Here is a 72,089-nt window from a genome sequence, read left to right on the forward strand (position 1 = left end):
CTAGAGAGAGCTTCTTCTTCTCTCGTTTGTGAGAGAGAAGAAAGAATAGAAGAATGAGCTGCTGGCCCTTCGGGCCAGCTATGAAGGGGCTTAAATACCCCTCCCAAACGACGCCGTTTTGGGGAGGGATCTTTTTGTAATTAACTAAAGGTTAAACCCTTTTCGCAGCCATCCTAACTTGTAATCTTTACATTTTAGTCACTAAATCAATTTATAATCCTTTTTTTTGGTTCTTTAATTTTACTTTTATTTATTTAGTCATTTCTATTAAATAATATATTTAGGATAAATACGTATTTAGTCCTTTAGTTTTAATAAATCATATTTAATCCTGAGTTTATTTTAATCTGATATTCGATTTTTTATAATTTTATTTAGTCACTAAATTAATAAATAATGAAAATAGCATGTTTAATCCCTATAATTTTAAATAATTAATATTGAATTAGGTTTTTTAATTTTAATTTATTATAATTTAGTCACTAATTTTAAATATTTTTTCATTTATTTTACTGCTTTTAGATATATAGTTCAATTGTATTTTTATTGTTTTAATTTTACTGTTTATATATTTAATATTATATTTATTATTATATAGTCATATAAATATATATATAATAATATAATTTAAATATTTACATAAATTATTTTTATCATATTTTAATATTTATTTATTTTTCAATATCAAAGAAAAGGGCAGTCTTAATACAACTGGATGTCCTATTCTGGTATTTTAAAATTAAATATTTAAAAAATTTATAATTTATTTTTAAATTATTATAATATTATTAATATCAAAGAAAAGCTGTCTTAAGGTACCTAGAAGTCATTTTCTGATATTTCTAAATAAATAAATATTTTATTTATAAATATATAAATTTAATATATTTTTTTCATAATTTTAATCTTGAAATAATAGGATTATAAATTAAATATTTTGAATTTTTTTAAATTTCTAAATAATAGAGACAATTTATAATTAAAAAGTACCAATTTTGGGCGTGTAGGGGTGCTAATCCTTCCCTAAACGTAACCGACCACGAATCCCTTTTTATTATTAAAAAGAATGAATTTTTGGTTAAAACGCAGATCAGTTTATTTTTAACTGATGTTTTCTTAAAACTCTTTTAAAAGATAATTTTTTAGGTATTCGACCTACCTGACCCAAAAGGCCGATGGCGACTCCCAAATTATTTTCAAAACCATTATTCACATCAATTTTCCCGCCAAATAAAAATTTCGTGCCCGGACGAAAACCAGTTACGACAGCTTGGCGACTCCGCTGGGGATTGTCAAACTTTAAAATCAATTGTAAATTGTCTCTATCAGTTGGAAATTAAAATTATATATTTAATTCTTTCTTTCAATTTTTTTATTTACTTATTATTTTATATTATTTTATATTATTTATTTATTATTTTATTCATGTATTAATTATTTTATTTGTCTGTTAGAGGTTTGAACATTTCTCTCTCACACACAACACTTGCATTGCAGAACATAATCTCTATAATTGAGATTTATCCCTTTTAAGTGGGAGTGAAAGCGACGTCTTCGTGAGAATTATTCTCCGTGTCAGACCTAGCAAGTAACTTTCGGGGTTCATATGCTCTATGTCTTCGTGAGAATTTATTCTCCGTTTTAGTCATAGATAAATGTATCCCCTCGAATTGAACTCGGTCCGTTTAAGTCTGTAATGGACTAGGATTGAGGGTTTGATAGCCCAAGGGGGCATCAACAAGGACAGTTTGAGTACCTTTACTCCTAGAACTGAAAACCTGCATATAATAAACCCTAGAAACTCTCCCGATCTGAAACCATGCCAAAATTTTGTCAGTATATACACAAAGGAGAAATAAGCTCTACTTTTAATTATTTTATTTCCTTTTCTTTTTCCTGAATAAATGCATGCGAACTAGAAATCGTGCGGTTAAGTTAAATTTTCCAAACAAAGCATGGAACTAGAAAACATGAGGTTAAGATTTATACATTGATAAATAGATTTTTTTAGTTGGTACTAACTATTCTATTTTTTTCAGCATATACATTGCTCTAATATGTTCATATTGATTCTTTTGTTTGCATTACATGATCATGGCATAACCAAAGGTGTTGGCTTGAAAGACTGTTCATATTGGAAAGAAACGTAAATGGACAAAAGTTTTATGATCAAACAAAATATGATACGACCCAAGGAAAGACATCCTGAAGAAACTACGAGGATCGGGAGAAGTTTTTGCACAGAGAACCGGTTATATTAATACCAAAAGTACTCCACAAAGATTCTGCCAGATTGATACCAAAAGCAGTCTATGGTAAGAGTATCAGTCGGGACATTCATAGTAGTGGAGATTTTTATGAAGCTCAAGCATGTTATTTGAAGGACTTGAAAAAACAAAAGAACACAGAAATGAAAACTATGCATGAAGATTTTTCAGAAAATCAGTCAAGCCTTTCAAAATGGCTTAGGAAGTACCCCAGAAGAGTGGATCACAGGGGTCACCAAGCTGAAAAAGAACTACAACATATATGAAGATCTTGTTCAAGAACTTCTTAGACAGAAAGGATCTCTTACAAGGGAAAATGAGCAACTTCGAGAAGTGACACAGAAGATGAAAGAGAATGTCATAGAAGAAGTTGCAGTCCAGACAAGCAATATGGTTCTTAAATGATAGATTTAGCTGATTTTACAAGGAGATGAAGCAGACTGAAAACTCAACTTTTTGAGCATGAATGGAAACTAATTAGGCTTTGGAAAAGTTAGGAGTAAATATATCCCTATATGTAAAGTTTTGTTGATGTACCGAAACTTTTGCGTTCAATGAAATCTGTTCTAAGATGATCACTCTTGAGTAACACCTTTTCATACATGCATTTGTTTTTGCATTTTGTACATTTTTACGTTTGTATTTACATTTACATTTTTAAATTTACATCATGCATTAAAACATATTTAATTAAATAATAATGTTTATTTATTTTCAATATCAAAGAAAAGGGCAATCTTAATATAACTGGATGTCCTATTATGGTATTTAAATAATTTACATTTACATTTTTACAATTGCATATTTACATTTGGCATCTTTGCATTTGTATTTTTATGTTTGCTTTGTATTGCACAATTTGTATTCTTATTATTACATTCACATATTTACATTTGCATTTGGCATCTTTGCATTTTTTTTATGTCATAATACATTAAAACATTCATTCATTAAAATAAGGATTTCAAACGAAGTGATCTTGGTTTTTCCTTGAAGCAAGAACGCTCAGCACGACACAAGAAAAAATATCTAAAGAAACTGAAGATAGGCTAGCCAAATTTGAGATAAGCAAAAGAAATACAAGAGGAATTGAGGAGCAAGTTGGCACAAATCAAAGCTAATTCTCAGATCGATCTACTGAACAATATGAAAGAAATGATTGATAAGCATTTGACTGCTGGAAAGAGTCTTGTTGAAAACCCCACAAATCTTTAGGTGTTACACCTGTTCATATTCCTGAGTTCACCTCTGTACCCCAGGAAATTCAATCACCGATTTACTTCTGTTAAGAACTCACCATATCAAGCTGGAGCATCGTTCCCCACTGATTGTCCTACACTTCTGAGTTGAAGCCTGATGAATTTTGTATTAGTAAAAGGTCCTTGACCTAAACAAATCAGTTGAAAGGAAAATTCACTCAACAACTGGAAAATAGAATAGGTGATAAAATCTATAGAGACAGTTGAGTTATTTATGGGTTTGATGCCAAAGAACTAAGTTTGGTCCCTGGCCTGGTTATTCCACCAAAGTTCAAGGTTCTAGATTTTGAGAAGTATAATGGACCACATCCCTTCATATCATATCACTTGTATTGTCGCGTATGGCTGGCTATGTAGAATGAAAAGTGTTGATCCACTGTTTCCAAGATAGTTTATCTGGTCTGCATCCAGATGGTATAATCAGCTAAAACGTACTCAAATACGTTTCTTAGAGGGATTAGCTCAGCTTTTTTGGGTCAATACAAGCACATGACTGATATGGCCCCTGATCGAACAATGTTGCAAAGCATGAATATGAAGTGCAATGAAAGCTTTCGACAATATTCACAATGATGGAAAGACATTGCTTCTTAAGTACATCCACCATGACTGAAAAAGAGTTCACTACTTTGTTCATCAGCACATTAAAATTTCCTTATGTTAATCACATGATAGGGGTTTCCTAATAATTTCTCTGACATCATCATAAGTGGAGAAATCATCGAAATGGCTATCAAGAATGGCAAGATAAGAGGCTCTGACAATACTAAAGTCAAGAAAGAAGCTGGGGTTATACAATGAGGTCTTATTCAGTTAAACATGGTGCCAAACCTTATAGAGTGATCAAGAAGAAAAAGAAGTGCAGGGATTTCAATTTCCTCCTTCCACTGTTCGAGTGAAAATTGCATCCAAAATGCTCTCGCCATATCAATTACTCCACAACTTGATCAATCACAATGGCCTCCAATGAGAATTGGACCTATAAGGAAGTTCCTTGGATAAATCAAACTAGAATTCCAAATTGTTCAGCTAAGGTTCCTGGTAACCTTAAGGGAAATTTCCAAGACCCTTTAGAGCAAGCAATTCAAAAATGCAAGATAAAAGAGGGGTTAAGGTTCAATGTTCAGAAACCATTGTTGCAACAAAACTAATGTAACCAAATCCTACGAAGAATATCAGGCACAAGAAAATGGGAAAAGAAATCAAAAGGCTCCCATGGATGTAATTCGTGATTGGCCTATAGGTCTAAGAAAGAATGAGCAGATATAACCCAGAAGACACCTCAGATCATATATCAGATTTCTGAAAACCAGTAAGGCAGGGGAAACTTAAGGAGTCTGGTTAATACTACCCCAGTTATAGCTGAAATGAACATTCAGAACCCCCTCAATAACATGGAGAGCATTCATTCGTTCAGACGATCAAAAAAAGTGATAGCCTCGCGAGCAAGAAAAACTCTAAAGGTGTTTCAAGAATCTCCGACCTGTACCTTCATTTGGTTAAAGGTCAATACATTACACCAAGATTGGTGAAGGTGTCACCAAGGCCTTATGCTCATGCTATGATCAAAATAGCTTCTGTAATTTTCACTTGGGAGTATCTGGACATTCAACAGGGAATTGTTGGTCATGTTAAAGGAAATAGAGACGCTCGTCGATAAGGAGTCTTGACACAAGAAATGATCAAGAAATGGGGAAAATAAGGATAAAATCCTGGCCAAGTACATACCCAACAATAGAGGAGTGATGAGTCATGATAAATAATAAGTGGAAGTGTTATCTACCACTATAGTACTTTTCTATTTTCAGCATCTTGTTTGAACTTGTTTTTTTTGTTTCTTTCTCTGCCTTTTGTGCAAAAAATAAATTGTGTTGCTTTTATGGTTATGAGCAAAGAATCAAGTTTTAATCTTGAGATTATTGAGTATCGAGTATAAATATTCTTTTAAATTTGCAAGAGTTATAGATCATTGGCAAGTGATAAATTATATCTTCCATATCCCATCCAACACCAATTACTCGACCTTTACCAAAACCAAATCCTGACACTACATTTATCTGAGACTCTGAAGAAATGTCTCTACCTGTTTTTGAGACACAAACTCTAGATGTTTACCTTCTCGGGTAGAGTCGATTGATTGATGATACTACCTTCCACATATACACTTATAAGTCACACATTTGTCCTTCCAAATACAAAACCATCCAAGCAAAAAAACCTCAAAAGAACCAAACTTTCAATTATCTGTGAATCTTACTGCAAGAAGAGACTAGATGAAGCATCATGGACCAACTTATTGAAGAGATTTCGAGTGATTGGGGCATACTAAAGAAGAAGGGAAGAGTGATTGATTGAAATAAATATATCATGCATTAATTATTTTTCATGTAAGTAAAGTTAATCTTGAATATTCATCCCCCTGGAGATACTCTTACAAGGACTTCTATGTATGAGATGACTAAACTTCGCGCACAGATCAAGCATGCCAACTCAGTGACATATCGCCCAAAGATGAATGGGGCATTTGCAGGAGCAAATAAGAACCTTAAGAGTATCATTAAAAAGACCACTAAAGCTTACAAGGTTTGGCACGAGAAGCCACCTTTTGCCTTATATACATATTGAATTACTGTGCGAACATTTATTGGGGCAACACCTATTGTTTAGTCTATGGGATGGTAGCAGTATTACCAATTAAAGTTGAGATCCCATTATTTTGTATCCTCAAGGAGGAAAATTGGAGAAGACTGAATGTATCCAATTTCGATTTGATCAATTAAACATTATTGATAAGAACCAATTGAAAGTTATCTGCCATGGGCAGATGTATCAGAAATAGACGATGAAAGGTCACGAACAGAAATCCGAGAGAGTTCCAAAAAGGTGATCTAATGCTGAAAATGATATTGCTTATACATAAAGATTTCCATGGGAAATGAATGCCTAATTGGGAAGGGACCTATCCAGTAAAAAAAAAAAAAGATCTTTTCCGGAGAAGTTGATCTTGGCAAAAATGGATGGAAAGTTCTGAAAACCCAAATAAACTCAGATTCTGTCAAGAGATATTATGCTTAAGAGAAAAATGACAAAAGGAAAAGGAGACGTCCAAAGCAATTGAAGTATTAGACTCGTCCAGAAAGAAAAAAAAAACCTGAAAAAAATTTTTGAATCAAGATGGGTGACTCATGAAGCCTCAAGTTACAAGATGGATCAAAGATCCATATTCAACAAGAAGAGCAAGAAATGCTGGAAAATGGAAATGAATCCAAAATTTGGTAGTCTAGAGGGATCCAGATGATGGAAAAATTCCCAACAAAGCAGATCCAAGTTAAGCAAGGCAAGGTGAAGGCATCAGAATGAATTGATCCTTGGTTTGATTACCTTTAAACACTTATTTGGGCCTTTTTATCCATTTCTTTCGTAACCATAAGCCAAGGCCTACGTTACGTACCTGAAAAGTCCATTTTAATCATACATGGATTTATAAGTAAAAGAGAATATCTTCAGAATTCATTCCGCCTCTCAAGATTGATTTTTATTTGCAAAAATTGGTTTTTAAAATCTTTAATGCATGATATGAAAAATGATAAAGGGGGTTCAAGATGTAAATTTGTAAATAAACATCTTAGAACCAAAGGAGGATTCGAGTTGAAACCCTAAAAAGGCGGCTCGAATAATGAATGGTGCAACAATGACATAAGAGACGATCTTAAGCTCTTAATAAAGCACCGCACATCCCAAATATATTCCTGAGAGTATGGAAACAAGAAGCATTTCTACAAAAATGAGCATAACAACCATTTCTTCAAGTTAGTGAAAGCCTAAAGCAACATACTAAACCAACTTGAAAGAACCTACTTTACCAAAATCAACCTACACCTCAAATCAGTCAATAATTTTGACACTTGCCATAGGACTATGATTTTTGAATGATTTAAAAGTATAGTTGATTTATTTGATATTCATTAAACTCATTGTTTATGATTGATTATATTGTGAACCTGAAAGGGGTAATACTTTGCAAAATTCTTTCATTCTTCATTAAAGAAATGAGAAAAACATTTTCAACAGGACAGCCTCAAATGAGGAAATCCTTGAAGCAACTGTTGTTTATTCTACCTCTGTTGTAGAAAAAGAATGAACGAGGCCAGAATAATGAAGCACTTCACATTTTTAAAAGGCAAGTGGTCCAAGAAGCCAGAAAGTCTGGAGAATTGAACTTGTGACACTCTCCTATGACATTATTAGCAGCTCATCAAGAAAAATTATCGTTTATCTCATGCTGAGGGCGATAAGCATCACCAGACAGATTATTTTCCCCAACCATCAATTTATGTTCTCTAGAAGATTACATCATAGAGCCATGAACAAGTCACTACCTGCACTCTGGTTATACCGTGATGCTGGCTCAAGTCTTGATACATCATTGCTACTTCTTCTATGCCGATCAATTTCTTTGTCAAGATAATATCCATTATGTCCTTCAGAAGATTGTTGAATTTGAACTTGAGGACTTATGGCACAGAATAAGACATTGGAACAGAATCTCTTAGGCCTTTATATAGGGTAAACATTGGTTACAGGATTCCAAAAAGTTGAAGATGACCAGTTTTACTATCAACTAAACGTTTCATGATTCGAAAGAGTGGAATATATTGGAGCAGCAGAAGAGACAGCTTTCGTAGCAGTCATTGCAAGAAAATGCACTAACAAAAATCTTCTATTTCTCCTGATGATGTTTATTTCTTCCAGTAAGGTTGTTACGCTGGATGCCATCGACAACAAGGTCGAATCCACCAAATATACTCATCAATTGCTCCAATCGATCATTATTCAGTTCTTGCACATCTGTTTTCAAAGGTATGCCAAGACAGTAGAAGGCGACATATGCATCACTGATCCCAGAAAAAAGAGACAGGACATTGATATCACCAGAGAACATGTCTCTAGCAGCTCCTTATGTATGGTTTTTAGGGAAACCTAAAAGCATTTCTACCTCATCAGGTTCAAGTGGAACAACTTTATTTTTCCAACCCATACCATATTCCATTTTCGGCAACTCATCAGAACATACTTCTGGACACTCGAAGGTAGCTCATCGTAAAGCTTCAAGAGCCTTATAAATCCTTTCTGTCAATCTGGAACTTCTTGTACATGTTTGTAAGCAGTTCAACTTTGTTCTTGGATCCCAGGAAGGCCATCATTTCTTTGTCAATGAAAAAATATCATGTATAGTGCATGGAGAAAACAAGATAAGAGGAAATTTGTTCTCAATTGGCAGATTATGAATATAGCCTATTTTCAGTATAACAGCATGAAAATGCTTCGAATCTACAAATTCTGGCTATACATCGAATAAGTACTGTGATATTCCAGTCCAAACATTAACTGGAGCAAGTGCCACATTCTCATAGTAGAAATAAGGAGACCCAATAGCATCTTCTCGAAGTGTTCTTTGAGTTATCTGATCTGGTTCGGTAGGAACCCCAGAACCAATCATTGGAATTGAAAGATGAACTACATGATCGTCTTCATTAAGAAGCTTCTTTTCAAGCTTCCTCTGCTTCTTCCTTTTCAAAAAAATCATAGCCCAAGTTTCGCCTTTGCTTGTAGTTGGGATCATTGCATAATGGCTTCTTATCTTATACTGAAAGAAGTGCGTCAGTAGCCTTAGCCATTTGAGCAGCACATATAAAATCTGTCAACTTTGCAATTGATGAATCTGGACCACATCTCTCCATGGCTATTGAAGCTTCAGCCTCTAAGAATCCCATTTTTGTCAAGTATAACAGTTTATTCTCCTCATCAGAATCAGAATTCAGGATTTCCTCGATATCAGAAGAACTATCAATATCTGTGAAATCATCCTGAAAGATCGCTTCATAATCAGATGAGTTATTATCAGAATCAACATGTTGCATGAGTGTGGATTTTTCAAGAGCCTGTACCACTGTATATGTAGTCTTGCTATTGCATCAGATTACTGTTTGCATAAATTGGTTTCTCTCCCACAGAAAAGTATATTTCAGATATGGCCTTCACTGAAAGATGATAAGCCACTGTGTCAGCCTGGAACGGATTACCAAGCTATTTTACTGCTCTATCCGACTAAATCCCTCCAGATACAGAAAATGGTCACCTCATTCAGAAGACACATATCTCAGACGTTTTGTTAGAATGATTGAGTACTTCTTAAGTTTGTGACAACATGAAGAGAATTCCAGTTACTTAACAACTACTGTTTAGTGACACCATAATGAGAGCATTCAAGATAAACAGATTTGGGGCACGAATAAATCCACATGTACCCATAACAATGCATTGTAAAAATTGGACCGTGGGGATCATGACATTTCAGTTAAGCAGACATTGAGAGTGAATCAGAAGCAGATATTGAGGCATCTTGAAAGCCCATTTCAAACAGAAATAGAATATTGGGGCATTTTAAAGGCTCACGTCAGTATGAATATTTGGGCATTTTTGAAGGCTCATCTCAACAAAAAGTAATGTGAGCACACTTTTAACATCTGTATCAGCAAATGTTGGGCATTTTAAAGGTTCTTTCAGACAGATCCATGTGGGGCATTTTGAAGGCTCAAATTAACAAGAAGCGAAGGTTGTGGCATGATGAAAACCCCTTTTAATCAGAATCAGGATGTTGATGCATTTTGAACACTTGTATTAGCTAATGTTGGGGCATGCTGAAGGCCCCATCATCATGTGTTAAAAATCATTGACTTGAGCAGATTTCTAATAAGACAGAAAATATGAAGAATGAAAATGTTGAAACAATAACAGTCAATCTGACTACACATAATTGCTTCGTTCATCAAGCAGTTGCATTAGGGTCCTGTTGTTGAACAAATATTTATTCAGCAAGTATGGTTTCAATACCCAATCTTCTTAAACCATGTATCACATGATAGTGTGTTCTTTGTTAAGCTACATCATGGTTGCATGAATAAAGATGGTCCCTTTGTAAACCATTCGATCCAAGGATCCTCGGACCTCGAAATCTGAATTTGGCCTTTTGTGTGTTGGTGATAATTGAAAATATTTCTTTGAGATTTCTGTCAGTTAGTTTCAACCATACTATTGAGGTTACAAAGTTGTTTTTCACATCAGTTTTGTTTACTTGATGACATTGAAGAAAGAAGCTCATGTATATTGCTCTTTCCTGATGTTACTGGGGTTATCATTGCCAGCTAGACTGAACCGAGTTTTCATCTATTTGATTTATCATGTGTGTTTCATCCCCAGCAGCAAGAATTTCATGAACCTTTTTCTGTACATGGATCCTACAGTTGATGTGTTTCTACTTCCTACAATTCTCATTATGAAAGAAAGCATGATCAGTATCACATTTGTCTTTGCCCGAGATGATTCAAGATCAGTTAGTGTCTCCTATTCAATTCAACACTAGTATCTTGTGAATTGACCAACTTTTTGGTCATATCAGCATCTCATTTGTATTCCTATTAAGTTTTGTTCTCAAGTGGTTTGTGACGTCATTCAAAAGCTTTGAACTAGGCAAAGAGCTTCAATGATTGAGAACATCTGAGCATAAATCACAGGAAAGGGTGAATGTGTTGTCAAATGCTTTACGAACATCTGAGCAGAAGCCACAGAAAAGGATGAAGGTGTTGTCAAGTGTTTTACATCTCGACAAAAACCACAGGAAAAGATGAATGTATTGTCAAAAATTTTACGAACCAGTGATTATGGTGTTAAACCAATGTTGTTATCATATGGTTTTCCTTTATTGATACAAGATGAAGATTTCTTTCCACAGAAGGAGAATTGAAATTTTAAACAAGAAACTAGTAGTACCAACTAAGGTTAAACGACATGTTGTTATTAAGCATCTCGATATGATATGGTCCAAGTTGCCTTATTCGAGATCTGATTATATATTGAAACATGAAAGGAATTGGAATAAATCTTCCTTGTGATGTGTTTCAAGAGTTAAAACATAACAAACTCTACTCTCCAATTAATTTTGCTGAGTCAGGCATATCTACATCTGCACTCTTCAAAGATGATAGATTATTTTTAAGATGATAGATTCTCTTTTCAAAGATGAAAGTTTTGGGATTTATACACAAGTCAAGCAAAGAAAGTGGTTTAATCCAAGACAAAATGGGGCATCAAGGTCATAGTTCTGACTACGACAAGAGTTCCACAAATGAAACAATTCTTCTGAGACTTTCATGAAGCAAAGAAGACATAAAGATACAAGTTGATCAGATGGTTCTTCGAAAATGCAAGCTTGATAGCATAAGTTGCTACACTGATATCCAGAGGTGACCCTGGCAATAAATGATGAAGTGGAGGAAAACCGAGTTCACCATTTTGAAGTCAAATGAAGATTGCATCAACATTCATGCATCATATTTAGACATTTGCAAAATAGGAGCATTTTCATTCATTTTATCCATGTTGAATATTTGACAGGAATTTCAAAGATTTTAGCAAAGTTCAAATCCATCATTCAATGGATCAACATTTCTAGAAGAGTTCATAATGAGAAGAACTCATCTGAAGAAGGAAGAATAAGTTCATAATGAGAAGAACTTGTTTAACTTTTCGCTTGAATTTTTCATTCGATGGATCAGCATTGCCAGGTCGAGTTCATAATGAGAAGAACTCATCTGAAGAAGGAAGAATAAGTTCATAATGAGAAGAACTTGTTCAACTTTTCGCTTGAATTCATCACTTGATGGATCAATATTTCCAGAAAGAGTTCATAATGAGAAGAACTCATCTGAAGAAGGAAGAACTCATCTGAAGAATGAAGAAGAAGTTCATAATGAGAAGAACTTGTTTAACTTTTCGCTTGAATTCATCATTCGATGGATCAGCATTGCCAGGGCGAGTTCATAATAAGAAGAACTCATCTGAAGAAGGAAGAAGAAGTTCATAATGAGAAGAACTTGTTTAACTTTTTGCTCAAATCCATCATCTGATGGATCAGTTTTTCTAGAAAAAGTTTATAATGAGAAGAACTCATCTGAAGAAGGAAGAAGAAATTCATAATGAGAAGAATTTGTTTAACCTTTTGCTCAAATCCATCATCTGATGGATCAGCTTTTCCAGAAAAAGTTCATAATGAGAAGAACTCATCTGAAGAAGGAAGAAGAAATTCATAATGAGAAGAATTTGTTCAACCTTTTGCTCAAATCCATCATCTGATGGATCAGCATTTCCAGAATATGTTCATAATGAGAAGAACTCATCTGAAGAAGGAAGAAGAAATTCATAATGAGAAGAATTTGTTCAACCTTTTGCTCAAATCCATCATCTGATGGATCATCATTTCCAGAAATAGTTCATAATGAGAAGAACTCATCTGAAGAAGGAAGAAGAAGTTCATAATGAGAAGAAATTGTTCAACTTTTCGCTTGAATTCATCATTCGATGGATCAGCATTGCCAGGGCGAGTTCATAATAAGAAGAACTCATCTGAAGAAGGAAGAAGAAGTTCATAATGAGAAGAACTTGTTTAACTTTTTGCTTGAATTCATCACTTGATGGATCAACATTTCCAGAGAAAGTTCATAATGAGAAGAACTCATCTGAAAAAGGAAGAAGAAGTTCATAATGAGAAGAACTTGTTCGACTTTAGTTTGATCGACGGATCAACATTTCCATAAAGTTCATAATGAGAAGAACTTATCTAAAGAGGAAGAAGAAGTTCATAATGAGAAGAGCTTGTTCAACCTTTTGCATAACTCTATCACAGAAGGAGATAGATCAGCATCAACTTTTCCAGAGAAAGTTCATAATGAGAAGAACTTATCTGAAGAGGAAGAAGAAGTTCATAATGAGAAGAGCTTATTTAACCTTTTGTTTAACTCTATCACAGAAGCAGATAGATTCCAGAATTGTTCATAATGAGAAGAACTCATCTGAAAAAGAATAAGTTCATAATGAGAAGAATTTCTTCAACTTTTTGCTAGATTACATCATAGAAGAAGATAAATTGTCATCCCCAGTGGAAAAGTTCATAATGAGAAGAACCAATCCCAAAGAATAACTTGTTCAACATTTCCGAGTGAAGATTAAATGAAAAAAAACTTATTGTCTTTTCGTCTTTGCTCTATTCTCGTTAACACAAGAATGAGCAAAGAGGGGCAGCTGAAGACACTAGTTTTTTTATTTGATTATTATTTATATTATTATTATTATTATGATATATTATTATTAAATAATAAATAATTTTATTTATTATTACAGGCCCAATTATTAATCTCGTAGCCCAATTTAAAGGCCCGATTACAAAAACCCAAGCCCAGACCGAGAAACCATAACCCTTTTAGGGTTTTCTGAAAATCCCATACACCCAGCCGCCGCTTCTATCAACCATTGGATCTGAAAGATCCAACGGTCCACAGGATACCAGCGTGAAGCCCTAGGGTTTCATAACCCTAGGTTATCATTCAGCCGCCGCTGCTTCCAGACGTTCCAGCTGCCAGTGCCACGCCACGAAGTCGCCGCCTCGCCAGAAGCCTCCAGAAGCCAACTGCCCCTCCACATGTCGAGCTCTATGGTGAGTCACCACATAGCTCGGTGACTCACCGAACTCCATTCCTTTGACCGGTCCGAGAGCCACACCATCGATGGCTATAAAACGAAAGACAGAAGGAGAGAAACGGAGAAGAAACTCACCATCGAAGAGCTGCCAAACCACCGTGGAACCACCATGGAATCAAAAGTTCGGAGGTAAAAAATTTAGATCTACAAGAACCTAAGGGTTTTTAGGGAAAACAAAAACCAGATTCGGTCTTAGGGCGTTTAAATCTATATTTTGGGTAAATTTGGGAATTTCCGGCCACCGGAGGCGGTGGCTGACGGCAGGGGTCACGACGGCAGACGGCTGCCGCCCGGTGACCGACTTCCCTCCGATGAGGGAAGCTAGAGAGAGCTTCTTCTTCTCTCGTTTGTGAGAGAAAAGAAGAAATGAGAAGAATGAGCTGCTGGCCCTTCGGGCTAGCTATGAAGGGGCTTAAATAGCCCTCCCCAAACGACGCCGTTTTGGGGAGGGATCTGTTTGTAATTAACTAAAGGTTAAACCCTTTTCGCAGCCATCCTAACTTGTAATCTTTACATTTTAGTCACTAAATCAATTTATAATCCTTTTAATTTGGTTCTTTAATTTTACTTTTATTTATTTTAGTCCTTTCTATTAAATAATATATTTAGGATAAATACGTATTTAGTCCTTTAGTTTTAATAAATCATATTTTAATCCTGAGTTTGTATTTTGAATCTGATATTCGATTTTTTATAATTTTATTTTAGTCACTAAATTAATAAATAATGAAAATAGCATGTTTAATCCCTATAATTTTAAATAATTAATATTGAATTAGGTTTTTAATTTTAATTTTATTATAATTTAGTCACTAATTTTAAATATTTTCATTTATTTTACTGCTTTTAGATATATAGTTCTAATTGTATTTTTATTGTTTTAATTTTACTTGTTTATATATTTAAATATTATATTTATTATTATATAGTCATAAATATATATATATATAATAAATAATAATTTAAATATTTTACATAAATTATTTTTATCATATTTTAATATTTATTTATTTTTCAATATCAAAGAAAAGGGCAGTCTTAATACAACTGGATGTCCTATTCTGGTATTTTAAAATTAAATATTATAAAAAATTTATAATTTATTTTTAAAATTATTAAATATTTATTAATATCAAAGAAAAGAGCTGTCTTAAGGTACCTAGAAGTCATTTTCTGATATTTCTAAATAAATAAATTTTATTTATAAATATATAAATTAATATATTTTTTTTCATAATTTAATCTTGAAATAATAGGATTATAAATTAAATATATTTTGAATTTTTTTTAAATTTCTAAATAATAGAGACAATTTATAATTAAAAAGTATCAATTTTGGGCGTTGTAGGGGTGCTAATCCTTCCCTAAACGTAACCGACCACGAATCCCTTTTTATTATTAAAAGAACGAATTTTGGTTAAAACGCAGATCAGTTTATCTTTTAACTGATGTTTTCTTAAAACTCTTTTAAAAGATAATTTTTTAGGTATTCGACCTACCTGACCCAAAAGGCCGATGGCGACTCCCAAATTATTTTCAAAACCATTTATTCACATCAATTTTCCCGCCAAATAAAAAATTTCGTGCCCGTACGTAAACCGGTTACGACAGGGTGGAACAGAAATCATGATACTCCCTACTTCAAGACTTGGAAGAGAACACTAATGGAAACCGCTAAGAACAAATAGAGACCAGAAGAGAGAACATAGGGTATACATCTCAAATAACCAACAAAGCTTGAAGTAACAAAGGAACGGAAAAAGAGAGCAACTTTCTATTGAGGAACAAAAATAACGGTTAACAAGGGAAAACAAACTCTGAACAAGGTAGAACAACATTTTAGAATGCTAAGAAGAAATGAATAGATTTGGGCAAAGAAGGAAACCTGATAGATGTTCTAGTTAGCTCGGGTGAATACAAGGACGACGATACCTCAAAAATACCATGCACAAACAGCGAGATCTATATCTCGACAAGCAACAAAGTTGTAGTCTCTTAACACTATCCAACATTGAAGGAAGAAAACCACATAGTTATATCCATTCAGGAAAGATAAATCATGAGGAAGGCATAAAAGCCCAACCAACAAGAAGAATAGCCATCGGAAAGCGATAAAAATAAAAAAAACAAGGGGAACACAGAATACTCAATGCACCTGTAACACCCCTAAAACTGGTCCAGTAATTTTTTGACATCTGATGATTGGAAAATATTTTTCTGTAATTTGAATTAAGCTTTTGAATCGTTAAATCTAAGTTTAGTATTAATTCTAATTCGATTAGTTTATTCTTGAAAGTTTCATGAAAAGGGACCAAAATGCAAGAATTATAAAATTTATAACTTTGAATGTAAGCAAAGTTGGAAGGCTTATTCATGTGCATGTTTTTGTTAAAGGACTGAGGCCTTAATTTACTAAAATGTAAAAGATGATGTTTCATATCCTTTATTGTCATTTGATTCCATTTTTAGCCCATTTATTTTATCTAATAAAATTGTAAAATTGGTGCCATTTGGAGTGTAGTTCACGTCTAAGGCACGTGGAGAGAGAGAGAAATGTATTTGTCATCTCCTACTTATGCCCTTTCACCATTTTTAAAACTTCCACAAGCATTCATAGCTTTTCAAGCCTTATTTCCTATAATCTAGCCATTAGAACTTAATTTTAATTCTATATTTGGTAAGCTTCCTTTCCTAGCTTTCATTTGATACTAATTTTATCTAATTTAGAGCCTATGTGCTCTTCAGGCTCAAATCATAATTGAAGGGTTTCATATAATTTAGTGATTAACTATTGAAGTACAAGTGTTTTTAAGTTTATAGATAATTTTTCTATGAATTTTAGGCCTTGGTAACACTAAAGCCTAATCCCTTAAATTTAAGATGTGTTATTTCAATGGAGTGATGTTTATATGAGTTTGATGTTTGAATTGATGAACTATGTGATTTTTTTCTTCATGTAAACAATAACCGATTGAAGAAACCATCAAACATAAAGGAAAATCAAAAGCCTCGACACAATTAGAGACACTTCGTGAATTCAAGATAAATCGATAAGTGTAATTCATGTGCATGTTTGACTCAGTGTCACTCATATTAAATTTTTGTAATTAATCTATTATGTAAATTCATATGGTGAAGTAATCTCAAATAGAGAATTGAAAGGAAAAAGTAAGTAACAAGGTATATATGGTAAGTATAAATGTTCAATTTCATGTTTTGGTGATGTCATGGTATGATATGATAAGTGGTTTGATCTAAGTGTTAAATAAGCATGAATCAATCTTTGTATCAAGTTAAAGTGGATCTATAAGCTCATCCATGACATGGTAAGCCAAGGTATAATCTAATATATAAAAGATATGATAAGTATTGTCATTAGTTGATAAGTTTAGTTTGGGCACAATTGGCATGTAATAGAGTCCATTTGAGCTCATGTTAGGGTTTAGTTTACGATCTATGGATTATGATCCTTATTTGGAGACATAGAAGAGATGTTGTTTGGTGACAGTTTGGGGGGATTGACCATTCTTATTTGACAACATTTTTGTTGGGGATTTGTGTATCTATAACTACATAGATTCTAATGGGCTAAATTATGATTTTTGTTAAATTACAAGTCTTTGTCATAGTTGAATATGATATGAATGTGTTTAATACATGTATTTGTCATTTAAATATTTTATTACACTACAGAAAAACTGATATGTAGCGGCGTTTGGAGAAGAAACGCCACAAAAGTTAAACATATAACAGCGTTTACAATCGTAGCGCCATAAATTGATACTTTAGCGGCGTTTGTAGTAAAAACGATGCAATAGAGTTGACATATAGCGGCGCTTTTACAAAAAATGCCGCAATATAGTGGTAAATTAGCGGCGTTTATACCACAAACACTACAATAGAGTATAAATTTTGCGGCGATTTAGCCAAAACGCCGCAATAGAGTATAAATTTTACGGCGATTGAGCCAAAACGCTACAATATAGTGGTAAATTAGCGGTGTTTATACCACAAACGCCATAATATATTACACATATAGTGTCATTTATTCCTCAAATGCTGCAATAGTGATAATCAATAGTGGCGGTTTTAGACAAACGTCGCAATAGTGTTAATCAATAATGGCGTTTTTAGAAAAACGCCTCAATAGTGTTAATCAATAGTGGCCTTTTTAGACAAACGCTGCAATAGTGTTAATCAATAGTAGCGTTTTTTAACAAACGTCAGAATAGTGTAATCAATAGTGGCGTTTTTTTGTATAAACACCGTAAAATGTTAAATATATAGTCCTCCTTTTCTCCTACCCGAACCCTAAAATCATTTAAACTCTTCTTCCCTCAAAGATTCTTCTCTGGTACAACAACAGCTCTCAAACGATTCCAAGCGACGTCGTCGTTTGTATGTCCCGGCGACCAAATTGGGCTTCTCACCGACGAACTATAACACAATTGCACGGTTTGATCCATATAGAGTTTACAAGGAAGAAAAACTTAACGATGTGTCGTCAAACAAGGAAAACAGCTTTCCTACATCCTTTCCCCACGAATGACCAAAACTAAATTCTACTGAACAATATGGTGAAGACTGTTTATGCATAGCTTTAATGTTTCTAAATTGTAATGTATTATGTTGTTAAGCATTTTTATGCATACCTTATGTCTTAATTCAAATGTATGGTTGTTGTTACTTATATAAAGCTACATATATCAGTGAATTTAGTAGATGTAGAGCAGAAATGATTAGTTGTAAAATGAACTAATATTATGTAAATTAAATGTTATTAGCGGCGTTTGTATCCAAAAACGCCAGTAAAGAATAATATTTTAGTGGCGTTTTTTAGAAAAACGCCGTAAAATACTCTTAATTTTGTGGCGTTTGGTAAAAAATGCCGCTATAAAGTTATACTTTAGTGGCTTTTTTGGATACAAATGCCGCAATAGAGTTGTTATTAGGTGGCGTTTTTTAATAAACGCCGCAATAGAATAGTTCCTTAGTGGTGTTTTCGTAAAAATGCAGCAATAGAGTAGTTCCTTTGCGGCGTTTTTATTAGAAACGTCGCAATATCCTGATATATAGTGGCGTTTGTATAAAAACACCAGTATTGACATGAACAAACGCGACGTTTATGTTAAAAGCGCAGCCATTACATGCTACAGTAGCGACGTTTGTTTATACAAACGCTGCAATAGTTAAACAATTTAATACACATCGTTCCAAATCCCTAATTTTCCTACCCATTTACTGATTATCATTCCTAACATTCTCTACCAGCGCAACCTTCTCCAGCAGTGCAAGCTTCTCCACCAGCGCAGCCTCACGTTGCCGTTGACCTTGCGTCCTTGACAACCCTTCTCCAATTTGCATCCTACCAAAAGTTTCTCCACCTGCGCAGCCTCAGAATTGAAATGGTTAGTCAACCTTGAACCATCGATCGACCGAATTAAGGGTTGATTGATTTTTATTTGTTTCAAATTTTATGACAATTGAGTTTTGTAGTATGAGATTGAATAACTGCATTTGTTCAAAAAAAATTATTCTTGCCCTCGTTCAAAACATATTAGGTTTCCTGTAAATTCAAAAACTTTACAAATATAAGAAAACAGCTGAAAATTACAGAATAATTCCAATATTTCAAGTTCAAAACTTCACAAAAACATGAAGTTACAGAGAATAAAACATAGATATTAGTAACATCAGCAGTAAAAGTAGTTAATGTTCAGCAAAAGTTGCTACAATTAAACATTGTTACTGTTAGCATGAAAAAACCACAGGAGTATACACAATTTTGAAAGGAAATGTACATAAAAAAATTTGATGACATCAGTGAAATCATTAAATAAACAGAATGGCGTTTCTTTAAAAACAAAGAGAGAAGATCAAACCTTTGCCTCACTTTAACATGTTGAGCCAGTTTCATTATATGTTGTGAATTGTGTACAAAGAATTCAGTCGTGTGTGGAGGGGGTTTAAATCCCCAACCTAAAACTTGGATAAAAGCTTGGTAAGTGACATGTACCTTAGAAGCTATGGAGTAATGTGGCAGATAAGTATAGGACTTAAGTGTTATATTGTATAAATTGTAGTTTGCACAATGTTATATGTTTTAGTGTCATTTATTCTATTTAAAATTTAGAGTTTATGATTTTAGGGTTTAAGGTTTAAATTTTAGGTTTTAGAATTTAAAGTTTTATATTGTAGTGTTTAGCATTAAAATAGACATATTATATAAATTATTTGTTACGCAATATGTATATCAAATACTTTCTCTAAATTAAGACTCGATATGTTACTCAAATACAAAAAAAATGAATTTATTCAATAAGAGTCTTTAGAATTTATTTAGCAATCTCAGTAGTAATTTCTTTTTCTTTTAAAATTTATAATTCGAATAATTTATTTGTAGGTGTATGTTCATTATCAATTAACTTAAAAAATTATGAATAGATATTACATATAAAAACAATCTATTGCCACGGTTTAGATTATTAAAAAAATATATTGTCGTCTTTATCGTTAAACAAAATCTCTACCTTAGTCAAACAATTAGTTCGTCTTTGGCTCTTTATCCGAATAATGTGGGATATATAGAAAAGGGCAAACAAGAAAAAGACACTAACATTCAATGCAGAAAAAATTTATAGATTACAATTGCTCTAGCTTTTACATGTAATGCAGTACTGCAATTGAAACAGCACTGCAGGCTGTTGAATTAATTTGCTCTTTCCTTTGGCTGGTGATTAAATGTTTAAGTCTCCAGATTACAATAAAATAAAATGTAAAGACTTTGTATTTTATTCAATATTATTCTGTCGATGCCCTTTCGGTTGTTTTAATCAATGCTATTTCCCTCAAAAAATATTATTCCATCGTGTGATTTGAAATGTTGGATGTTTATTGCCATATTGATTGGCTTTCTCTTCCATGTAGATGCTACTAACGTTCTGGAGTCTAGGGGGCACATTGTTCTCATTGCAATAAATTCCATACAATATGAATAAAGACACTTCTAAATTTCTGTTTTTGTGCAGATATGCAGATTTTGAGTCCTGTTTGAATGATGACAGAAACATCCGGGCGTTATTTGAGCGAGCATTAAGCTCACTACCACAAGAAGAATCTATTGAGGTACTATTTTGAACTTAATAATAAATAAAATCTAAGAATTGAAGCAAATCCTGTTCCTGAAAATTCCTGAACCTCGGAAATCACTATTGCTGTTGGAGTTTGATCGAGTTGCACAGGTATTAGTGGCATGCATATATTATTCTGATTCAGACTAATATATTAAGTGGTTCTGATTCGAATTCTCAAGTTCATGATAGATAAATATTTAATTCTGGACTTATCATACTTTAGAATTAAGCTTAAATGTAACTATTTATGATCTCTCATGAAAGCCTCTGTAAGGTTAGTTGTGGATCACCAAACATTTCTGGTTCTGGTTCTGGTTCATCGAAATAGCATCATAATAAACATTTTCCAGGTTTGTCCATGATACTCATTAAGTAAAGTATTTTTACGTTGCTTTAAGATTGTCAAGTCAAGCGTATTAAATTATTCTTGGTGTCGCATAGTTGACTACGACTTAAGTGGGTTGTCCTTGGAATTCTAACTTCTAACAATCATAATTAATCACTGAGATATAATATTCATTTCACTGAGAAATTGTTGACTACGACTTAAGTCGGTTGTCCTTTTGTGTTATTCTTTTTCTTTATTTCTTCAACCTTTCGCTAATGGGTTAATTGGGTTTATATTTCGTTCTAAGTTCTTAATGCCTCTCTCGGTAACAATGAAAGATGAGTCTGTTTAGATGTAAATGCTACATTTCGATGAAACATATGTGTAAGTATTTAGTTGGCTGAGATGGATCAACAAATGGCTAACTTGAAAGCGGAAAATGAAACAAGGGAAGCAGAGAGAGCAGCAATGGAAGCAACCAGAGCAGCAGCGGAAGCAGAGAGAAAAGCAGCGGCAGCATAAAGAGAAGCAATGGCAGCACAAAGAGAAGCAGCGACGACACAAAGAGAAACGGCGGTAGCACAAAGAGAAGCCGCGAACTTTAGCGGCGCTTTTTGCGGCGTTTGTCATAACGTCGCATGTGTTTTTAGCGGCGCTTATAAACGTCGCTATAGGTAAAAAAAACGCCGCAAAAAGCTAGTTTTGCTGTAGTGTTACAAGCACTTGGATATGTTCAAATGGTTTAAATTATGTGTGCACTTCATTAAGCTAAATAAGTTTACACTTCTTTAGTTTAATATTTCAAGAAAATTAAGTTCGATAGTTTGTGATTGTATCTAGGGGATGCAAATCACTCCTTGTCAAATCAATGTAAATGACGTTTTAATTACTCTCCTAGATGGTGACATATGAATTTTGATGTGTAAATATGTTGAAATAAATTCATATGTCATCCTAGCTTTATTATACATGTTTTGAGTATATATAGGTATGTTAAGGTTTAGTATGTTGAGCTGGAGATGCTTGGGATGATTATGATCATGATAGTATGTTTTAATGTGTTGATTTGGTTTGGATGGTCTCATATGATAGGTAAGATGATTTTGATGGTGTATATGAAATAACCATGTTTCATGATGATTTGGTATTTAAAATACAAGGTAGGTTGCATAATCATGTTGATATGAGATTATAATTATGTTGAAGAATACATTTTGTGGTATGTTGGTTGATAATGCATGTTGATTGACTTTAACTTAAGTATCTAAACTTCTGAGAAAGTTTTCTAACTTTGAATTCCATAATCATTTAGAGTTTGAAAACTTTATGGAAGTTTCGAAACTTTGAAGGTAAGTTTTCAAAAGTTCACCCTTAATTTCTAAACTCCTTGTTTGGATGCCTAAAAATTTCTCTAGCCCTTGAATTAAATTATGCTTTGCTATTTGGTCCCTATACATGACTATTAAGTAATAAACATGAATTTTAAGGCCTTATATGATAAAAATGGCATGTCTAATATGAAAATTATCCATTTCGCCCATTCCCCTTACATTCCACGTTAATAAGCAAAAATTCATGAAAACAAAATTCGAACTGGCAATAGCAAGGCATACCTGGTTGCTGAAGCTCAGCAACCAGAGGCTGACTCGAGTTCCACAAATCTTTCAACGATCACCTTTTCTGGGGCTTTAAATACAAAGTATTTAGGATTGCCACTGGGATATTCAAGAAACTCCACTGATATGTGGTCCCCCACTTTGAATAAATTCCAATCAAGACTTGTCGGGTGTAGGGATGGCAAACGGGTACAGTTTCGTGGATTCCGCACCCGCTCCAATTGAGGCAGGGATGGGTATAATTTTAGCGGGTAGTGGACGGGTGTGGATTTAGAAAGTGATACCCGTCGCGGGTAGTGGGCGGGTAATGGGTTTGAGTCATTACCCGCCCCGCATCCGCCCGCCCCGCATCCGCCCGCATCCGCCCGTTTAGCTAAATATCCATTTAATTTTGGACCATTATGAATTTAGGTGTAATTTTAGAGACTAATTTATAAATTGTAATATTGTATAAGATATAACATGTAATTTAACCAAATATTGTTATTGGGAATATTGTTTGTGCCACAAGAAGTATTTGATATCATTGAGTTGATTGTACCTGTCAAAACTTATTCTGGAATTGTGAATTGTGAATTAGCAAGATACCATATGTTTGGTGTAGATAAACTTATTCTGGAATTTTACCTGTCAAACCTCTTCGTTGAGTATGAACCATTATATACACTCAAAGCTGAAAAGATTTCCAGAGGGTCTCAAGCATAGCACGAATGTATTTTATTGACCGCACCTGTGAACGTGATAAAGACATTAATAATTTCATCAAATTTATGACTCTGGTTGGAAGGACTGTAAATATAAATTCATCTTTACATATCATTGCTTTTCATAAAAGCCAAAACCCGAAACCTCTTCCGTAAAAAAAAAGTTTGTTTTCAGGCGGGTCTAGACGGGTACGTCGCTAGTGGGTGTGGGGATGGATTTGAGAATGTACCCGCGTGGGCGGGTGTGGATTTAAAAATTTGTACCCATCATAGGTGGTGGGCGGGTGGTGGATTGAAAAATATTAGGTGGGTATGGGGATGGGGGAGAGGTATCCGCACCCGACCCGCCCGTTTGCCATCCCTAGTCGGGTGGAAAGGCAACTCCTTTCCTTTGAAGGAAGTCTTCGTGTCTACCATGCTTAATAAAATTGATTGCAAATTTTTTATGGGGGTCCTCGACTAAAAAAACAATCCATTGGGTGAAATGCGAAAAAATATGCGTCCCCAAGACTCATGCGGGCTTAGGTTTCTTTAACTTGAGACTTAGGAACGGATCACTCCTCAACAAGTGGATTTTTAGATTTGGAACTGAAACAGAATGTTTGTGGAGGAAAGTCATTGAAGCAAAATACGGTTTTGAGCACTCTTCGTTGCTTCCGAATACTATCCCCCCGAGGATGTCCTCGTGGATTTAGAGAAACATTACTCAACCCTTGTCCTTAGCGGACGATACCCTCACAAAAACTTCAGATGTGAAGTAGGTGATGGGGGGTCTGGATTTTCGGGTGGATCATTAGACCGTTGTCCCGTCTCTCAAAATAGCATTCCTGCACATTTTTTCAGTCGTCATTAATAAGACAAGAAATGTTAGTACTTTTGATTCAATGGTTAATGGTCACTGGTCTTGGAAGATTAAGATTATAATAGTTTTTTACGTTTGGGAATTGAGTATTTGGGTTTATTTTTGAAACATTATTAATAGAGCAATTGGTAGAGGCCCCGTAACAAAATAGATTATTATGGATGGTTTCACCTGACAGAAAATACTCCCCTAAAAGTTTCTGTGAATATACAGCCGTTGTTGGCCACGAAAAGGATAGAATATGGATTCTACTTTGGGCCGAAATAGCACCTCCCAAGGTTGAGGCCTTCGTTTGGAAAGTAATATACAAGCGAGTTCCAATGCTTGTGGAATTATCAAAGAGAGAGTCTCGAATCTAGAACTTTTTTTATGTATCTTGTGCAAAGAAGAACAAGAAACGGTTGAGCATTTGTTTTGTCGTTGCAAAGTGGCTTGGAAAATTTGGCAAAGATGGTGTTCTCTATGGAATTGCAACTTTGTATGCCCGAGCAATGTAAAAGAACTTCTCTTGTTTTGGGATAGTCAACCAATTAGAAAAGTTCTTAAACCAGCTTGAAAAATGGCATTCTTTGGCACAATCTGGAGCATCTGGATTCATAGAAATGGTGTACTATTTAATAACAAATCCTGATGCGAAAATCAGCTCTTCAAGCAAGCCATCTGCCTGACTGGCTTTAATTGCAAATGGTCTACCCTCTACCGATCTATATTATATTTCTCCGGTGGTATGATTTTCGATTCTTAGGGCTTCGCTGATAATATTTGGATACATGCTTATGTTTGGCCTTGTTCTCTGCTTTTTATGGATTTGTTAGTGTAGAATTGGTTGCATACTTTTATTCTGTTTTAGCCATTAAAACCTGTTGTTCAGTTCTGTACGTGGCTCAATATTTGGTTTGTTAGGCGTCTGAATGCTTTTAGCTCGTTGTGTTTGCTAGAATTGGAGCGATGGCTTAACATGTTCCGCTTGAAGTGTTGTACAACAATCAGACTCAACTATGCATTAGCTCTGTCACCAGTTTTGTGTTTTAAGTGTAGTAACAACAAAGCTCTAAAATGGATATTTCGAGCTCCTCAGATTAGATTTTGCTTTGGTTACTGCCATGCCTTTGCTCCTCATTCTTTCAGATTTCGAAGTTGCAAGATAGCTCGACGTCTTGATATTTGCTCTCTAGGTCTGGATTTATCGACTTAGTTGATATGGCCTGTCTGGTGGTAGTATTCACGTTTGACTACCTCTCCGGTTTGATGGAGTAGCTCACCGTTCTGATTGATTTTGGTTTATTGGTCTCTCAATGAGAGACGCGTTGTCACCGTTTTCTTTATTTGCATCGCTCGTAGAGCAATCTTTGGGCTTGAAGTAGACTATGTGCTTTTGGATGCTCGATGATTATGGTCCTTTTTTTACCAACAGGTGATATATAGTACTATCGGTAACTGTAGATCCATTCCTTGTCTAAAAGGAGCAATTGGTGTTACCATGATGCTTGCTTTGATTTCAGTCGAGTGATGTTTAGATTAATGTTTGCAAAGGGCATTGTGGGTGAGCTTGTGTTGGGAACTGTATTTAGGGATGGACCGTGGGATGCTGGGAGTGTGGTCGCACCCTAAGATTTTTCAAAGTATTTTAGACTTTTTTTTTGTATTTTCTATTAATTATCTAATTTTGCATCTTCTAAAATTTTTAATAAACTTCTTAAATTTACACCCGTAACGTAAGTTTATGCATCCGTCCCTTATTGCATTAGTTTTTCTAATTTGAGAGACTGTCATGTCGTATTCTTTTTCTTCAATTTAGGTTTAAGTAGATTTTTTTAACGAGTATCATTGTTTTGTCGTATTTTATATTATCCAAATTAAAGTAACACACATCCCTTTTCAAAAATAAAAAATTGTTGTAATCATTGTCTCTTTTTAATATATTTCAGTTGTTGGATTGAGACAACAATTAAACATAGTATTATGCAACCCATGTACATTGAAAATATAGGTTTTGCCTTGCATTATTTTTAAGAACTCCAGAAACCTAAGTGATGAGTTCGTTTTGAGTGTTGATAGCGTGGAGTGGATGTAAGCATTAGCGCATCAAAGTATTGGTAAAGCAAAAGAATACATGGTATTGATGAATACAAGTAAAAGTGCTTGTCAACATCATTCGGCCCAACTATATGAAATGATCACGTGCGACAGTTTTAATATATGAATAAAAAAATGCTTTTGATTTTATTATTATTTAAATAATAAAATCGGTAAAAAAAATTACCGAAAAAACATTATTATTTCTACCGGTTTTATTATTATTGTGCGCTTTACCGAGCTTGGTAATATATCTGGTAAAGTGCTACCGATTTTGTTATTTTTTCTACCGATTTTATTATTGTTGGGCACTTTACCGAAAATATTAAAAAACATTAATGTTTTAGGTAGAAATAATAAGATTTTACGTAATTTTTTACCGATTTTTTTTAAATAATAAAAAAACCGATAACGCCTTTTTTAACCGTATATTAAGGGTGTCGTAGTGTAGAACTTCCTCCAACTATGGGTTTCAAGCAAAAGGCAAAAAGTCATTTAGCATTTTTATTCCATTTTGGTCACTCAACTATATTTTTTTTCAAAATCATACATAACGTTATACTTTGGTTTCATTTTGATCCGCTACTGTTAAAAAATCAACAGAACTAATGATGTGGTATTACCTTCTAGTGACATGTCAGCATCATCATTAATTTTTTAACAGCGGGTGACCAAAATGAAACCAGGATGTAATGTCAGGCATAATTTTAAAATAAAAAATAGTTGAATGACCAAAACATAACAAAAGTAATAGTTTAGATATTAAACGTGTGATTTACTTATATAATAAATAAGTTTTGGGTATAACGGTGAGGTAGGTTAATTTGAATCTTTAAAATAATGTTGTTTATAATTACTAATTTTAAATATGAATCTTAAAATATATTTTTTATTTAAATAGGAGGTGGTTATAACGTAATATTTGTTCAGAAATATCTTGCTTCATTTTACAACCAAACGACAACTACCATGAAAGGTTTCTCAACCCCAATCCAATACTAATTAATATAGATTTCCTTATTGAGCTAAAAAAATGAGAAAATAAATTCCCAAGATAAAAAGAAAATCAAAATGTTGAACTGGCAACAGATTCTTTACCAAATTCTTGTCCTAGACATAATTACAAATTTACTTTTTTATTTGAAAATTCCATACACACACAGATGTAACCTTTTTTAAAAGGTTTTGCTTAATTTGTCATGATTATGGAAAAGGCACTTTAAATTAGGCTTAAAAAAGGAAGAATCTTTAATGTTTTCCACTTTTAAGATTTCCAGTAACATGTCCAGATACAAGGTCAACCTATATTGGGAATATTCAGATTTGATAACATAATTACAGGAAATGTCACCTGATCAGTATTTATTATTTTTCACATTAGTCCCTGAAGAATCTGGTTAAACTATTTGTTTAGTCCCTATTCATTGAATTAAACAGCCAATGACCTTGGTCAATGATTTTATAATGAAACGTTGGACCGACCATGATTTTCAATAATAAAATGATAAGACATCAAGAATATAGGATTTGAAAATATTTTTAATCTATTAAGTGGTTTTAGTGGTAAAAGGGGAGGTTATTTTTTCTAGAGATTATGGGTTTGAACGGTTTTGACGGTAGAGAGTTTGGTATGATTTCAGAAAAAGAAATGGTTAAATGACCAAAACGGGACCATAAGAATAGATGAGTGATTGAATACGTAGTTTATCCTAATTACTATGGTGTGGGACGAGAATGCAAAGAATCTGAAATTAGTTCCGCCTTATAGAAAGACCGACAAATGGTGACACTTGATGAATCGTATGAGGATTGAATTATAACCCTTTTGTTGGTTACTCGAGTTGGAACCGGACTTCTCTTGCTTCTCCTTGTTTCTCTCATATTAACTCCTTTTCCCTTTATCTTCTTCTCTGTTCTGCTTTTCTTCTTCAAAGGTATGATCTTTCATACTCTTTCGTTTGTTTCTTGTTTTTTTTTCTTTTGGCTTTCTTTCTATCGAGATTCTCCCCTGTTTCCTGGTGTTTGTTTGTTTTCATAGTTTTGCATGCATGCGAAACCAGCAGATTTATGGGTGCTTTTTGTTTTTGAATGTTATCTACTCTGTTTTTAGGAATTGGAGGTTGAATGCCGGAAATTTCTTTTATTTATCAAGGTGTTTTCTTTAGTTCTTAAGATGCTTGCTATAATGACTCGGTTTTTGTCTATTTTGCTATTGTGGTTCTTTTCGTTAACTTCATGATATACAATCTGATTGTATTCATCTTCTTCCTAAATTCGAATTCATTTTAAGCCTTCAAAGGGTAGAGAAAATTTTATCCAAAGAAAAGATGGTGGAGAGTGATGATATCTATACAAAGGATGGGACGGTGGATATCAATAAGAAACCTGCTAACAAGAAAAAGACTGGGAATTGGAGAGCTTGCTGCTTCATTCTTGGTATGACTTCAATCTTTTCTGATTTTATCCCTTCTTAATCTGCTCTGCATTTGTTGAACTCTAAAATCTCATCAGGAAATGAATGTTGTGAACGGTTGGCATACTATGGGATGGGAACGAATCTTGTCAACTATCTCGAAGAACGTCTCAATCAGGGAAACGTTGATGCATCAAATAATGTTACGAATTGGTCCGGAACCTGCTATATCACGCCGTTGATCGGAGCCTTTTTAGCTGATGCATACTTGGGTAGATACTGGACAATTGCTAGTTTCTCAATCATCTACTTCTTTGTAAGTTTGGCTTCAACACAGAATTCTTTCCTTTTCTAAAATTGTTATATTCTTGGAATGCATATGTTGATGGTATTTTATAGAGGCATTTAGTTATGTCAAGTAAAAGTGACTGTATTGGATACCTTGGTCGATGATTATCTGTTTTTCTTGAAGGGCATGACACTCTTGACATTATCGTCTTCTATTCCCGGACTAAAGCCATCGTGCAATGGAAACGTTTGCCACCCAACTGAAGGACAAGCTGCAGTCTTCTTTGTGGCCTTGTACTTGATTGCTCTTGGTACTGGTGGGATTAAGCCATGTGTATCATCTTTTGGTGCTGATCAGTTCGATGAAACTGATGAAGTTGAGAGAAAAAAGAAGAGCTCTTTCTTCAATTGGTTTTACTTCTCGATCAATATCGGAGCACTTATAGCTTCTTCTGTTCTAGTATGGATACAAATGAATGTGGGGTGGGACTGGGGTTTTGGGATCCCAGCTGCTGCAATGGCTGTGGCAGTTGCATTTTTCTTTGCAGGTAGTCGAATGTATCGCCTTCAGAAACCTGGGGGGAGTCCACTTACAAGGATTTGTCAAGTTATTGTTGCATCCTTCAGAAAAATCAACGTCAAAGTTCCGACAGATCCGTCTCTCCTTTACGAGATTGTTGACCATGAATCTATTATTCATGGGAGTCGAAAGCTAGAGCACACGGATAAGTTGAAGTATAATATTAATGCTCGACAAGTTTGCTTATACTAGTTTACGTAGGCAAACATGCTTTTTACTTGATTTTATTTAATTTCATCTTTTAAACTTTATAGGTTCTTTGACAAGGCTGCAATTGATACTCAAAATGACTATATCGGGGAATCATTAAGCCCGTGGAGGTTGTGCACCGTAACTCAAGTTGAGGAGCTGAAATCGGTTATCAGATTACTTCCGGTATGGGCATCAGGAATCGTCTTTGCTACTGTTTACAGCCAAATGAACACTATGTTTGTTTTGCAAGGCAACACAATGGACCAACACATGGGTCCGAACTTCAAGATTCCTTCGGCATCTCTCTCCCTCTTCGACACTCTCAGTGTTATCTTCTGGGCTCCCGTTTACGACAGAATCATCGTCCCATTCGCTAGGAAATTTACAGGCAATGATCGAGGTTTCACCACGCTCCAACGAATGGGCATTGGCCTTGTCCTTTCCATCTTTGCAATGATCACTGCAGGTATCTTGGAGGTTGTTCGACTTCGAATTGTCCAGAAGAACAACTACTATGATCTCGAGACTATCCCCATGTCAATCTTCTGGCAAGTCCCTGAATATTTTCTAGTCGGATGTGCCGAAGTTTTCACATTCGTCGGACAGCTAGAGTTTTTCTACGACCAAGCACCTGATGCAATGAGAAGCCTCTGCTCGGCTCTCTCACTAACGACCGTTGCACTAGGAAACTACTTGAGCACTGTGCTGGTCATCGCCGTGACAAAGATAACCACTCGGGACGGGAAGCTCGGATGGATCCCGGACAACTTAAATAGGGGTCATCTCGACTATTTCTTTTGGCTTCTAGCTATTCTCAGTTTGCTAAACTTCCTGGTTTATCTCTGGATTGCACGGTGGTATACTTATAAAAAGGTAGCCGGAAACATTTTAGCATAGGACTCAAACATGCCTTGGGAATTTGTAGACTTGATTTGCAGATTTCATTATATTATTGTTATGAATTTGTGGATTAGAATTGGATATGAGGTTTGTTCTCTTTATTTGGGATTATTTTTGGGTACAAGTTTATTTGTTAAATATGACTTCTAAAATTTGAATAATCAAAGTCAGAAAAAATCAAAATGACTAAAAAGGTAATTTTTTAATTATATTTTTTCCTGCACCATAAAAGGTGTGGATAAATAAATAAAAATAAGGACTAAATCTTAAAATCTAAAAAATAAAGGTCATGCCAAAATCTATCCGGTAGAGATAGATGACTTGTATTGTATGTTTCTCAGTGTACAATTTTCTACATAAAACTACGTATAGGTGTGGGTATGAAAATTTTGAGAATCAGTCTCAAATTTTTAAATGTTTCATATATAGAAAACAGATTAAGGGTAAATACTAGTATTAATAAATGTAATTAGAAAGAGTAAATAATTTAATAAAATTTATTTTTAAACATAATATTTTTCAATCTTATAAGATAAAGATGGGTATTTTTTTCAAATAAAATGACTGACAAAAATAACTCGAATAATACAGTGGAGAAATTATTTCTTCAAATAGAGTCTTTGTTACAATAAACACCGATGACGTATTGAGAACATGACGCCATGGTGTGTCGCATGAATTCAATTTTACGGTCGCATGGAAACCATGTCTTCTTTGGGCTAACACATCATTGCATGGAGCATGCTTTTCGAATCATGTTGCTGCCTCTACCCAAAAACTATATCTCAGCAAAAGTAAAATTAATCAATGGTGTAACATCACACAATATTAGAAATTATCTCAAATATTTTGTAGCACACACAATAATTTTTTCATCTACATACGATCTCCAATTAAATTATAAAATTAAAATTTATAAAAATTAATTAAGTAAAATTATAAAAATAAAAATAAATAAATAAAAATAAAATAATAATTAATAATATTATATATACCTCTCATTTTGTTATAAATATTGATCGTCAACCTAAATTCTTTAATATTATTATGCATCGACCTCGTTCTTTTTATTTTATGCCTCTATTTATATATCAAATAAAAAATATTTGTTAATTATTTAATCAAAATAAATAAACTCTGATTTTAACTTAAAATAGAGAAATATTATCTTCTTGCAAGAGGAAAGTCAACTACAATTTAACTAATTGGTGTTAAAAATAAAAGTATGTATTAAACCTATGATTGTAGCAATATCATACATCCACCGATTTTTACTCTATTATTATTATTATTTACAATTAATGACACCTTACACATCTCACTGTACAATAATATCAATATTGTTGATCCCCAATTATATTGACGTAATCTCAAAATTTCTCAACAGCGAGAGATACTGCGTGTGAACCAGATTATCAAATTTATCCAGTATCAAAACTCTTCCAATCAACTGCAATATATATGCTCGAGTTGCATATAGAATTTTTTGTAGGGTATTATTTCATTGGAATTTAAATTGATTATGCAACCAAAATAACCTCAAACATCACCCTTTTAATTCTAGTTTTACTATCGTCTGCCCAAAATACTCATTCTGAAGTACTTCTACATTATCGTAATCATTTTTTAGCACCACTGACATCCTATCTGATTGGTCATATTTCCCATTATCTTTTTTTTTTGTTCTCTTCAGGAATTTTCTCAAAAAATTATTCTCTTCAGGAAAATAAATTTTATACATGTTTGGTTAGATATTTAATAAAATAAAATTAAAAAATAAAAATAAAAAAGTATTCTCCACCATCACCAGAGAGTAATGAGTGGCAAAAGGACAATTTAATCGAATCAATTGCCCCACACAGAACATACAGCAAATACAAATAAGAGGCTCCCCCCAATTAAACCAAAAAAAACAATGTATAGAATGAATAATATTGACGTTTGACACTGCAGCTTTAAAAGGATATAAAAAAGCCTCATTTTGTCCGATTGAACCCTAACGCGACATGAATCAAACAATCTTAATAACCGAAAAAATGATTGTTATTTTTAGATATCGCGGGTTTAAATACGTCATCTATAAGAATGTTTAAACATTTATTATCAAATAATTGAAAATCTTTCGAATAGATACGATCATCACTTATATTGGAACATAATTCTTGTACATTTCATTTAACAAACCATAAAATCATCAAACCCCATCGAACCTTCACCCTAACCAGCACCCAGGCTACTCACAACACCCAACAAGCAACAGTAGAATAAGAGAAAATGATCTATAACCTGTATCATTTTTGTAAACTACATACTCTAGATGCAATTTCCACAACTATGTCAATTCAAAACTCACAAGTAACATTATTATTTTCAAATGAGTTATATAATCAATAAGGTTTGCAATTGATTTGGACTTATAAACTATTTTCAAAGGGTGATTTTGGTGATTAATGTAACCATCATGATTTGTCATTAACATACATGAACCCTAAAATTTATTCAAGGTTTGGAAGAATCCTTACCAAAATTGAAACTAGAGAGGCATGGCTGAGATTAGTTGCTAAACGCTCAGGGTTTAAGTAACTGAGCTTGGACTCACAAATGCTTAAAGATTTTTTTTAAATAAATTCTCTCTCTATTGATCTTCAAGGTATCAATAATGGAAGCTAAAAGGAACTTGGAGGAGATGAGAGAATATCTTTCCTTTCTTCTTTCAGTTCAGTTTGGCAAAGAATACATAAAAATAAGTGGTTTCAACTATTAAACATTACATACTAACTATGTTATTTTCCTTCATTTATAAAATCCAATATTATGAATCAATGACACATACCCTGTTATCAGGGACGGAGACACTATGGGTTTGGAAGCCCAAGCCAAAACTTTATGTTTTTACATTTAATTTATATATATAATTTAAATATTTATGGGATAATTATGAAATTGCCCCTCAATTTTAGATAAGTTATACTTTACCCCCCTCAAGTTGAAATCCTGACTCCGTCCCTGCCTATTATTAATCCATCGATTTCCATTTACCCAGAGTTTTGGAAAAATATCCATGCAATGCTTATTCTTTTACCTTTAGTTCAGTTTGGTCTTTAAAATTTGAATATCACTTTCCGATTTTCATTTTAAATCCCTTGAGTAAACGACTTTTGAGATTTTCTAAGTGGTCACTTCATATTTGTTTCCTCATTTGGTTAAAGGCTTGTATCTCGCTCTTAGACCATTGATAACAATATTAAACCCTTTTCCTTACAGCTACAATCCAAAGAATGTTTGTAACTTAGACATGAAGGCAACCGAACATTCTACCGGAAAGTGTAAGACGTTGAGGGGAGAGATAATAAAACTCGTCGATAATAAGATACTAATACGTGAACAAGTAGAATAATGGAAAACAAACTCTGGGCAGAGTGAACTATTTGCGGTAATTGAGGGATTAAATGGATTATTTTTGGAAATATATGGGCATATGATATTGTCATGATACATTAATATCTTCGTATTTATGTTTGAATTGTATTTGTTAGGTCCTCTTCTTAGTAATATGAATTGTTTTGTAAGGGCTTCTGTTAGGCCCTCTTCTCAGCAGAGCATAAATAATTGGTACGTGCAAAAAATAAATAAATTCAGTTATTTTTTTCCTCGGTAAACAAAGAAGTTAATTCTGAATATTTGTCCATTTGAGAATAACTCTTCTACAGAGATACTTATATGCATGAGTTGATGAAAGACATTTTTTTCATTATTTCCTTCACATGAAAAATACTCAGTATTGTCTCCATTTAAGCCTAAAAAGTTTATTTGGACTAAATTCTAATCAGGAATCAACCTCCACGCTACAAGAAATGAATCTCTCCAAGATAATTTTGATGTACAAAAAAATCTTTAGAAATAAATATAATATTTAAAACATCCACAATTTAAGTGTTTAAAACCAAAAATTATTATAACACTAAATGCAACTTCTTATACCCAACCCGGATATTAAGACCAGTTCTAGATGTCCACCTAAAAATTTCAAATTATCATACATTTTAGATATTTTCTTTATACTTTTTATTGGTAATTTGTTTTTATCTTCTTAGAATTATATAAATTTATTCCCTTTTAAAATTTTAAAAAATCATCTCCCTAACATAAAATAATACGTCCATCTATATTAACAATGGTCTTCAATTAAACGGAGCAGAGATTCTGTTTTACTATTTCAACTACTCTTTGCGATAGTCTCTCCGCGAGTGTTCCTAACAATGGTTCGAATGTTGAGCCGCCTTCAACTTTACTTGTGGATGAAGCAACACCGCTGGTGGAGTTATTTTGTACCACTTTGGCTATTGCATTGATTTTTCCAGTAATTTTTGGCACAAGCTCTTTTGCTTCATCGTATAATTGAGCTCGGGGTCCACTTGAAGACTCTTCCATGGAAGTTTCTGTTCTTAATTTCGTAAACAACACGAAAACATTCTCGGCTGCGATGTCCAGCCTGATTAATGCTTCTTTACATGCTGTTATTGTCTCCAGTACTACATGTTCATCATGTTGCTTCAGAGCCTCGGATTTTTCTTCAATGGTTGATGAACCTTCTTCATCCTTTTCATCATGAGAAAGAGAACAATTTAGGCCCTGTGATATGGCTAAAAAATGTGAAATACAAGTCGGCTAAGATAAAAGTATAGTTGAAACATTAGATACGATACAAAAACATTGTAATATACACAACATCATAATCAACATGACTCGACACATTTAAACACGAATTGAATGATCTCAGTAATAAAAGAAAATATTGTTCTCCCTAGAGAACCCGAGTTCGAGTAACTAGGTCTGCAGAATATGTGTGCGTTGTCAATATCTCAAAATAAATTTTATGGCACAGCAGCGATAAACGTACCTGATCAATAGAGCCTGCTACTTCCTCCAAAGTGATATTGGTGGGCGATTCGTTCTTTTGCATGGACGTGTTAAAAAGTCTTTTGCAGCCAACTAAATAATCCCGCCGTACAAAATATTGCGAAGAGTACCTTCTCATAGTCGATGATTGCCTTTTCTCAGCCTGTTAACAGTTAGTAATAAGACTGAAAGTTTTGGAGAAAATCAGCTAAAAGAAAAAACTTCTTCCATCTTTTCTGTTGTGGAGAATTTTAATCGTCTCAAATGTAAAAACAACCATAGGGTGCATGAAAATAGCTTCAAGGTTCAATTACTAAAGTTTTCTTTGATCTTATTAGCTGCCTGAATTTGGCTTCTTGGTTTAAATTGGTACACAAACTGGACTTTTTGGTCCAAATTGGTACTTACCATAAATTACTTCTTAACCAATTTGAATCTTGAAGCCAAGTTCAGATACCAAAAAGTAAGTTCAGGTACTTAATTAGATCAAAAAAAGTTTAGTTACTAAGTTGAACCATGAGACCAAGTTCAAACACCTAATTGGACCAATAATAATCTAGGTTCAGGTACCAAAATGTAAATTTACCCCAGTTTAAGTACAAAAAGCTACATCAGTTTTCAGTTTTAAGCTGTAGCTTATTGGGCCTAAGGCGAAAAGTACATTGCCTGACCCAATTCTAGCTACCTCTGAGCCCTTTACTCCCAATATTCTGAAAGAAAAAAACATTTTGAAACTTTCAAGTTACTTTAAAAAAAGAAAAAATAACCCCAGTAACGAATACTATCGCCGCCGCCGCCGTCCGTCTCGTCTCGGGTCGTCTCGTCTCGAGTCGTGGTCGTGATCGTGGTCGCGGTCGTGGTCGTGGTAATACGTGTCTTCGACACGTCCGCGCGAATACTATCTTTTTAGAGAAAATTCTTAAGAAACAAATGCAATACCACCAGTCGTTGCGATTTTAGACTATCGCAACGAATTTGGAATAAATCGCAACGCAAACTTGGGCTATCACAATTAATTTGGAATAAATCGCAACGCGAACTTGGACTATCGCAACGAATTTGGAATAAATCGCAACACGAACTTCGACTATCGCAACGAATTTGGAAAACAACAACGCGAACTTCGACTATCGCAATGAATTTAGAAAATCGCAACGCGAACTTGGACTATCGCAATGCGAATATGTAAATCGCATTGCGATAGTCCAAGTTCACATTGCGGTAGTCGAAATTCGCATTGTAAATTTGGAAACTGATTTGCGATACCGGAGATCGCGTTGCGAATTATTGATCGCATTGCGATTTAGTTGGTCATTTTGGCAAATTCAAAAAAAGTTTGTTAAAATCGTATATTATAAGACATTTTTGGTTACTGAAGTTATTTTCTCTTAAAAAAAATACCACGCAGGAAAACTAACCTTGAGTGTTGCAGATAGGTTGCCAAAATGTTCCTTGAACAAATCACTGTCCTCAAATTTCACATAGAAAGCATTAACATCCATAGCACTTTGATCTGTTTTATCAGAATAAAATTGCTCTATCAGAAACCTCCTTGTGGTTAACTACTAAGACAAGTATGTTCTGAGGTAGCAGTCTTACCATCATCAATGAAATGGCCCCTGTGACCGAAAGAATGTTCACTCTCACTTGGCATCTCAGCTAGGCCTTGTACTGCAAAAGATATACCAAAAAGGTTAATAATGGCTCATCTTAGGCTAAGATTAACTTATAGTTAATTTTCCCCTTTGTAACATATGGATCCATTAATTTTCCTTCTTGACATTGCACTTTAATAGTATCAAGTCCCATATAAGCATTTCTGTCTTATATTTTCAGTTTTATCCTGAATTTCATGGGAATCCTTCCATCATAATGAATTACAATTGACCTTGAGAGATTTGTAGCTATTTCTTCAACTTTGCAGTCATTCAATAGAGCAATAAAAGAACTTTGAATTCGGGGGGGGGGGGGGGAACTTGGTTTACCTAGTTTTGGTGATGACACTGGCATCTTTACGTCTTCAAGATTTTGCACCTCTGGGGAATTTAGTAGATCCAGATGTACATTGTAGACAGTGAACCAATGATCTTCCGCTGCAGAGCTGCAGAAAGTTAAAGGACCATGAGGCATTAGGATACGAAGTTAGAAACTAATGGTGAGTGCTAACCTAACATATGCAAAGCAAAAGAGATGAAATTATTTAAACCTCACCGAACTAGTTTATCTGGTGATGCAGGACTTAGGGTTTCAGCAGTAGCATTGGAAGCACTTCTGCATATGTCACTGAGGTACGAATTGCTACCTCCTGAGCATCGATCAGATGCAGTTTGGTGTTCATGGCTCAATGAACCGTAGTCCCCACAACTGCTAATCGAATGTGATGAATTTTTGGGTCTACTTGCATTTGCTGGAGGCATCAACCGAAAAGATAAACAAGGATCAATGAAATGCAAAACCATTTATCAGTGGCTATTTTTTTGGTACAAGAGATTGTGAAAATTCTCCGAATTCCTTTTAGAAATGAAGTGATCACTGATCAGTTTATACCTAAGAATAAATCCATCTAAAAATGAAAGTAATATGGCTGAAAACAGCCGAACTGAAACTAGGAAAGCAATCGTGTCTCAGTATACATGGTTATAAAAACACGAAGTATAACCCTCTTTTATGGTAAGTGTTCATTTAAACTTTCCAAACACTAAAGCCATATAGGGATCCATCATTCAGACTATCCTTAGAACTTGATGGAAGTTTCCGGTGTTCCAAAAACCTTGACGGTTTCATTTACTATGAGACTACAACAGAAAAATTGGACGAGAATTATTATTGATCCTATAAATGAGGTCCGGGAAACAACTTTTCTTTTCTTTTTCCTTTGCTTTTTTACGTTGGAAGTATAAATGCAAATCATGTCAAAGTCTACCATCAATAATACCTGAGGTGAAGTGATCTCAAGATTTCTCCGGACAAAATCAGTGCTTGTTACTTTTTTTGCCCATTTTGGAAGTCTAGAAATGCTTAATCTAAATGCATAAGTCTCTTGGGAATCCCATCCATGGTAATTCGCTCTTTGTTTATGTTGGCTGCACCTCTCAGTTAGCAATGAAATCTTGGAACTACATGACTATTTTTCTCTCCACAAATTGTGGTTCGAGTAAAAGCCACTGGCATGTATAAGGTTCTTGAAGACAATAGAAGAGATTTTTCCTTCACTTTCTGTAGCATCCTGGAAGCCAAGCGAGTGGGAAGTTTCCACACAAAAATACAACCATCACCACCTACCTGAATGCATCATAAAATTGAGAAGAATTTGAGTGAATGAACATACATACAAGTTACCTTGAATTAGTTCAAATGCAATCCAGGCGTGATACATGATGTCAAAAAAAGATAACTAAGCATGAGAAAAACTTACAGAAACTATATGCTTGCAATCTGGGGAAAAAATGACACCAGTCACAACTTCTCCATGTCCTACAGCTTGGGCAATCATCTCTCCACTTGTAAAATCATACACATATAGATTTGTTCGAAAATGAACATACGAAATAGCTTCCGCTAGGGTCCATTGTAACCTGATGCACATATTTATGTGTCAGTAGCAGAAATGTTGATGGTCACGTTCTACTGATTATTAACTCAAAACTCATAACTCACCTTTATCGGGTCACCCAAGTCTTTGTGTTGCTTGAATGATCTAATAAGCTTTCCACTAGAAATGTCAAATATATTTATCTTCTTATCCTACAAGTAAAAAGTAACCACATAATCAATTCAAATGAGGATTTCAAACATGAGGCATCTGAAAATTATGTAAAGCGGTTAACTAGAGTTTAGTTTTTAATGTGTAGTATTTAACCATATGATGGATTTAAGGGGCCCATATCAGGAATTGAGGTATCCCTTGAAGCTTTCATTGGAATATGGTAATTACTCCCTTAGAAACGACAATATCTTACCTGCCCAACAGTGACAACAACCTCCGTCAAGGATCTACAGACATATCATAGACAGTTCCGTTAGATGCCATTTGATGGTGACGACGAGAAACCTTACATCTGATATCAGTTAAATGGACATCACGGAACACAAGGGACCTATGAGAGAGAAAAAAATAAACACAACTTTAGAATGAGCCATTTGGACGTCCATGGTGAGTAATCATTTGATAAAAGTAAAAATTGCAAGATGAAATAATAAACGTAAATCACAACTGTTTGATTTGTTGAAAGTAATTTAACTAATTAAAGCTACTTCAAATGCCATTGAAACAGAATTAACTAACAGGGTGCAACCTAAATAACAGTGATTTAGTGTCACTTCCTCATTTTATCAAGTAGTCTACTTGTCAATCAAGCCATAAAGCAAAATACCTATCTGCACTGCAACTCAGAATCTTACATCCATTACAAGCAAGTTGAACAGAAGTCACGGCAGCTGAATGGTCATCAATACTTTCAATGAGCTCAAAATTCCTGGCATGAAGGACATTAGATCTATTAGCATGCAGATCCAAGAAGCTTCCGTAAATTTCAAACAGAGAAAAACAGGCTTTAAGTAATCAATCAAAACCTTTTAACCTCATAAAGATGGATTATTCGATCTCGACCCCCAGAAGCAAGCAAGTAATGATTGTCATTTCCTTCAGAGTCTATATCCTTTGTACTTGATAAGCTAAAACTCAATGAAAGAATCTCTGCAACATGAGAATCCTGTCAAACAAAACAATGTAATTGTAAGACTGACAGAATTTAGTAAACTAGTCGCAAAAATAGTTGAAGAACTCACAGTACTATATTCTTTTTTAAACAAATTATCTTAAGTATTATGATGGGCACAGGTTCACCTTAATGCATGTATACTCAGAATTGTGAAGATCATAGATATGTAGGTTTCCCTCACAACCACCAACAGCCATGTATTTTCCATCTGAACTAACTGCCATTGATCTCAAGCCTTGGTTGCCAAAAGATGTATCTCCCGTGTTGATCTCAAAACTTCCAGCAGTCACTGCTTCAAGTAAGATAAATAAATAAAATCCGAAAGTTTTGAGATGGAAAATACAACTATAAATCAACTTACTGAAACACATTTAGCAGCAAGAACATGAAAAACTCAATATAAATCAGTTCATAATAAATCCAAAATAGATAAAGTGCCTGGAATGAAAACTATATAAATCTGCACATTTTAACATGTTTCCAACTTATGTTGGTACCTATTATATCTTAGGCCTTTACCTATATTAATACCCTCTGATTCAGTGATCAAATAATTATTGTCAGCAGTATCCCTTGATAAATCAGGCTGTGGAACAAGATCCCATATCCTAACTGTGCCGTCAGCTGAACAGGTTGCAAAGGAGACTCCTCCAGAACATCCCTTTGCAGCACACATAAGAGATGGATCGTGCATTTTTTCACAACAGAGATTCTTGATATCCCATATACAAGCTGAATGAAAAATAAGAGCAAAGGACCTGGTAGCCTGGAATACGTCTAAGGAGAAGAATTTAGTTTGTAACTAATTTTCTTATAGAATCAGATGACAGGTTAAGCTTTCTTCCATGGTACAAATCAAAAAATCAAAAACTGAATATCACTAATCTTATATGGAACAATCACCTCATTCTCTTGATGAAAATTCCATATATGGGGACTATGATCTCCATAGACAACAACTGCAAAAGAAAAAAATTTGAAAATTGACCATTATGTGTACAAAAAATATGGAATATCAAGAGCTAAAAGAACAAATTGAATTAAAAGCTCACCAAGCTTTTCTGAGATGAACTGACAAGCAACTGCATGAGGAACAGTAGGGGCTGATGGAAAATTATTTTCACTGGGTTGACAGCAAAAAGGATCAATTTCTCCATGGCATGATTTGGCCTTAGAGTACAATAAGCTTCCCACATATCCAAGATTCTGAACGTTGAAGAGTTGTACTTGTCCATTGCTACATGCACAAGCAATTAACTTGCTGGATGCAGATAGTGCAAATCCTTTTTCAACCTGAAAGTTAATTGTTGAATGTACCAAACTCAAACATGAACCTAATTGCAATAGATGAGATGTACGTCATGCAGTTCTACACACCAATACCACATTTTGTAATTTAGAATTGTGGTGACTACTTTCAAGCTTTGTCAGCAAAAACAATCTACTAGGTTATAGAACCCAAGCCTCCCTTACCATAGTAGCCAATCATGTTAACCTTACAGTAGAACTAAATTTTTTATCAGATCCAAAATTCAAAACTGCGGAAAGATAACTCCTTAGTGTGCTGGTTCATTTATATTAAAATAAACATAATATTGGAGTCAAGCATACCTTTAAATCAACCGAATTTCTTAATGACAGCTTGGAATCTATGAGGCATAGAACTCCTGTAAGTAGGAGGAAGAGTATTGAAATTTTTTACTACGCTTTGGAAAATCTAATCAATTTAACTCTTTAAATACAATGTCAAGCTATATGAACCTGCATCAGTCAGTGCGTACATTGGAAAGAGCTCAGCAACCTGATCACGATTGACAACACTACCCCTCTTTCCACATGGCGGACGAGACAGATATAAATGAACTGCCTTTCTGAGGACCAAGATTAATTGGCTTCGATTGAATAGACAGTGACACTGTCCCTTTGCTCATGCGAGTCCTTGGAGATGCACCAACTGCCCAGAATTTCAGGTGCTTCTTTCCAGCAGTAACAATGTAATTCGCATCTGAAGAGAAAGTGACAGACGTAACTGTAGAACTTGATGAACTTGCTTTAAGCTTGGTAACCAAAATCCCACTCCTCCAATCCCAAAGGTAAATATACCCTCCAACAGAAACTAGATATTTCCCTACAAAAACCAATTAGAAATTTAAAATGGTCAAATATAGGTCATGTGAATATAAGTATAACCACGAGATTGATTTTTCATTCCACTGATATATAGTAAGTTAGTAACTAACCATCAGGTGAGAAGGCAATGCACTCAACTCCGTATATATGACCTTTAAGCTCGGATATGAAGGCTTGAGTTACGCAGTCCCATACCAACACTGAAGGTTGAGGGCCTGATTGCAAAACAACATTAGATCCATACACATAGTAACAAACCACAAACATAAGTAATTTACCATTGCAGTATCAAAACCCAGTACACACTAATTATTAAACATAAAATATGATGCATTTACGAATAGTTATAATTAAAAAGCTTCTCGCTTCATATCACTGAAAAGTTAAGGTACTACCAGTTCAATATATACTTTTAAAATCCAATCACATCAAAATAGGAAGAAACCCCTATCCAGATGAAAGTAAAAGTCTCCAATTAAAATCATTTCGGTACCTCTCCAGCGGCAACGAAGCGACCGTCACGCGACAGGGCGACGCAGCACAAAGGTTTAGGTATTCGATGAGAGAGCATAAGATGCGATTGGGTACCAGATTTCCGCATCGTACACCACCGCAACGCAACCGGCGACGTAAACGAAGCTGGATGTTGATACGGTGGAAGCTAATCCGTTGGCGTTCTTCGTAGTTAATCCGATAATCTCTTTCAAAACCAGCTGCGATAAGAAATCAAAATCAGAATAGATTTAGGTATATAAGTCTACAACTCTTCGCCTAGTATAAACAAAATTTAGGATCCACTGGCATCAAAGCGCCACTTACCTTGGATGACGATGGATCTGATTTCTTGAGCTTTCGATTAGTTTTCATATTGAACTTGAAAGGAAACTCAGGGGGTGGGGGCAAGAAACAAAATGATAGGGACTAAGGGTCAAGGAAAGTTGTTATGTTTTGTTCGAAACTTCGAATGACTTTGGGGCGGGAAATCTTTGCAAATCAAAACAAAAAAAAAATTCACTTTTTGAAGAAAAAAAAATTATGCGTCATGAAAATGTAACACGTGTGATTGTATATACTTATGGATAAATTACGCTTATGGTCACTAAAGTTATCAATAAAATACAAAATTGTATTGGCATGTTAATAAAAATGATTAGTTATCTAATTTAACTTTAAAATTCTAGTAAAATTATCAATTTAATCTTAACAAAAAATCAATTCTATCTTTTTTTATAAAAAAATCTACATTTTATCAACTAACTCGGCATCAACATCACCAACCCTAGTCACTGAATCACCAAACCACTGTTAATAAATTCTTGATATAAATTTCGATTGCACCATTATGAGAAACCTTAGGTCTTAGTGTTGGTTTAGCCAACTTTAAACCATTCTTCATGATCTGTGGAATGTTGACAAAAATCTTTAGATCTCTTTGTGTTTTACTTTGAATATGCGACTCGAAATATTGATTTTTTTAATCAATTCGATTAAAAAAATTCAACTCGTAGTTTTATAAATTTGGAATTAAATCATAAAATTTTAAACTTGAGTCGAATTATAAAATAGAACACAAATAGCTCGAAATTTTTAGTAATTAGTAGATTTATTTTTAAATTTATGTAGAGCATCTCAACTTTAAATGATACATGCACTACAAGAAAATATACCTTTAATGACACACGAACGATGACACACGCTAATTTATGGCTTGCAAAAAATGTGTGTCATAAAAAAAATGTCATGTTTTTTAAAATCTGAATGATTTATGACTTACAATAATGTGTCATATTTAATAGTCATAATCCAAAAAATTTACAAAAACACGGAGTACAGTTTTAATTGTGTGTCGTCTATAAAAGTCTTAATTTAATTTCCCCCATTATTTTCATTCTTCCCGCTTCTTCCCCTCGATAACAAAGTGACGCCGTTTGCTTCCCCATTTTCTTTTTTTTTTTTTTCTCTTGCAACTTCCCACTGGTTTGGCCATTCACCACAATGCAGACGAGGGAGTCAAAATTCAAGGGTTTCCACATGTATTTCTCGTTCTCTATTCCAACATTTGGGGTTTTGTTGATTTCTATTTTGTCTGAAAATATTGAAAGTAAAGCAACTGCAAGATCGTCTTCTAAAGTTGTTGAATGTCGTTTTGATAGTATTTCATATGCTGGTAGAGCCGGTGATGGAAATATAGATTTTAGTTATTGTAACAAGGATTTAGACTGTAATAATTCATCTCATAGTTCAGTGCCAGTTGTAGTTTAGGATCCGGAAAGGTGCCTCTTCCCAGAAGCTAGACTTGTCAGTTCCTTCTATGAAGGACGGAGGTTCTGGCGGTAGTTCAACTATGATCCAAATTCCATCTTCACATTCTGGAAGTAGCAAGAGTGCCATTGGAGGCAGATCCGAGATTTCTCCCAAAATCCATCCCAAGTTAGAAGCAGATATTGAGGGCAGTAGCGAGAACCCACTGGATAAAACTGGTAAAAGTTTGAAGGAATATGAGTTAGATGAATCTGTGAAGTTACTGACAAGCAGAGTCTCCTTTGCAAACAACTTCTGGATTATGAATTGATGTCTCAAACATGATGTGAGTATTTATATTTTTTTTCTCTTTATGATGTATAAAGAAAGTGTGCACGTAGACATATGAGTTTCTTAGGCCTCACACTATGGAAGTTGGCTTTTAGCTTAATGTAGGATTTGAGAGTGAAGATATTGAGAATATCATATTTAATTGGTTTTCCATTTGCACTTGTAGTGCAGGTGCCATCTAGGAGAATGTAAGTAGTGATTATGAAATTCTGAAGTTGTGCGCTAGGTAGATCCTACTCTTTTAGGTGTCGTTAAATGAATTTAATGGGTAATTAGTGCTTTAAAAATGAAAGGAGGTCCTTAAACTTGTCAAATGGTTTAAGATTATTAACTGGGTTCCATCATAATTATATACTTAAAATAGAAGAGTTCCTTTTCCTTTTTACCTTGTAGGATCGGTACATTTGTTTTCTTTTTCTTTGTATTTCAGTTTCTTATGTCAAAAAGTTCTTCTGATTTATCTTTTCTTTGTTTTCTAAATTTTCTGGAACAGGTTAAGGTATGCGATATTTGTGGGGATGTAGGACGAGAAGATTTGCTTGCTATATGTAGCAAGTGCACCGATGGTGCATAACACACGTATGTGTACAAATCCCTTTAGCCATATGGTTGTTAGCAGGTTTTATTGGCATTTCTATTTAATTTTGTCTGTATCTATACTCAGTGATGAGTTTTATGTTATTAATGTTATTGATCAGTTATTGTATGCGAGAAATGCTTCGGAAAGTTCCTGAAGGTGATTGGCTCTGTGAAGAATAGAAGCTGGCTGAGGAAACTGAAAGCCAAAAGCAAGGTTAGTTTTCAAACAGAGAATAAAAATGACACCCAGACAAGATCATGTGCTGACATCCTTTTGCGATTGAATTTTCAAGGTTTGGATGCTGAGGGGAAAACGGAAAATAAACTTATCTCAAGTACACGTATCTTAAGTAAGAGACATTGAAAATCTAGAGGGTGCTTCAGCTTCAAAAAGGCAGGCTATTGATGGATCACCAAGATCATTGAGCCCCAACAGAGTATCTTCTTTGTCTCGAGAGAGTTCATTTAAGAACTTAGACAAGGGGAAAGTGAGGCCATCACCGCAAATTTCTCTTGGCAACCATTCTGGTAATGATATGCAAGAAGTTGTACGCTCTCTGACTTCTGGTCCACAGCTGCAAACACCAAAGGGTAAGTAAATTAATTTTGTTATCTTATCTAAAATTTTCCCTATGTTAATTTTAACATTGGCATATTGTTCTCATTGTTACAGGGATCTAATTGAAATGCAGTTCATTTAATACCTTAAATTCCAAACCTAAGGTGAAACTTGTAGATGAGGTTGTTGTTTTAAAAACGGGAAAGTGCTAGAGAACATGCATCACTTTATAGCGATGAACCTGCTAGAATGATGGGCAAATCAATGTCATTTAAATCCAGCAACTCTGGACGGTTAAATGTTGGGGAATCAAAATTTAAATTGCTATCATCTAAAAATCATCATGTTCAAGATCTGAAAGGATCAAAACAAGTTAAAGAGATGATATCATTAGAAAGGAAAAAAAATCTCAAAATCATACCTCTCTAGTTCTACTGTTTCGACACCTAAGGTTGATCAGAAACTGACAGCTCGCGCTGATGTAATTTCTCATTCATCTCCAATCAACCAACAGGGAAACTAAAGTTGTTCAGTCTGATGGAAGACCAAATACCTTATCAAGGTCAACCAGCAGTCTAGCTCGTAAAGGTGTTGAACATGCAGTATCTTCTGGTATGTTGTGACATTCTGATGCATCTTAAGAGCATTCTTCTTATTTTGCAGCTGTTTTGTCCACCAATGGAGACATTTCTTCTGAACAGAAATTAAACCATGTGAACCTGACGGAGGAACCCTCATCAAGTTCTTCACTGACGTTTGAGAGGCAACCTAGTAACATTAATGGAGATATGTCATATGGCCTATATCAGTTAATAGATTCAACAAACCAGAGTGAGAAATCAAGGGAGAGTTCTGTTAGTCAATCCTCCAAAAGAGTTCCATGTCTAAAATGCAAATGAATGGGTCATGCTGCTGAATATTGCTCAGTCTTTCTGGCTTCTGGTGCTGACCAGTCTGCTCCTAGAACCTTCTCCAGAGGAGATAAATAAAGGCAATAAGTTGAAAGCTGCAGTTGAGGCAGCTAAACGATTGAAGCCTGGAATATGTGAAAGAACTTCTCAAGATCAATCATCAGTTTGCAATAAGGCAAAGATTGTGGTTTCTGTTGAATTTACGGATGAACGGCAAGCAAATCTTTGCAATCAGGCTTCCACTGGTGATACGAAGCTGCTTAATTCACATTCCACTGATGCTGTCTCTGTAGTTTCTTCTGCTGGTGAACTTTCAATGAGAGATATACATGCCCCTCCTTCAGCCAGAACATCTGATGTCTCAAAGATGTCAGCCATCCTAGAACATGAATACATCTGGCAGTAGGATTCTTGTCCTTCTATTTAATTGTTCTCTTTTTTGGTTAAAAAGATGCTCCATTTAGGTTCTTTTTCATTTATTGCTTCAGCATACCCTTCCTTGAGGTTTCTTGAATGTGATATATGTTACTTTATGCAGGGGCGCTTTTGATGTGAATAAGCTTGGAAAACCTCCCGACTTTTGTGGTGGTATTCAGGTCCATATCTCAACATTGCATCACATAAAGTGCTGGAGGTTGTCAACACTTTTCCCCACAAGGTTTCCTTGACCGAAGTGCATTCAAAAATGAAATGCGGGGCACACGAGAGTGGCAGTTGGTTGAAAGAAGTGTTATTAGTTATTATTTCAAAGTTCTGGTTGAAATAAGTGTTATTATTCAAATATTTTTTCGGTTTATTTACAGATGTGAGTCAAGTTTTTGTTGTATTATTCTGAGCAGCTTTTGTTTTTAGGTAGATAGCTAGACACTTCATTTTAAAATAAAATTGCTGATTTTTGCCATTATTTTATAGGAAGGGGCATAATTCCATATTGTAGATCTGACCCCGAGCTTAATGATTGCCTTCAAGCTACTGAAACCCGTACTGGTTCTCTCAAAGTTGAGGAGGAAATGCATATAGATTATTGAGGCCCACCGATGTCCATCAGCAGTTGAAGCAGATTATTGATGCGTAAGTAATATCAATTATTGAAACATTATAGTATATTCTTTGATATATTTCATCAATTTTTATAGGACAATGAACTTGTACACTGCTCAAAGTGGATCTAACAAAAGGGTTAGCCTCAATTGGATCAATGTTTTAGTGAGAACTTGTTCGATCATTCCTTGTTTAAATTGCAACTTTCATTTTGACTAATCGTTTATTGTAAAATATTTGTCGTGTCCCGTCAGGGAGGTACCGAGTGTGGATATTGTGTTTGTAAGTTCATGAAAGATATAGTCGAGAACGGACTTGAAGTGCTTGTCAATAAAGAATGTAAGCAAACTTTTCTGATACACATCTGTCATATCATACATACACATTAGTTGTACAACTATCATATGGACTTGAAGTAAGATGTTATTATTAGAAATTAAGCTAGGATAACATCATGTCTATTCATATTAATAAGAATTGTCAAGCTCTTTTTATTTCTGCTGAAAAACTCATAGTTGGATGCTATTCTAGACTTCTAGTTATCACTTTGTAGTTTGTATGTTCTTTTTTTTGATGATTCACGTTTCTGTATGGAGGTTTCGTTTATAATTTGAAACAAACTTAGAAGGGTAAACAAACTTAAAAATCTTGTGAGCGAAGATTACATTGATGGTAAACTTATTGTTAGTTGCTTCTATTGATAGATCCTATTGTAAGTAATGACTGAATTCTTGATTCTAATTACGTTTTAAGCATATGTATATCACATATGAAAAATAAAAGAAATATATATGTATTGTATATGATTATAGAAAATTGTTTAAATTGAAATCAAATAGTAACATAATAATTATAAATACTTAGTATTAAATTTAAACATAAACTTAAACAACTCGATTCGACTCGGATTTTATAAACTCGACTCGAAATAAATTCAAATGAAATTTGAGTTATAAAATAAGACTCGTCAACTTCAATAATTTAAATTTCTTTAACTTGATTCGACCACTCACCAACCTTGAGTTTTGTAGCAAGAAAAATTCATCTCCATTGCCTTTCATTTCCTTTGATTTTGGAAGATTCTCCAAACTCTCTAGCTATTTAGAAAAACAAGAACATTGCTCAAAACATAGCTTTACAAGCTGAAAAAATTAAAATAAGATTGACAATGCATACAAAAATAGATGTAGAATGGAGAATTTCATTTTATAAGAAAAACAACACCCACTAAATTCGGATTTTGCCATGACACCATTCTTAGAGTTTGAGCTCATTAGAATGCTATTGAAGGCAAAAAGATTATTACCTTGGGTATCTTTATGAGGGGTAAAGTGCTTAAGACTTGATTTAAAACTTAGATCTTGAAAATGGAAAAAGAAAGAAAAAAAAATGGAGTGGTTGTATGGCATAAATTACGAGTATTTAAATGGTCGAATCGACCTTAGAACCGATTAAATGTCTATTAACCGAATTAACCAAACTTTTTTCTTCACACGTTAATCGAATCAAACTTTTTTTAAAAATCATTGTAACACCTTAATCCGATCTGACCTGTAATCCAAAGGATTAGAATATTACATGGAACCACCTACGTGGCTAAACCTTCTTTTTTTAAAATTCATTTAGACATTCATAAGTTCAAAACATAAATAATACGAAGTATATGTTCACAAAATATGGGAGCTCCCAACGATAGTCTCCAAATACATAAAGTTAAAAATAGAGATTACAACTCGATATTACGTAAGTTTCTATGACAGTACATGCCCACTACAATACTCGAGACGTACTCTGAAGAGATCAAGTTTGGAAATCCTGAAATCCGGCGACGAGCTCCTGGAACTGGCACCTAAGGACCTGCACAAGGAAAACATTCCATACGTTGAGCTCACTAGCTCAATGCCACACAAATAACCCTACTATATTGCATGCATTCAACATATAACATGCAACATGTATAGTCATGAACATTTGAATACGTTCTTCAACACAATAATAAAATTAAGCATCATGGTGTACCCTTATTTGCTTATAAGAACCTTAGGCGAGATCTAGGTCACACAACATCAACATCTCCCTATAAACTCAGGATAAGTTTGGGTCACACGGTATCGGTACCTTGCCAAGCTAGTCTACTTCTCTAGAGTACTTGGGACGAGTCCGGGTCACCCACATCGGCACAACGTCCAACTAGCATTTTAAGTACCCAAGCACTAAATTGAATATATCTGAATAATCCAAATCCAAATAATCCTTAATGTAATATCCCAAGTTTTAGTAGTGACCAAAATATGTTTTGAAAGTTAGTGGCCAAAGTAAATTTTGAAAAGTTTAGGGACTAAAATGTAATTTTTAAAAGTTATATATTTTGGTAAATGAATAGTTTTTTCTCAAACTAAGAATTTCATGGGAATCAAAATTTTGATTCGGGCTTGTATTAAAAGCTATAAAGTAGTAAATTCGGTAAGAAATCGGATAATCAGATCGAACTGGAATTTATGAAAAATTGAAGGATGTTAGATAGAGGTTGGTAATATTATTTCCATATTCTAGAATAGTGAAATTAGCATGGATTAGCGGAATTGAAGTTAACTTTTCTATTTAGTCAAAATTGAGAAAATTAAGTGATTAAATTGCAATTTTAAAAAATTATATGACTAAAGTAGAAATTCAAATTCAAGTTGGTTCATCTCTGACTATGGGATGTTTAATGGAAGATATTTCAATTGCATGGTTGAAATTATCAAATTTCATTAATAGCAAAATAGTAAACTAGAATTAAATAAAATTTAAATTCATTTAAATTTATAAAGCCTTGTGCATTGATAATGGTGTAAAAAAGGGAATCATCCCTCATCTTCTCCAAAACCGTAAGCCACCATGGTTACATAGGTAAGTTTTCAATTTCATTTTTAAGCTTATTCGATTGATTTTGGGTTAAGATATTAGATAAGATTAATCTACATGAAATTATCTATCATTTGGTATAAAAATTACATGGAAATCATTATTGGAAGATGAGATGGTGATTAGGGTTCATGAATTTGATTTAAGGAAGTTGAATTCATGCTTGAAATTGAAAGGAAAACTCACCCTAATTGTTTATGTAGGTTCGGCCATAGGGAAGAAAATAGGGAAAATGTTGAAAAAATTCCTATGGTCTAGAATTGATATTAAATGTGTTCCACGTGATTTGGAGATTGATTTGAATCAATTTGGAAACTTGAGATGGAAAAAGGGTTATTTTGCAAGTTTTGATAATTGAGGGACATTGATAAATGTGTAAATTGGAGTATTCAATGTTAATTTTAATTATAGAATGCTGGAATTTTAAGTAAATAAGTGATTTAGGATCAAAGTGCAAATTTGGATAAATTTGGTGATGGAATTCAAATAGTCTCAGAAGTTAGGACTTAATTTGAATCAAAGTAAAAGCAATAGAGAAATGGAAAACTATGAAAAACGTTTCTGAATTCGAAGTTTCTTGGGATTAGTTGGACATTATTGGAAATTCGTAAAGAATTTCTTGATAATGGTTTCTCCATTTACTAAGATGCTTCGAAAAGATGTACCATGTATGAATTTAAAAGTGTCAAGGAAGTTTTGATATTCTTAAGTAAATTCTAACAGATGCACCAGTTCTAATACAACCATACTCAAGTAAGGATTATATGCTTTATAGTAAAGCACCTTATAATGGCTTGAGATGTGCATTTGTGTAAAAGACCAGGTTATGACCTATGTTTTGAAACAATTAAAGACTTACGAAAGAAATTATTCAACTTACGATTTCAAGTTAGCAACTGTGGTATTAGTTTTGAAAATTTAGTGCCATTACCTGTACTGTTAATGATATTATATTTACATAGATTATAAAAGTCTGAAGTATTTGCTAACTTAGAAGGAATTAGATATAAGCCAAGGAAGATGAATCAAGCTTCAGAAAGATTGTAATGTGATTATTGAACATTATTCTAGAAAAAGTTAACGTAGTGGTTGATGTACTTAATCAAAAGACATTTCTTGCTAGAGAACTTTGAATGCTTGATTAATTATGAAAAATGATGGTGCATTTGTTATAGAATTAAGTTAGGGCAGGTGCCATCAGATCAGATAAAAGATTTTCAAGGCAAGGATGAGAAATGTTTAGCAAAGATTAAGCAAGAAAAGAAAGATGAACTAAAGACTTTGAAGTGAAATATGATGGATATTTATATCATCGAAGTTGAAATTATACTTCGAATGACGAAAAATTAAAGAAAGTTTTTCTTTCTGAAACTCATTATAATCTTTAACCATGCATTCAGAATGAAATAAAATGTATCAAGACTTGAAGAGTTGATTCTAGTGGGTAGGTATGAAAAGAGATATAAATTGATAGGAAGTGATCAAGTGCCATATGAATTATTCTAACCTATTTCCATTGCTCAGAGGAAATGAGAAAGAGTTACTATAGATTTCATGATAGGTTTACCTTTGACACCTATTGAGAAGATTGAATTTAGGTGATTATGGATAAATTGACTAAGATAACACACTTAATTCCAGTTCGAATAGATTACTTGATAGATAAGAATGTTGATATATATATATATATATATCAAAGATTGAGTGATTTCATGGAGTACTTGTCTCGATAGTTTTTGAAAAAGATTTTAAATTTATTTAGAGCTTTTGGGAAGTCTCTGCATACAATTTTGGGAACTCGATTGAGTTTTAGTACAATCTTTCATCTTCAAACGAATAGATAGCTTGAGCGAACCATTCAGATATTTAAGGATAACTAAGGGCGCATGTTATTGATTTTGAAGGATCATGGGAAAAGTATTTCCTTAGAAAAGTTAGTTTATGACAATAGTTATCAGTCGAGTATTAAGATAACTTATTTTAAAGCATTATATGGAAGAAATTGTCGAACACCACTGAGTTGATATGAGCTAAAGAATCGAGATATAATTAGTCTGAATCTAATAAAAGAAGTAAAAGATAAAGTAAAAGCTATACAAGACAATTTCAAGATAGCTACTGACTGATAAAAATCTTATTCAGATCTGAAGAGAAAGGAAATTGTATATCAAGTTAGTGATAAAAATATTTATTAAAGTATCATTGTGGAAAAAGGTTTTAAGATTCAGATATAAAAGAAAGTTGAGTCTGAGATTTATTGGCATGTACGAGATTATTAAAAGAGTTGAACCAATAGTTTATTAGCCAACATTACTTCTGAAAATGGATAAGATACATATTGTGTTTTATGTATAGATATTTTGGAAGTATTAGTCGGATCCTTCGCATGTGATTACATCAAAGGAAATTGACTTTTAGTTGGACTTGTTATATAAAGAAGAATCAGTAAAGATTTCATCCTATGGATTCAAGGACTAAGGAACATGACAATTCTACTTATGCATTTTCTTAGGTAAAATCACAAAGTTAATGAAGCGATCTGGGAATGAGAAAGAAATATGAAAAAGTAGTTTCTTTATCTTTTTATATCAAGTATATAAATACGTATGGAAAATTCGAGGACTAATTTTCTTTAAGAGGAGGAGAATTGTAATACCCCAAATTTTTTAGTAGTGACCAAAATGTAAGTTTTGAAAGTTTAGTGGCCAAAGTATATATTTTGAAAAGTTTAAGGACAAAAATGTAATTTTTAAGAGTTATATATTTTGGCCTGTAAATGAATAGTTTGCCTCAAAATAAGAATTTTTGTAGGAATCATACTTTTGATTTAGGATTTGTAATTCGGTAAGAAATCGGATAATCAGATCGAACTGAAATTTTACAAAAAATTGAAGGTTGTTAGATAAAGATTGGAAATATTATTTCCATATTCTAGAACAGTGAAATTAAGCATGGATCAGTGGAATTGAAGTTAATTTTCTCTATTTAATTGAAATTGGGAAAATCAAGTGACTAAATTGCAATTTAAAAAATTGCATGGTTAAAGTAGAAAGTCAACTTCAACTTGATTCATCTTTGACTATGGGATATTTTAATGGAAGATATTTCAATGGCATGGTTGAAATTATCAAATTTTATTAATGACAAAATGGTAAACTAGAATTAAATGAATTTTAAATTCATTTAATTTTATAAAGTCATGTGCATCGATAATTATAGTGTAAAAAAAAGGAAATCAGCCCTCATCTTCTCCATAACCGTGAACCACCATGGTTACATAGGTAAGTTTTTCAATTTCATTTTTTAAGCTTATTCAATTGATTTTTGGCTTAAATTATTAGATAGAGAATTAATCTACATGAAATTCTCTATCATTTTCTATAAGAATTACATGGAAATCATGCTTGGAAGATGATATTGGTGATTAGGGTTCATGAAGAACAAGTTTGATTTTAATGATTTAAGGCTTGATTTATATGTATTAATGTTGTAGATTAATTTCCAAGTATGTGTGATAATTAAAATCAAGTGTAAAGGTATATATTATATTTGGCTATGGTTAGGGTTTATTGAGGTTGGTTGAATTTTGATTCAATTTGATGTTATGATTATTGCAATAACATGAATTTGATGTAACGAAGTTGAATTCATGCTTGAAATTGAACGAAAAGTTCGCCCTATTGTTTATGTAGGTTCGACCATAGGGAAGAAAATAGGGAAAAATTTTGAAAAAAATCCTATGGTATCGAATTGATATTAAATGTGTTCTAGGTGATTTGGAGATTGATTTGGATCAAGTTGGAAACTCGAGATAGAAAATGGCTATTTTGCAAGTTTTGAGAATTGAGGGACATTGATGCATAAATGTGTAAATTGGAGTATTCAATGTTGAATTTTAATTATAGAATTATGGAATTTTAAGTTAAATAAGTGATTTGGGATCAATGTGCAAATTTGGATAAATTTGGTGATGGAATTTGAATAGTCTCAAAAGTTGGGACTTAATTACAAATTTTCAAATGTGATGGTATTATTTTAGTATGAAATTTCAATGCTTTAAATTTATATTAGTATGCTGATTTTTAAGTTTAAATATTATATTTGGGATCGAATTGCAAGTTTATTAAAGTGGGTGGTTGAATTTGAAAAGTCTAAGGAAATAGAGGATGAAATTGCAAGTTTTTGAATATTAAAGTATTGAATTGAGTGTATTATTAAGGTGCTGGAAATTTTAGTAATTTATGTGAAATGATCATAATGATGAAGGATCATTATAAATTAAAAGGAAAGGTTGATATGAACTCTAAGAAGAATTCATAATTAGTAACTTGAATGTAAAGTTGGTAAAAGTTGAAGGGTTGATGATGAAAATAATATTTATGGAATCAAATAGTATTTTGGGAATTTTGAAATTATGATGGAAATATGATTTAGTTTTATATCGATTTAGTATCGATTATGTTTTATAGAATTTATTTTATCGGAATTAGATTATGTTAGTAGAATACTAACATACATTTTGAAATGGTATTATGTATGTGATGTCGTATATATTACGATAAATCTTTTGATTCCAGTGACTTGAAACTGAAAAAGCAAAGTTCTTGAGTAAAAGGGTATCATATTAAAGTTTCAATAGCGAGGCAAAGGTGAGTGCAATTTATTTATTTAAATATTTTGATCGATGAAGACTTACGATAAGTCAACCTCATCTTATTTTAAAATATGGATTTTAAAATATGGTTTAATTTTAATTATGGAATATTTACATAATGCTATATAAAGGAATTATGATTATTTTTGGGTATGAAATTACCCAATATGTTTTTATATGATATCTTTTGAAAAGGTATTCTTAAAGTGATTTTAAAGAATGATCTGAATATTTTTTATGAATAGAATATTTCCTCGATGATTTTAGAAAAGTTATTTGAATTTTTTTGGGTATGCACTACCCAAGTTATGATGTTTATGATAATGAATTGAAATTGATTTTGATATGGAAATGTTGATTATTATATGAATATAATAATATATAGAAGCCATTGTATGTTGCATTGAGAGTCGTAGGTACACTTGCCATGTCAGGAAGTTGAGTAAAATTCAAGTCAAGTTAAGTTATGGTGCATTCGTGTACATTACGTATGGCACCGTTGGTGCATATGATATGATTTGCACTTGTAGTGCATCTTATGATGATGATTGGCACTGTGTAGTGCCTAGTGCACACATTATGTTTAACTCACGTACCTTCCATTCTCTTACATATACATTGAGCTATGGAAGTAAATGTGAAAGTTACAACAAGTATCTGAAAGAAAAAAATGAAATATTTATTATATTTAATGTTGATTTACATGATTTTTTTTATAAATCGCGAGATGATGATTTTCAAGTTTCTAAAGAGGAAATCGGCTTGAAAAGTTCGGTTTGAAAGTTTCAATATTTTTTTAATTACAGCTTTATATTTTAAAGTATTTTATGTTATTTATGTTTTATCTTACCATAGTTATGTTACTACCTTACTAACTTTTACTTAGCTCGTAATGATTTTCATGTGTAGGTTCGGATGAAGAAACATACGTGAAGTAAGGAGTACCGAGATCATCTCTTCTTGGGAAATCAAGCCAACCTACAGTGTCAGTAAGACATCTTTTACTCATTATTGGCATGTATGTTATAAATGTTTGAACGATCTATTCGATTAACTTAAAAGTTGTAAATATAATTTAAAGAGAAATTAAATGATTTTAAATTTGGCAATATTTTGGCAGTTTTATATATGTTGGAAAACAACATTAAACTGCCTAGTTGTTGTCTAAAATCATATTCAAATGTTTTTACGCGAGTAGTTAAATAATTTTAAATTGATAAAAAGAAAGTTTTTAAATGCATTGAAATTTTAAAATTTTATGTACAAAGAAAGTTTCATAATGTTAATGAGACATGTACGGGTTATGGGTGTTACACTTAGTCTACCGAACAATCGTCATATAAAGTGACTTGGGTTTCCTCGTCGTTTCCCAAACATCAAACAAGGACATAAATCTTACCCACTTTAAGATTCTCACTTGAAAGCTTATTAGAGAAATCCCAACGACTCTCAATTCACTTCCCGAACACTTAAAATTAAATTGGGTTTCTTACCCACTTTAAGATGAGGGTATCGATACTGAGCCATTCAGTATCGATACTACCCGTGAGTATCGATACCCACCCTTGGTATTGATACCAAAAAATGGCTACTAGAATCTAGGAGGACCAAGTAGTATTGATACTCTTAACTAGAGTATCAATACTACCCCAAGTATCGATACCAAATTTTGTATTGATGTTTTAAAAATTATTATACTACTAATACCCTTACTGAGAGTATCGGTACTCTACCCCCAATATCGATACTCCCATGAGTATCGATACTAAAATTGGTTATTGGAATATGAATTACTATGTCAGTATCGATACTACGCCCATAGTATCGATACTCATTTAACAGTATCGATATCACATGAACGAGTATCGATATTCCTAGCCCAAAACACCCTTTGTTTTAAACTACGCGAAAAACAATATCAATATTGTTCATATAGTACCGATACTCAAACCTATAAAACTATATTTTCAGTTGTGTAAAACCTCTTAAATCACTCCTAAGGAACCCTTAAATCCCCCAAACAATGTTTAAGGCTTATGTGGAGTTAAGGGTCATGAAAGGTCATTACTTTATGAATGAATAACACCAAATCCCTATTTTCATGCTATGAACTCAAATGCACCAAAAATGCCTCATGCATTCATACAAGCATCAATACTACACATGTCGATATGCAAGCAGTAAGGAGGGTTAAAAGTGTGTTACCTTACACCTAGAAGTTGGAGAAACAACTTCAAGCTCACCAAGGACCTTTATCTTTTGTCCTTCACCTTTGAGCTTTCACCCATTTTTCTCACTAGAACAAATCAATAGAATGAGTTATTAGCTCATCTAAGGATTTAGGAAAGGTAAGAACATGATTCTTAAGGTTTATGAGCGTTTTATAGCCACCCACAAACTTTAAAACACCAAACCCTCCTTAAACCTAACTATGGTCAAACTCAAAATTTAAGAGATTGAAATAAAGTTTAGAGGATGGAGATTTAATCTTACCTCTAGAATTTCAGACTAAGGATAGACACCAACAAAATTTTCACCTTTGATCAAATCACCAAGCAGGAAGAATGAAAGTTTGAATGAGGAATGAGATAAAAGGTGAGGAAAAAGAGATACGAGAAAGTTACCATTTCCCCCTCTTATTTCCCCTGCTGCGACCTTACCCAACCATTAAGGAATTTAGCCTTTGAAACATTTAAGGAGAAATTTATAGCTTTGGTCCTTCCTAGTTTAACCCCAAATCAAAAACACTCGTTTTAATCTACAGTGGGCTCAAACAAATCCCAAATCACTTCATATTTGGGCAAGAGCTTCTTACATGCCTATTGGGTTTATTTAATTCTCTCTCGGGTTAGCCCGAATCTACTAACCCAAGAATCAGGTTGTTACAATCATTAATCGAATTGAATAAAGTTCAGTTAATTTAGTCAGTAACCGAAATTTTGTATATTCTTTTATATTTTTTTAAAATTAGATTAATTTGAGTTTATTATAAATATTTTTCTATTTTGGTTAAATTTAGTTGGGTCTTGATAATTTAATGGGTCTAATATGGTTAAAAATTAATTGCGTCTTAGTTTTTAATGGGATTGAGCTTAAAATATGTATTTAATATATATAATATATTCAATATTTTAAATTTTTGATTAATTTGGTAAATTAACCAGTTTCGAACTGAATTAACTATTAACCAAATATTAAAAACATTAATTGTTCCAAAAAAAAAACTAAACGAATTAATTAGATTCGATCGGTTAATTCAATTAATTTGTATAGTGAACATCCCTGGCATGAATTGGTTCTACCCAAATGTCTTTCAACCAGAGACATAAATCAGACTAGATAGATCATGTGTTGTTAGAGCTTGACTAGGTCAAAGTTCTATAAATACAACTTGAATGGACTCGATTCGAACTTGAACTTAACTCGAGTTCTTAACGGGCTAAAACAAGTTTCTTGATACTCAACTCGAAAAGTTCGCGAGTAATTAGAAAAAACTAATATATTAAATTTTATTTTTAAAAATTAAATTATTAATTATTTTAACATTTATGTTGTTTTTTTTCTTGAAAATGTATATTATAAGATTTTCATGCACTTAAGGTTCAAATTTGAGTTTAAAATTCAACTGAATTAAATTTAAGATTTTTTTATTTAAAACTTTTTCAAGCCTTTTCAAGCTTCAATTCATGATTTCAAGTACGACTCGAATTTTAAAGTTTTAAGCTAGCAAATTTTAAAACCGAGTTGAACTCCATTCTAAAATTTTTAAGTGGAGTTGAGATCAACAATGCTCGAACTCCATCCACTTCGTTTTCTCTACCCCCAACCTATAAAACAAAGGAGAAGCAACCATGGTACAAGAAATAGATAATTTTCTTCACAACCCCTCATCTTTGATAGAAATGCACAAATTCCCAATTTAACCCAGATGGGACAAATAAAGCCCGTGTCACTTGTTTGCTATGACTATGAAAATTTTGAGTCGTCATGTCATTTGTAGTTCCGCCAAATCAAGCTAAGGCTCCTAAAGGTATAATCGAACTAAAATTGATCATATTTAAATATTTTTAAATTTATAAATTTAATATGTTTTTACAGGAGTGATTTGGGAAGAAATAATCAGAGGGAGTCCGAATGTGAAGACTTCTCATCAAATGAAGTGTTTTTGGTGGAGGAAAAGGGTGAAGGATGGCGAGTGAGATGATGCAAACAGGACGGAAGCATAGAGGGAGATGAAGAGTAGAGGAAGGAGATTGGGGTATGAGTAGAGATGAAATGTTGGCATGAAAAGTACTAGAGACAGTGGAGGGATAATGATAAACGAAGAATAAAAAATAATTTGATAGAGGAATAACAATGGAATTGATAGAATTTTTAAATTTGAAAGATTTAATTTAAATTAAATGATTCAATTATAATGTTTTGAAATTAAATGATATTTTCGTAACTTGACCAATAATTAGTGACCTAAAATGTATCTTATACTCGTTGATGAGAGCAAGTTTGTCTCATTAACGATTGAGAATTCATTTTTTTTCCGTTTAGGTAGAATTCAGGAGGTTCGTCCTCTTTTTTTAAGTCTTAATTGGATATTTATAATCATCTTTAGTGTATGTATTAGTAGGATCATTATGTTAATTTATAGACTAACGGATTAGACATGCTTAGTTGTCTAGGGTAGGATTATGTCAAAAGTCTTGTCTGTATACTGAAGTTAATTAAGTAATCAACGTCTGGAGAATATAGATTCTTCGGGGACTCTGAAAAATTCCGAAGGCTTTAGTCGGGGGAGAGATGATATTTATTGTGAGTTGGAGGTGACCTCCCAAGATATATCAATACGAGACTCATCTCAAGCTTATTTTTATAATGATTGAATTCAAAGTAGGGACTGCAATTAGTAAAATTATTTCAAAGAAAAACAAAAGTGGAACTTAATCATATGATTGGGAGCGCAACTACCCTTGAGGACGACACCATTACCACCACCACCAACAGAAGGAAAATAAATTCCAAGGGGCCGTCAAATCCCAACACCACATGAAAGCACACGGGGTTGTTGGAGAAGTAAGTTGAGTTAGGTACCAAATACCATTGCGCACCACGCATTGCCCTTTGCGCGTCAAAAACACAACCAACCCTGCACAAACACAACCATATTAATGCACCAGCACCATAACATATTTTCTAAAAGTTGAAATGATTTAAATTAAGGCGACCGATTCTGTAGCTGTGCATGTCTCTCCCACCAATGGCTGCTCAATCTCTACTACTTCAATCTACCCCATCCACCAAATCTTGTTGTTCTTTGAGCAGTCCTGGATCATGTCGGACCAAATCTGGGACACCCAACCTCGGGTTGCAGCCTACAGTTGTGAAGCAGGCCAAATGGGAGAGCTTGGGGTTGGCATCAAGAAGAAGATCGGAGGGTTCGATTTCGAAGAAGAAAGAGAGAGGCACGGTGGTGAGGTGTACGGCGGAGGGTATAGAAAGAAGCACGTTGATCCCACGTGAACCCGCTGCCGCCGTCGCCGTGAGGGTGCCGGAAAGGTTCAAGCTGGTGGCTTTAATGGCTTGTGTCATGTGTTTGTGTAATGCTGATCGAGTTGTCATGTCGGTTGCCGTTGTTCCTCTCGCCGATCAGCTTGGTTGGCCGAGTTCTTTCCTCGGCGTTGTTCAGGTAAATCCAAGATCATAAGTTCATCATTTTTCATTTTCAACTTTATCACGACTTCGAAACCAATAGATCAAAACTGTTAATTTGTTTCATGTAAAATTCAGAAGAAAAATAAATGAAAAACAGAATGTGGTAGGTGAGAAAATTTTATCTGATACTTATAAAATGTAAATTATTATGAATTAAAAAAAATTAAGTTTCAGTAATAATTAAAAAAAAATAAATCTAATATTTCATTATACCGAAACAATATTTAAAATTAATGTTAATATTAAATTTAGGTATCAAAATGTATTTTTCCTCTTTTTTTTATCTAATATTTTTAATACAAAATCATTACTATTAATATTCATAGGATCCATTTACAAACATGAAAGTTTAATGGATTGAACGTGATTTAAAGCTTTCAGTACTCTAAAATTTTTATTAATTAGTTTTTTTAATTAATGTTACTATTAAATCTAATTTTTTATTAATTAATGCGATATATCATGTTATATTGTTTTCATGTGGTAATTTTCGAAATATTTTTTTTTGAAAAGATGACATGTGGCATAAATGTAAGCATGAATAAATTCAATTTTTGATTCAAGGATTTAATTGATTGATTTTTTAATTCAAAATTTGATTGAATGTAAAAATAATTATTTAATTGTTCGAATACTTCAGACCCCATTAAATTATTACATATATATAAGATAGTAATAAATAAATAAATAAAACTTCATTTATTTTATTTAACATAATTTAATTTTAATTAATCTAAATAATTTAGATTCTTGGTAAAATGCTGCCGTAGAATTTTCTTTCAACATAAAACATAATATATCAGTTAAATAAGTTAAAAGTATTTTAAAGAAACGCACAAATTAAGGTATCTCAGCGGTTAAAAAAATGAATGTTATTCCTAGAAGTTTTAGATTAAAACAATAGAGATTTTAGGATATTTGAGCATCTATTGTCAAACGAAGAGTTTTTAGAACAAATAACACTATCTGTAAGTACTCTAAATTAATCAAAAAAAAGTATTTTAAGAAATAAAATAAAATTAATATTCCAATTAGAATAGTTAACGTTATTACTACATAGAATATAACCAATAACATTATAAAAGTTTAGATCAAATTTTATCAAATTATAGTGACTAAATCTAAAATTTGTGCGATGTTCAAGTACCAAAACTATAATTTAAGCTAAAATAGTTGAATTTGAACTATGAACCGAACCCAAACGCATGCAGTGAAACATGTTTCTTCAAAAATTTCCTTAACATGATCGTGTTAATTGGTTGAAGTCATCTTTCCTATGGGGATACATATTCTCTTCCGTGATCGGAGGAGCTTTGGTGGACAAATATGGAGGCAAAGTAGTGATGGCATGGGGGGCAGCCTTGTGGTCTTTAGCCACACTTCTCACTCCGTGGGCGGCCAATCACTCCACCGTCGCTCTATTGGCCGTTCGGTCGTTCTTCGGTCTAGCTCAAGGAGTGGCCCTTCCGTCCATGAGCACCATCTTATCAAGGTAATAATACCAACAAGTCATATAATGTATAGCAATGGATAAAGAAACTGAGCCTTGATTTGTTGTATAGATGGTTTCCTGGACACGAAAGAGCAAGTGCGGTAGGGATATCGATGGCCGGATTCCATCTCGGAAACGTAGCGGGCTTAATCTTGGCACCAATCATGTTGTCAAGCATCGGAATCTCCGCGCCTTTTGTTCTATTTTCGTCGCTCGGGTTGCTGTGGTTGTCATCATGGGTTTATAGGGTTACTTGTGATCCAAGCGACAGTTCATTCATCAGCAAATCCGAGTTAAGATCGATTCAGGCTGGGAACACTGATCCTCCTACAACTACTACCTGCCGAGCTTTCACCTATGGTTCTCCTATTGAAGTTACCCACATGGGCAATCGTATTTGCTAATATAACCAACAATTGGGTGAGCCCTTTCATTGTCTTCATTAGTTCCTTTAATTATAACACAATAAAGCTGTGCTATCTTATTTCAGGGATACTTTGTTCTCCTCTCATGGATGCCAGTTTATTTCAAGACTGTGTTCAATGTGAACTTGAAACAGGCAGCTTGGTTTAGCGCAGTCCCATGGGGGACGATGGCGGTTTCTAGTTACGTAGCAGGAGTGATATCAGATACTCTAATCAAGACCGGCTACTCCATAACGTTGGCTCGGAAGATCATGCAGGTATATCCAAAGCTACTTAACATCACACTTTCTTGAAAAATAGCAAACGGTTGATGTGCAAGTGTAAATGTTAACAGTCCATAGGCTTCATCGGCCCCGGGTGTCGTTGCTCTGCTTGAACTTCGCAAAGTCACCCGAAATCGCTTCTGTATTGATGACAGCAGCCCTGAGCTTGAGTTCTTTCAGCCAAGCTGGTTTCTTCTCAATATACAAGTAAGTTCTCAACCATGAAACAATACATAAATTTGTCCGAACTAAAGGATCGACCGACGGCCATTAAACTAAGCGCTGTTTATTCGGTTTATTTCATCAGGATATTGCACCTCAGTATGCAGGATTTCTGCATGGTGTATCAAATTCAGCAGGGACAGTGGCTGCCATTATCAGCACCATCGGGACCGGCTATTTTGTACAGTGGTTAGGATCATTCCAAGCATTCCTCTCGGTTACGGCTTGCCTCTATTTCATCACAACCATTTTCTGGAATCTGTTTGCAACTGGGGAGAGAGTCGTCTAGTGTTGTCGACGAACATAAATCGTCAGAAATACAGGGTTCATGCAATTTTGGGGGTGTCAACTTATATAGGCATGATTGATATAGCAACTGTATTTATTTGTTTTGTTTTTACATCTTTCTTCATTATACTTTACGTATTTATCCATAAGAAATTTCTAAGTCTTACTAAAATGAATATAAGATTTGCTACACAGTTATTTTAACCCTTATTTTCTTTTTAGAATATTTTGACTGAGAACATCTTATTTTAAGATTAAAAAAAACCTTTAATATTTGATTAGATAATCACTTTAGTCCTTATTATTGTTTTTAAGATAAAATGACTTTTATTTTGAAGCCTTTACAGTTTGTTGACTAACAATTTATATCTATAGAGAGGTCTCCAATCGTCTTAAAATAGAATATTAAACGTCAAAATAATTATTTAGATGAACATTAAGGGATTTTTTTTGTCATTATGCAATTTTTTTCCCTACAGCTTGCTCATATATTTGTTTGATTTCCTGCTACCGGAACTTGGTAATGGAATCATGAAAATGAAATCAAATTTGTTCCCATGACAAGTTGGGACCAGTGAGCAGAGTTTGAGTCAACTCTGCAACTTTATCAGAAATGAGGCATTTACTTGTCATTAATGAAATTAAAGAGTAAGATGCCAAGAAAGAGGCGACTTCTATGTCAAATTTATTTCCAGTGAATTCTTCTCATTCATCCATAGCATCTATAGCCTCTGAAAAAAAATATTAATAATTTAATATAAAATATTTCAACTTTTTGTTAAATGAAAAAAAATACATTTTCCTGTCTCTTGAAATTTTATATTTTAATTAGATTCTTTTAACATTTTTAACTTTTAATATCCAGAATTTTGACCTTAAATTCGTATATAATTCATGTCCAGATATTTTGGACAAGAAAGTAATACAGAAAGAGTAAGTGTAGTTATTTTGGACAAGAAACGAAGTTGCTTTTAGGGTTTAAAGTTGAAAGAGTAAATTTAATTATTTTGGATAAGAAAATAAAGTTTTTTTTATAATCTGATTTGTAATGAATTTCCAAATAAAATTCAAACACTTTTAAGTAAATAATTTCTTTTTTTTGATACATAAAAATTTAGGTCAGGATAATTCCCTTAATCTCGAGTCAAAGCATTAAATAAATAAGTTCTTCTCGTTACATTTTTAATATATTTTAAAATATCTCATTCAACCTTTCAAATATAAGATATTTACGGTTAAAAGAAAGACAATACAATTAAAAAGTATACAAAAAAGTTGAAAAATTGGTTAATAACATATTGAAAACAAGGGCAGATGATGATTATTAAACTGATTTAAATATCCAAGTCTGAAATAAAACATGTTATTGTAATTACTCCACCAGAACTCTACCAGCTTCGTAAAATACAAAAAGAGATTATTTGAAATTCAATAACTCTTATTAAATTAAAATTGAAATATTTAACTTTGAAATTTAGCATAGTTGACATTACTAAAAACCAGAATTTAACCACAAAATGTATGCATATTATTATTTATTAACTAAAAATAACAAAAAAGTACAGTGGAAAAATAAAAAGAAAAGTACAAATTCTTATCCATCACATATCTCAGCTGACAAAGCCAATATAATTGTTGCAGAAGACCCTCCAAACCTGCTTTGATTCCTCCACCTCCATAGACAACAACTCTTCACCCTTCTTATTTTCCAACTCTCTTCCACCGTTCTTCTTCCTTGAATGTAGATTACAAAGTTTCATCCTTTTTTATGATCGGGAGTGACAGGTTCCACTTATCTAAAACAATCCCATCGTCTTTATAATTTTCCAGTCCTCGATTTGGGTTTGGGAAAATCCCAGTCAAACTCTGTTTGTTGTTTTTTTCAACTTTTTAACCAAAACCCATCAGTCAACCCAAATCAAGACTGGAATTTTCTTTTCTTATTTTCTTGTAAAGTTTCTTTTTTTTTTCTTATCAGGTGATTTCAAGGGGTCAACTATCTCGATTGGGTTTCCAAGGAGATGAATTTCAGGAGTTTGGAGGATTTTTGGGCCTATTACGTGAATCAGCACTCCAAACCGTCGACAAGACGCTGGCACTTTGCCGGCACGCTCTTGAGTATCGTGTTGTTCATATATTCTTTGTTGTTTAACTGGTTGTTCTTGGTGTTTGTGCCCATATGTGATATGGATTGGCCTGGTACAGTCATTTCTTTGTGGAAGGGAATGTGCCTGCCACTTTTGGGCACCCGTTTTGGTCCCTTTTGTGTGGTTTCAGGATGTTTGGATTGATGCTTACTGGGAAAATGGATAGGGAGATCAAGAGGCTCGGGAAGAGACCTATTACAGGGCTTCTAAAGGGTTCTTGTGTAAAACTTGTTTTTCTTTTCTTCTGTTTAATTCGTATGATACGCTTAACTTGTATTTTTCATCCGTTTGCTGTAGGATGGAGTCATCTATAATTAAACTCTTGCTTTACATCTTGCTTCTGACAATGTTTAATTTGCGTTTCTCTTGAATATTTGAGTAGAATGCATTGATGGACAGCAATCATTTGAAGCTCATCTGGATGATAGTTGGTGTAGAATCTGTAGATATAATTATGGTCTCTGAGTGATAGGTTGGACATGTTGGGTTAAGTTTTCTGCTGTTAGTGGTTTAGCTAAAGAATCATTTTGTTCGAATCGAATTCGGGTTTGGTTCAGCTTTAGGTATGTAAAATTCCAGAGGAAACATTTAGATTGTTGAGGTATATGGTCACTTTTGTAGAACACACTCACTCCTACAGCCATGATGAATGAAATGATATCAAGACAAGAGTCAGCTCAGCTTGTTTTGAGAAAGCATTTGGTCAGCCATGGTGTTTGGTTAAAGGTTATATATTTGATTAGCCTTTGGTAATCATGGAATCCTCCCATTGTGTGAAAATAGGCAGGGGTATAGTTTGTCTGTATATGGTTTGGTTGAATCCCAGTAAGAGTACTTTTGTTGAGAATGGGCATGGAAACCTCATTCATTACCCTTTTCATGTATTTGTAGGACAAAATTTGTAAGACAAGTATTAATTAATTGGATAAGAAAATATTTGTGGGTATTGAAGTAAGCATCTTCCAGCCAGCCAGCCTGAACATTGAGTGACTTTGACGGACACTTTCCTTGGTGTGGAGTGTGGCTGAGGCTGATGGCCGATGCTTGTAAATGAAAACAAGAAAAATTATTGCTGATGCATCTTTTGAGAAAGCAACATGCAATTGTTTCCCCTCAAGCAAAGGTCAAATAAGTACCCATCTAATTCTGAATTTTCACCCTCAATCTGCATTAGCTTTTGTTTCAGTTATTATTTCGTTTTCTCAAGGTATAGAAGTTGAAGTTGAACACCCTTGGTCCTTGAACAGTTTTAGGTCCATAGTGATTCTAAACCAAAAACGCTTTGAATCCAGAAGAATTCAACCTAAATTAACCTTATCCCAAAATTTCAAGTCAAAAAACGATCTCAATCTGTTCAATTAACAAATCAAAGCAAGAGGTGGTTGACAGTGATTCACTTGATAATCTGTGTCCTTAAATTGAAGAAAGCATCTTGTCAAAATTAACTTTTAACTATCTCATCTCAAAAGTGACTCAAATTCGACAACAATTCTACAATTTTCCACATCCTTAATCATATCGTTATAAAGGCCAACACCGTATATGCAACAAAAAATCAAATTTGAGCTAGTCTGTCTTCTCTCGTTTTTTAACAGACTTAAAGACATCTTGGTTCAGTGGCCTTGATTTAAGTAATGTAAACTATGGAATGAGTTGAGATCCATTATGGGCAGCAGTCACAAGTCAGTGTTTCGAGAGAATGACGGCAAAGGCCTGGCCTCCTGTGGACGAAGAATGACAAGCACACCAAACATCCCAATCATTGGGATGACGAGAAGCCACTTCAGAAGTTTGTAGTAATACATGTGGAAAGTGAGGGAGAAGTCATCCGAGAAATAGAGTCCATTCTTGTCGACCATCTCCACGACAACGGTCCCTGTAGTCCTAACCCCTACCGTTGGAAGTTTAATCCGATATTTTCCTGGACGCTCAAAGATCTGGCTTTGCTTTATCCTTCTTTCTCCCTGGTAGTTACCTGGGACTAATAATGTTGTCTGCATTGTTTCAGCACAGTATCAAGAGGGAAAAGATGAATGAAAAGCTAAACTACTTTAGAAAGCTAACAGGAATAAACATTTGAATTGCTTTTAGCAATTTTCATTTGTGCATGAAATGGTGGCTTACTGTGACATTGTAAGGTGCTTGGAACCCTGTAGGATATCTATGTTTATCCACAATCTCAATCTCCACCCAGAAGTTTTTTCCTTCCTCATCACGGAAAATTCGGGACGAATGAGTGACATATACTCCCTCACGGTTGTATCTGTTAGCAACATTGTTTCTTCCTTGGTTATTTGATCTCCATGCCTGAAAAAAAATTACAATTAATTAATATAATTCTTAATACACAACAAATCAATCATATGCCAGGTCAAGTTCTATCCTGCCTTGAGGGGATGATGGGGCGGGGGTCGAAAAGCAAAAGACATTTCCGTTCATAGTTGTAACGATAAGATCTATCATCACCACCATCAACATTGTCAGCTAACACCATGCTATATCTGTCAATAAATGGTTCAGATATAAGAAAAGAAACATGAAAGAACATTGGGAAGGTACGAAACCATAGGGCATATGCACAATTTACTTACGAAGTTTCACCAATATCTACAACATCAGCACATGATGTAGGTCCATCTATTAGGTACAAATAACCATCAAAGGATGTTGTCACAATAGTGAGCCCCTTGCTTTTCTCCCCTCGTTTACTTAAATCAACTAGAAGAACTTGATTCATAACTCTTCCGTGAGTTCTATATGGATATGGACGAACCACAGAACCATCCTTTCCACTCAAAACATAAATATTCCCAGATAATGTGGGAACTACAAGATCTGTGTGTCCATCTCCATCAACATCACCAACAGCAGGACCCTGAGGATAGAGATGATATTCAGACAATTATCTCAAAGTACTTCAAACAGGTATAAATCTTGATGTGTATAGGCTCAGCACTAGTTTCTCAATGCATTTTTTAGTTCAAGCTCAGAGAGGCATGCTTGGAAAATGGCTAAATGCACCCTCATATCCGATGCATTAATAAAAAGCGGCAATAACAAACTATGATATTTGTCAGGAATGAAAAGAACCAGTGGCGGAAAAATACCAGATTTTTAAATGAATACACAGAAACTAGCTACATATTTAATTAATCATATATCCATGTATCATGTATGGACAAAGATACAGAAAGTGTGCTACAACTCACCTGGGGAATCAGACTATTTACATGAGCTTCCCAAATTTCTTCTCCTTGTGCAGTCCATGCCGCAACATTCCCATGTGTATCTGTTGTCACTAGTTCAATCTTGCCATCGTCATTAATATCAGCAGCAATTACGTACTTTGAATTTCCGCCATTTCAAGAGGAACTTTTGTCTGACATTTCCTGAATGAAATGAATGATTCAGTTGGATAGATTGGAGAAAATAATTGCTTATAATTAAAGCCATTTAAAACAAGAAAACAAAGATGAAAGATCTTTGCACGGAAAGTTATTTCTAAAGAAAAACACCAAGCCACGATGACAAAAACTTCAAAAGAAGAAACACAAAACAAAGCACTGTAATAATGAGGGTTCCACGTAGAAAATTCCAGTGTTAACATTTTTAACAAATTCAAATATGAAACACACATAATTTAACCAAAATAATGTATACTGATATAAATTGATGTAGAAAAAGAATAATCCTAATGCAGATTTGGTAAAAATATGCATATAAGCTAAAGTAGTTTCAACATTGGGGTAAAGTAGACAACTATTTGAATTTGCATAGGCAGGAAATATTGATTAGCTATATTCTAAAGAATGGATCACACATATAAGACCAATTGTACGAAATCTAAACTAATAATAAAGGAAGAAGCTTATCAATCTAAACGGATTACCATGGTGATCCAATACATAGAACAAGCCATATGAAGTTCCCACAAGGACGTCCAAATTTCCATCACCATCCAAATCAACAACATTTGGAGAAGAATATATATGTGCACGGAAGTTGGCAGTATCTGTACTCAAATCCAGGTCTTTTGCCCACTTAACCTGCTTTGTAACAAGATTGAATACAACAATGCCTCCGGCAACATATTTTCCAATATCAATACCTCCAAGTTCCTTCATATGTTCAGGGTTGTCATAGTACCTAATAAATAATTTTCAGTTTTTCAGCTACGTATTGTAAAAGAGCATCCCTCATCCCTCCTTCCACAAAATATAAACTAGCTTAGAACAGATTGAAAAAGTTAAATATGAAAAGGGAATAAAAAGCTAAAATTTTCTTTAAATGAATTTCAAGTGCATGGAGAGTAATTTAGACTATGGAGTCAAATTGAAACATAAGGAAGGGAACTTACTCATGATCAAAAAAGTACGAACAGCAACAATCATTTCTGATACCCCATCGTTATCGATGTCTGCTATGACCTGATGACAATAGGGAAAAGTTCTGTGACTTTTGTATTAGAATTCCACAAGTCAATCAATGTTGTTCCTTCACTATAAAGAAACACATTATCACATTAAAATTTATACTCACCGGAGTGGACAAGATGTGTGGGTCGATATTCACATAATCCTCCATTTTCTCATGTTGTCCTTCAGTCCATTCCTCATCTCCCCACATGGATTCATCGACATAATCATCATAATCATAATTATATTCATCGGCCAACTCATCAGTATCACGGAATAACTCAAAAGATTGATCTGCATCTGCTTCTAACCCTTGATCATTTTCCACAGTAGCTTCCTGAGCATTCTCTTTTGAATCAGAGCTACCTTCTTGGGAACCTTTTGAGGTCTTATCTTCTAGAAGCCGTCTCCTAGAACTTGTTTTCGTATGTGTTTCCTTGTTTCCCACTGATCCATTGTTTACAGAAGCATTAACACCAGTAGGCAGCTTGATGGTATCTTCTATTGACTTCCACTCATTTTCGCTTCATTTTCTGCCCTGGAGAAGTTAACTTCGCTAGAGTGATTTGCTATTGATGATGAACCAGTAAGGTTAGATTTAGGTATACTTTCATTTGTTTCTGCAAAGATACCCATTATGTAATGGTGTGAGTCATTTCATGGGGAAAAAATGGTCCAAAATATTAATAAAACCATGCTCTTGTAAAGTTGCTTCAGATTTCCCTTTTAAAGATGAAGCCAATGTAACAGAAAATAAATAAAATCAGAACCAGGTTCTGCAACTTAGAGGCAGAATAAGGAAAGAACCAGTTCATTGTTTGCATACTATTATTACAGAGTGAAGTGCAGTGGAGCTACCTTAGAAACTAATATAATCTAAGAGGTTATTTGGAGAATGAAGTAACAACAGTATAAAACTATTGAAAT

The 72,089-nt window shown here is 33.8% G+C and overlaps 3 protein-coding genes, 1 long non-coding RNA gene and 4 pseudogenes across 8 annotated transcripts; 5 read left to right on the forward strand and 3 right to left on the reverse strand.

The window, feature by feature from the left end:
* The first annotated feature begins 20,996 nt into the window (after positions 1-20,996).
* Positions 20,997-31,294, forward strand: LOC120135724 (protein NRT1/ PTR FAMILY 8.1-like). Of its 5 annotated transcripts, XM_039151946.1 has the most exons (6): positions 28,679-28,772; positions 29,129-29,274; positions 29,350-29,567; positions 29,724-30,274; positions 30,374-30,777; positions 30,864-30,985. In XM_039151946.1, the coding sequence occupies exons 2-6, from the start codon at positions 29,166-29,168 to the stop codon at positions 30,869-30,871; spliced, it is 1,290 nt and encodes a 429-aa protein (XP_039007877.1). In that variant the 5' UTR covers positions 28,679-28,772; positions 29,129-29,165; the 3' UTR covers positions 30,872-30,985. The 5 variants fall into 5 exon arrangements, with proteins under 5 accessions (XP_039007875.1, XP_039007873.1, XP_039007877.1 ...); XM_039151944.1 differs by lacking the exon at positions 28,679-28,772 and adding an exon at positions 20,997-21,001 and having other exon boundaries at positions 30,374-31,294; XM_039151942.1 differs by having other exon boundaries at positions 28,678-28,772; positions 30,374-31,294.
* A 4,097-nt stretch (positions 31,295-35,391) lies between these two features.
* Positions 35,392-38,569, reverse strand: LOC120135600. Its single transcript, XM_039151858.1, has 6 exons — positions 38,322-38,569; positions 38,096-38,211; positions 37,710-37,781; positions 37,529-37,623; positions 36,112-36,273; positions 35,392-35,843 (listed from the first exon to the last, which is right to left on the reverse strand). The coding sequence occupies exons 1-6, from the start codon at positions 38,567-38,569 to the stop codon at positions 35,397-35,399; spliced, it is 1,140 nt and encodes a 379-aa protein (XP_039007789.1). The 3' UTR covers positions 35,392-35,396.
* Positions 38,570-38,844: 275 nt separating this feature from the next.
* LOC120135601 lies at positions 38,845-43,828 on the reverse strand (annotated as a pseudogene).
* A 2,247-nt stretch (positions 43,829-46,075) lies between these two features.
* On the forward strand, positions 46,076-46,441 carry LOC120135528. Its single transcript, XR_005517260.1, has 3 exons — positions 46,076-46,132; positions 46,252-46,346; positions 46,426-46,441. It is a non-coding gene; the product is annotated as an uncharacterized LOC120135528 (long non-coding RNA).
* A 424-nt stretch (positions 46,442-46,865) lies between these two features.
* Positions 46,866-48,277, forward strand: LOC120135435. The gene is made up of 3 exons (XM_039151694.1): positions 46,866-47,303; positions 47,355-48,004; positions 48,141-48,277. Exons 2-3 carry the CDS (start codon positions 47,598-47,600, stop codon positions 48,268-48,270), a joined length of 537 nt encoding a protein of 178 aa, XP_039007625.1. The 5' UTR covers positions 46,866-47,303; positions 47,355-47,597; the 3' UTR covers positions 48,271-48,277.
* Positions 48,278-61,412: 13,135 nt separating this feature from the next.
* LOC120135488 lies at positions 61,413-64,648 on the forward strand (annotated as a pseudogene).
* A 1,522-nt stretch (positions 64,649-66,170) lies between these two features.
* LOC120135666 lies at positions 66,171-67,145 on the forward strand (annotated as a pseudogene).
* Positions 67,146-68,293: 1,148 nt separating this feature from the next.
* The window catches only part of LOC120135667, a 5,082-nt pseudogene continuing 1,286 nt past the window's right edge, over positions 68,294-72,089 (reverse strand).

The sequence above is a fragment of the Hibiscus syriacus genome, unplaced genomic scaffold, assembly GCF_006381635.1.
Source record: "Hibiscus syriacus cultivar Baekdansim isolate YM2019G1 unplaced genomic scaffold, ASM638163v2 tig00110610_pilon, whole genome shotgun sequence".
NCBI lineage: Eukaryota > Viridiplantae > Streptophyta > Magnoliopsida > Malvales > Malvaceae > Hibiscus > Hibiscus syriacus.

What these genes read in the sequence shown, in the direction of transcription:
- LOC120135724 (XM_039151944.1), top strand. Translation starts at nt 29,166, where the DNA reads ATGGTGGAGAGTGATGATATCTATACAAAGGATGGGACGGTGGATATC. An exon ending in AGCTTGCTGCTTCATTCTTG is followed by an intron (nt 29,275 to 29,349) that starts GTATGACTTCAA and finishes AAATCTCATCAG; the next exon opens with GAAATGAATGTTGTGAACGG. An exon ending in TCTCAATCATCTACTTCTTT is followed by an intron (nt 29,568 to 29,723) that starts GTAAGTTTGGCT and finishes TTTTTCTTGAAG; the next exon opens with GGCATGACACTCTTGACATT.
- LOC120135600 (XM_039151858.1), bottom strand. Translation starts at nt 38,569, where the DNA reads ATGGTTTTGCATTTCATTGATCCTTGTTTATCTTTTCGGTTGATGCCT. An exon ending in GGGCCATTTCATTGATGATG is followed by an intron (nt 37,624 to 37,709) that starts GTAAGACTGCTA and finishes CTGATAAAACAG; the next exon opens with ATCAAAGTGCTATGGATGTT. An exon ending in TAGCAGGCTCTATTGATCAG is followed by an intron (nt 35,844 to 36,111) that starts GTACGTTTATCG and finishes GCCATATCACAG; the next exon opens with GGCCTAAATTGTTCTCTTTC.
- LOC120135435 (XM_039151694.1), top strand. Translation starts at nt 47,598, where the DNA reads ATGCTGCTGAATATTGCTCAGTCTTTCTGGCTTCTGGTGCTGACCAGT. An exon ending in GAACATGAATACATCTGGCA is followed by an intron (nt 48,005 to 48,140) that starts GTAGGATTCTTG and finishes TACTTTATGCAG; the next exon opens with GGGCGCTTTTGATGTGAATA.